The sequence below is a fragment of the Schistocerca piceifrons genome, chromosome X (genome assembly GCF_021461385.2).
Source record: "Schistocerca piceifrons isolate TAMUIC-IGC-003096 chromosome X, iqSchPice1.1, whole genome shotgun sequence".
Lineage (NCBI taxonomy): Eukaryota > Metazoa > Arthropoda > Insecta > Orthoptera > Acrididae > Schistocerca > Schistocerca piceifrons.
Genome location: NC_060149.1, coordinates 491,505,186 through 491,577,274, shown reverse-complemented (window position 1 = coordinate 491,577,274; position 72,089 = coordinate 491,505,186).

Here is a 72,089-nt window from a genome sequence, read left to right as displayed (position 1 = left end):
CCTACTATAACACACCACACACGCTGGATGATTTTAAATAAAGGACAGTTACAACATAAGGAAACTGGAAGAGTTTAGCGGCGTTGTGGAGAGTTTCCAAACTGATGTCCAAAAGTGGTTGACGACCTCTACATTTAAACTCATATGTCACAGTGACGGAATAGCTGATGGCTCCGTGTTCTGTTTAAACTGATTCCTCATATTGCAGTCATGTACCCGACCACTATTTCGATTATGTCCGTCCCCAGAAGGTGTTGTTCCTCCACCAAAACTCTTTCTCCAACTCTAACAAGCGATGTCAGTGAATCATTATGTGGTAACCAACAGCATACGAGTGGAGGGTTAGGATGGGACAGACACCCCTGATGTACTGAAATAGTAAGCATTTCAGTAGATTGTGTGAACAATTATATCAATTTTACAGCAATTTCAACACCAACCAATAATTTGAGGGCATAATTCCCAATTTTAGTATCATAGCTAAACCACCCCCTCCCCACTTTGCACGTATCATTGTGAATGTTGTTAATTCTCGAACACATCCATCATCAAAGTATATCAGACCTCCCCACTTTGCACGTATCAATGTGAATGTTGTTAATTCTCGAACACATCCATCATCAAAGTATATCAGACTGTGCTCTATATATTTCTAACACATCAAGCACAGTGCTTAATTTACGATCTACCTCTATGCTGACAGGAGTCACAGAGCATTCTCGCAGCCTTAGGGTAAAATTAGAGACAGAAACACCCCCTCAAACCATCATTGACCAACCCTCCCTGCAGCACCGTTACCGATTTAATCTTCAATCCACCAGGAGCAGACCGCTACATTCCACATCTCATGAATGAATGGAGCTTGTCGAATTCTCTCCCATTCAAATGCACAAGATTTCTTGAGATGCACCCACGTCGAGGAGGTTGGCACTTCTTATCGATGTATAGTAGCAGATTTGAAAGTGTTGTGATGTAACAGCAGACGGTGAAGAAGAACAAGAAACGGGTGATTTTTATGCGTGGTGGAGCTCCAGATGAATGGAGTTCGAAGCACTTTTATGTAAATCAATTAAGCTATTAATTTTAAAGTATTATTCCAGAGTCTAGGATCAGTACGTGGAAGATATCGGTAAGAGAGAACATAAATACATGCACGCCTAAGGCACTTAAAACAGGTTATAATGTTAGCTCGCTTGCGTTTCTGACCTATCAGTAGTATGGAATGTAGCGCTGTTAATATTCCAATGTAAGAAATATATTTCAAGTGCATGACATACATCCTTCTTCCCGGTTTCTCTACGATAAACTATGTTATCGAAACGTAAAACTAAAAAACTACTTCCTTAAAACATTGTCTCTGTGTGATACGAGCACAATATAGCCTTCCAGAGACGAATAGCGTCCACTGTTCACTTCTGATAACGCTTCAGAAATTATACTACGCCTGCATCAGCCCTATATAAAATTATGGTCAGTAACGGGGAATACCTCTTACAAGGAAACAGATAAATGCATAGCAGCAGCGTCCGATGTGTGAAAATTACAAGTCATTCCGCCACTAACTCCGTAAACAGCACATCTGTCATGCAAATGTATACACAGGGATTGCTGTGCCTCACAAGCAACTATTGCGAACTTGGTTCTGAAGCTGAAGTCTTGATTTTACACCCAATATGCGACAGGGGGACGGAGTACATCGCATAAATCATAGTTCGTTTAGAGGAATGTGTCGCATCTCATCACACATGAGATGGAAGTCCTCTGATGACGGACAGGTTTACCGTTAAGGATCGCAAATAGACAGTGCTTTAAATCACATACAGAACACGTGGCTGTATACGAGTTGAACGCAGGCTATGTCATGTAACTGATGCAGCGTGACAGAAGAGTAGAAAAAATTGACCCACAGCAATTTATCCCTCTCTAGAATGCATCATCAGTCTACCATTAAATCGAACCTCGTTACAGTTCGATCTCAAACGATAACCCTGTCCACTCTCTGTCATCCTTTAACACTGGTGCAGGTAAGTATGGAGACAGATTGTTCTCTGTTTTCCTGAAAAGCGTCAAATACAGTAGTCAACTCACGTGTATCACTGGTACCTCAACAGATATACAGTATAACGCTGCCTCGATAGAAAAAAAACTGCTTCCCTGATTCCCTTCGCTTAGATGTCAACGTTTTCTCAAATTCCTCTTGTTGCTGCATACTTGTTCCCATGTGCAAATTGCTCTGCGCCAACCAGAAGATACGCAAGTACTTTCTCAATCACCATGAGGGGTGAGGTACACGTACACACGTGGTTTCCGTTTTCAATTACGGAGTGGAATAGAGTGTGTCCCGACATGTCAGGCCAATAGATGTTCAATGTGGTGGCCATCATTTGCTGCACACAATTGCAATCTCTGGCGTAATGAATGTCGTACACGCCGCAGTGCATCTGGTGTAATGTCGCCGCAGGCTGCCACAATACGTTGTCTCATATCTTCTGGTGTTGTAGGCGCATCACGGTACACATTCTCCTTTAACGTACCCCACAGAAAGAAGTCCAGAGGTGTAAGATCAGGAGAACGGGCTGGCCAATTTATGCGTCCTCCACGTCCTATAAACGCCCGTCGAACGTGTACCTCACCCCTCATGGTAATGTACATGTGCGTCAGTGAAAAAGACCAATAAAAAGGTGTTAGCATGTGACGTAATGTGCTGTTCCAGTCTCTTCTGTACCTAAGGTCCATCACCGTTCCCTTTGGATCCCTACGTAATTCGGTGCTCTCCGATATACACGATCAAACAGCGGAGGAGTGGTTCTCTAGCGTCAACTTTAGGTTACAATATCTCCGGGCGTAATTAACATTTTACAATGCAACAAACGGCACTGATTACGTATTATATGTTCAGATGTGCTAACAAAACTAACGGGGTTACATTTAAAAAAAACGTAGGTTTGTGTTAGAAAACATACTTCCGTGCATTTTTTTATGGTTTGTATTAACCAATTGCACTAGCCCCTCCTCTCACGTTAGGTCTGTGGAATCGATTCGTCAGTATTTGATGTGGTTTACGAAATGTATCCAGCGGTAATGTTAGGTGACTCACCCTGTATACTGGAGAAATATCTAGCGGCGGCAGTGTGAGGGAGTTGCAAATACCGGTTTCATACCACACTCCTTAGCAGAATCTCCTTCGAAATTCGGTAATTTTATTACGAGGGTGCACAGTCGGCGACGTGTGACTGGACTGCTGGTCTTATAATATACTCTCCAACTATCACCGTCTCGGAATTTGTCTGAAAAAAACACATCATTCGTAGGTGATGCTATACGTGGATTTATAAAGCCAATATAGCTTTCAACATGGATAGGTGTGTTCACCTGTAGTACCAAGACCGTTTGTGATGGTAATATAGTTGCGTTTTTTTTTTTTTCTTTTTTATTGTGTAGCGGTTTGTAAGAGGATTACGCCTCTCTTTCTAAGACATGGTGGTAGCACTCTCAAGAAAAACTTGTGAGACATGTCCACCAATGGTTGATTTTTGGACAGTATTATACTTAGTAGTAGGGGGTGCGTGACAGGTTTGTCTTGAGCATCAGGATTATAGAGTATGTATTTGTGTTCCGACAAGTGCAAAGGAAAAAAATATGTCCAGTCGTAAGGAAGATAGAGTTTTGGCGTGGAGTACTGTGATAGCAAAGGGAAGAGTACGTCAAGTCGTGAGAACGGTACCGATATTTCTATTTCCAGAGCCACAGCCGTCAGCAGGGTGTATTTACGATACCTCGTTCATTGTTGAATGTCATTCAACTGAGATCGCAATCGTAACATTTAGTTGTAAGTACAGGGATAAAATATATATGAGGCCGTTTTTTTTCTTCTTAGGATTATTCTGTTTATGTGTGCTTAGCGTGGGGCGCAGGTGACCTGTGGCGGGAATTATTAACGTTTTCCATTAACGGTACGAGACGTCCAATGTAGAGTCCTGTTTGAGTGTAGGAATGTAGCTGACTTAACCATGTTGTCCTCTAGACGACCGAATAGCTAACTAATACTTAGTATGTGTTGGATAAGTTTCGTGCTCATGTGGAAATTTGAGAAGTGTCTAGTAACCACAGTTTAGTCAACTATCAGCCACCTTTAGTGAATTAGCAGTCTAGTTAAAAGTTGATTAACTCTCTACAGTAAATTGATTTCTTAGGATGGATAGGATGTGTGACTGCTGTGTACGGACGCAGGAGGAGCTGGCCACTGTTCGCCAACAGCTGAAAGTGTTGATGGCCGCGGTCAGCCGTCTTCAGGCTGCTGCCTCGGAGTGTAACGGCAGTGGGGAGTCTGGTGTGTCGCATGGTACACCCCAGGTGTCACATGCTTCACCCACTGTCCCTGCTGTCGAGACATCTTCGCGGGTACCGGGCGCGGTTGGGCCACCCTCTCCCCAAGAGGAGTGGCGGGTTCTGCGGCGTTCGCGGCGCACGAGGCGGAGGGTCGATGTGGAGGCTGGCCGTGCGGCATCGCCCGCTCTGTCTGTGAGTGAACATGTGGCAGCTCCTTCAGCAAGGTCCGAGCAGGCACACGGGGGGAGGGGTTTATTAGTGATTGGGAGCTCCAACGTTAGGCAGGTGATCGAGTCCCTTAGGGAAATAGCGTAAAGGTCGGGGAAGAAGGCCAGTGTTCACTCTGTCTGCTTGCTGGGGGGTCTCATCCGAGATGTGGAGGAGGCTCTGCCGGCGGCGATGGAGAGCACTGGGTGCACCCGACTGCAAATTGTTGCTCATGTCGGCACCAATGACTCCTGCCGTCTGAGTTCAGAGGTCATCCTCAGTTCATACAGGCGGTTGGCTGAGTTGGTGAAGGCGGAAAGCCTCGCTCGCGTGGTGGTATCTGTGCTAACTATTCGTAGTATCGTTCCCAGAACCGATCGCGGTCCTCTGGTTTGGGGCCGAGTGGAAGGCTTAAACCAGAGACTCAGACGATTCTGCGGATATCTGGGGTGCAAATTTCTCGACCTCCGCTATCCGGTGGAGAAATGTAGGGTCCTCCTGAATAGGTCAGGCGTGCACTACACGCAGGAAGCGGCTACAAGGGTAGCGGAGTACGTGTGGAGTGCACATGTGGGTTTTTTAGGTTAGAGAATTCCCTCCCTAGGCCCGACAAGACGCCTCCTGAGACGCGGCAAGGAGGGAGTAGGCAAAATGCAACAGGGAATAACAATATTAATGTGCTAATATTAAACTGCAGGAGCGTCTATAGAAAGGTCCCAGAACTGTTCTCATTAATAAACGGTCACAATGCCCACATAGTATAGGGACAGAGAGTTGGCTGAAACCAGATGTAAACGGTAATGAAATTCTAAACTCAGATTGGAATGTATATCGCAGAGACTGGTTGGACAGTGAAGGGGGAGGCGTGTTTATAGCGATAAGAAGTGCAATAGTATCGAAGGAAATTGACGGAGATCCGAAATTTGAAATAATTTGGGTGAAGGTCACGGTTAAAGCAGGCTCAGACATGGTAATTGGATGTCACTATAGGCCCCCTGGCTCAGAAGCTGTTGTGGCTGAGCACCTGAAGGATAATTTGGAAAATATTTCGGGTAGATTTCCTGACCATGTTATAGTTCTGGGTGGAGATTTTAATATGCCGGATATAGACTGGAAGACTCAAACGTTCATAACAGGTGGCAGGGAGAAAGAATCCAGTGAAATTTTTTTAAGTGTTTTATCTGAAAATTACCGTGAGCAGTTAAACACAGAACCGACTCGTAGCGATAACATATTAAACCTTCTGGTTACAAGCAGACCCGAACTATTTGAAACAGTTAACGCAGAACAGGGAATCAGCGATCATAAAGCGGTTACTGCATCGATGATTTCAGCCGTAAATAGAAATATTAAAAAAGGTAGGAAGATTTTTCTGTTTAGCAAAAGTGACAAAAATCAGATTTCAGAGTACCTGACGGCTCAACACAAAAGTTTTGTCTCAAGTGCAGATAGTGTTGAGGATCAGTGGACAAAGTTCAAAACCATCGTACAATATGCGTTAGATGAATATGTGCCAAGCAAGATCGTAAGAGATGGAAAAGAGCCACCGTGGTACAACAACCAAGTTAGAAACCTGCTGCGGAAGCAAAGGGAACTTCACAACAAACATAAATATAGACAAAGCCTTGCAGACAAACAAAAATTACGCGAAGCGAAATGTAGTGTGAGGAGGGCTATGCGAGGGGCGTTCAATGAATTCGAAAGTAAAGTTCTATGTACTGACTTGGCAGAAAATCCTAAGAACTTTTGGTCTTGTGTCAAAGCGGTAGGTGGTTCAAAACAAAATGTCCAGACACTCTGTGACCAAAATGGTACTGAAACAGAGGATGACAGACTAAAGGCCGAAATATTAAATGTCTTTTTCCAAAGCTATTTCACAGAGGAAGACTGCACTGTAGTTCCTTCTCTAGATTGCCGGCCGCGGTGGTCTAGCGGTTCTAGGCGCGCAGTCCGGAACCGCGCGACTGCTACGGTCGCAGGTTCGAATCCTGCCTCGGGCATGGATGTGTGTGATGTCCTTAGGTTAGTTAGGTTTAAGTAGTTCTAAGTTCTAGGGGACTGATGACCACAGATGTTAAGTCCCATAGTGCTCGGAACCATTTGATCCATTTGAACCTTCTCTAGATTGTCGCACAGATGACAAAATGGTAGATATCGAAATAGACGTCAGAGGGATAGAGAAACAATTAAAATCGCTCAAAAGAGGAATGGCCGCTAGACCTGATGGGATACCAGTTCGATTTTACACAGAGTACGCGAAGGAACTTGCCCCCCTTCTTGCAGCGGGTTACCGTAGGTCTCTAGAAGAGCGCAGCGCTCCAAAAGATTGGAAAAGGGCACAGGTCATCCACGTTTTCAAGAAGGGACGTCGAACAGATGTGTAGAACTATAGACCTATATCTCTAACGGCGATCAGTTGTAGAATTTTGGAACACGTGTTATGTTCGAGTATAATGACTTTTCTGGAGACTAGAAATCTGCTCTGTAGGAATCAGCATGGGTTTCGAAAAAGACGATCTTGTGAAACACAGCTCGCGGTATTCGTCCACGAGACTCAGAGAGCCATAGACACGGCTTCCCAGGTAGATGCCTTGTTTTCTGACTTCCGCAAGGCGTTCGATACAGTTCCCCACAGTCGTTTAATGAACAAAGTAAGAGCATATGGACTATCAGACCAATTGTGTGATTGGATTGAAGAGATTGTAAGGATGGAAAATTGTATTGAAATGCAGGAGGATCTGCAGCGAACTGACGCATGGTGCAGGGAATGGCAATTGAATCTCAATGTAGACAAGTCTAATGTGCTGTGAATACACAGAAAGAAAGATCCCTTATCATTTAGCTACAATATAGCAGGTCAGCAACTGGAAGCAGTTAATTCCATAAATTATCTGGGATTACGCATTATGAGTGATTTAAAATGGAATGATCATATAAAGTTAATCGCCGGTAAAGCAGATGCCAGACTGAGATTCATTGGAAGAATCCTAAGGAAATGCAATCCGAAAACAAAGGAAGTAGGATACAGTACGATTGTTCGCCCACTGCTTGAATACTGCTCAGTAGTGTGGGATCTGTACCAGATAATGTTGATACAAGAGATTGAGAATATCCAACGGAGAGCAGCACACTTTTTTACAAGATCATTTAGTAATCGCGAAAGCGTTAAGGAAATGATAGATAAACTCCAGTGGAAGACTGCAGAAGAGACGCTCAGTAGCTCGGTACGGGCTTTTGTTGAAGTTTCGAGAACATACCTTCACCGAGGAGTCAAGCATTATATTGCTCCCTCCTACGTATATCTCGCGGAGAGACCATGAGGATAAAATCAGAGAGATTAGAGCCCACACAGAGGCATACCGACAATCCTTCTTTCCACGAACAATACGAGACTGGAATAGAAGAGAGAACCGATAGAGGTACTCAAGGTACCCTCCGCCACACATCGTCAGGTGGCTTGCGGAGTATGGATGTAGATGTAGATGTAGATATGGACGTGTGTTTGCACTGGACCGTTATTCCCTTCCATGGAAATTGTTCAGTTGACTGCTTATTCACATTTCGCGCCTTTATTTAGTGAGGGAACATCGATTTTGGTGTGTGCATCTAGCAGGTGAAAGATATGTTTGCTGGTTCTCTAAACATGAGAAACACCTTAGTTGACTTTGTTAATTATAGGGATGATTTGAAATCTGTTACATCACCGACATCGGTATTCATGAGCGGAAATATCATTTTCCTCTATTTGTCTCGAGTTCTCACGAAAAGGTCTTCACAGACGGGATAAGTTTCTAGTTACACAGTGGTCTAGAGCACGCTCCACCTTTCTAAAGTTTGCGGTTAGTAGAGAAGTAATTTCCATTCTATATCTTCGGAATTATGTTGTGCGGGCGATCGGTAGGATACTGCTGTGTGCTTGATATCGAGAAGTACCGCAAAAATGGTATAATATTACGGCAAACCATGCGAAAATACAAGCGTTCTTCTAATACCAGAGTCTGTAGATGGGTGTAAAAAAGCAACCAAGCAGATCCGGACCAGAAAGAGTAACGCGTTTGTGCCAAGGTGAAACGAGCCTGAATTTGTATAACAGTTCTGAGAGTGACTTTGGTCCGCTGATGGCGCTCTGGTCACCGACTGGGAGTGGATGACTTGTGACCATCGGCTACGGGAAACTGTCTAGTGCTGCAAGTAGTATATACGGTGCTGTCTATCTTTGTGGTAAACGTATGAGTGTCTAGCGGTCGATAGCTATACGAATTATGTAAAGTAGCCATGTGACTTCAGTATAACATTGAGAACATTGCTAGATGCACTTGTGGTGGTATGTAGCTACGCACAGCGATGCGTCAGCCACACGTCACGCATGTCTCGTTAGAATCACGAGCGGTCAAACAGGTTTCTGTTGCATGATCTGTGACATAAGTATGCATGTAACACATGTCCCATTAGTATCACGAGGAACAATGCACCCTGTGCTATTCTGAAACGGATTTCTGCAGCATCTGCTAGGGTGAGTCGCTTGGCATTTTGGTCGTCGCTGGACCCCAGGTAGAGAGAGGGATCATACCAGCAACAGTGAACATACACGTGCGCGGATCAGACGATGACTTGGCGCTCATTTAGATACACATGTGACGTCGCTATAACACTCGCAGAACTATAACTGTAAAGTTGACTTTGACATGTCGTCAGCAGCGGGGTGAGAGTGATGGCTCATGCTGGCATGCATCTGGCAGTGGCTTGCGTAGCCCTTGTAGCATCTGCGCTCTGAAAATAGGTCATTGCTCCCTTCCAGTCATGTCAGCAATGGTGCGTAGGTGATCACGTATTTCGCGAAGAATTTCTGAGGTGTCAAGTATGAAAGGGATGTCGCCGCCTCATGCTTGAGGGACCCGTATGGGCACTTGTGCATGGCTTGGCAGCTGACAGTAGCATCACTTCTCAGGACTGCTAGTGCATCCTGACTTCTGGGAGCGTGTGCAGTAGCCTCCTGTGCAGTCCAGTGGGCAGAGGGTGGCGGGCGGCGCCTGTCCATGTTGTTTGCATGTCTGTTGCAATATTTTGCGAGCAGAACTGTAGGCTGTGCTATGCATTATTTGGACAGTTTACGAGTTGATTTCTTGTCTGCACATCAGCGTACTGCATTATTTAGGAGGAGTTTCCATGTCTGTGTGCTGTGTACTGAAATTATTCCGGTAATTGAGTTTCTTGCTTGTCTGCAGAGTGTTATTTCGGTAATTTACGAGTAGTTTACGGATCTGTAGGCTGTGCAGTGTGACCCCAATCATGTCAGAGCAAATGTTTTGTATTAATGTGATAAATATACTATCTCAAATCCATACGTAAATAAATTGTTCCAAAATAAATAAAGTACAGTTCCTCCTCTCTCCAGCAGCCCAGCTCAGGTTGAGTCATTTTCCCCTCCAGACAGCCAGCTTGGGTTATGTCCTAGAATGAACGACAGCACCCTCTGGTGGCAGTACTATGTACTAGGTCAGTTGGACTGCGGACCCCATGGCGACCACACTGGATGGTGGTAATGTCTCAAAGTGTGTAAATAGGGACTGAATGCAAAATAAAGCTTATGTCCAGCACCGGCTGAGTCCTCTTCCTGCCAGTTCCTAGGATGAGGTAGCGGTTGGATGACTTATGTCAGTGGAGGTAGCACAAGTGACCTATTTTCATGCCATTTTCTTAGGTAAGTAGAGGTGTGTTGCATTGTCATGTTTGAATTTGAACTTCTCGCCATTTTCTGGGGATGGGGAGAGTAGGGGTGTGGTTAGGTTATTGGAGGTAGCCCAACTCACCATCTTAAATCGCGTCACATCCGTCATCTTGGATGACGTCATGTGCTGTGGCCAAGTCTACAGGCCGAGATCTTGGACGACATTATTGCCACTGTCTTGAATAAATTTGTCAACAATCAATGTGGCCATGCTATCTTTGTCCTACTATTGGTCTGGATAGATATCTGCCTATTACACATTATGACCCTCTTCAAATCTCGGCAGTCTCTGTCAGTCAACAGACAAGGTCGACCTGTATGCTTTTGTGCTGTACGTGGGCCTTCACGTTTCCACTTCACTATCAGATTGGAAGCAGTGGACCTAGGGATGTTCAGGAGTGTGGAAATCTTGCATACAGACTTATGACACAAGTGACACCCAATCACCTGACTACATTCGAAGTCCATGAGTTTTGCAAAGTGCCTCATTCTGCTCTCTCATGATGTCTAATGACTACTGAGGTCACTGATATGGAGCACCTGCCTGTAGGTGGCAGCACAGTGCACCTAATATTAAAACCGTATGTTTTTGGTGGTGTCTAGATAATTTTGATCATATAGTGTATCCGTAAATGTGGAGTCAGCATTATAACCATCAACTGCCAACCAACTCTGATGCAGTGTATATATGGATCATGATAACCCTTTCAGCATCAACTACGGCCTGAAGATGGAGCATTGAAGTGCCGAAACTTGTTCCTACAAAATAAATATGACCTAAAGAATGGCTGCAGACGTTCCATTTTCTTAAAGTTCTCATGCAAGGTGATTGATAGTTTCCAATCAAATACAGTGCTGCACAACTGGACATCTCTGTTGCTGTTGCAGAAGACCATAAAGAGCAACAAATGACCATCTGTGCGGTATTGCATGCTCATTAAGAGGCTGATCATGACAATTTTTTGTCAAATTTTGTCACAGGTGATGAAACATGGGTTCATCACTTTGAGCCAGAAACAAAACAGCAATCCATGGATAGGCACCACACCACCTCCCATCTCAAGAAAAAGTTCAAGGCCACCCCGTCAGCCAGTAAAGCTTTGGCGACAGTCTTCTGGGACTCTGAAGTCCTGGTATCCTTCCTCATGGTGCAATGATCAAATCTGAAATTGTGCACTCTAAGTAAACTGACGAAACGACTTCAGCCAGTTCATCACCACAAAAATGCCGACGAACTTCTTCTCAATAATAACACAAGGCCTCACACAAGTCTGCGTATCCGAGAGGCGCTCACAAAACTTCATTGGACTGTTCTCCCTCAGCCACCCTACTGCCTAGATTGGCACCTTTAGCTTCCATCTGTTTGACCTAGCGAATTATGCACTCCACTGGAAGTAGGACATACCTGATAGGGAGGTTACTGATGCAGCAAGACGTTGGTTCTGACGTTGACCAGTAGAGTGGTATCATGCAGGCATATAGGTCGTCCCAGTAAGATGGCGTAAGGCCATAGCATTGAAATGGGATTGTGTTGAAAAATAGGGTTTTGTAGCCAAGGAGTGCTAAATAATATGGTATATTGAAATCGAGAAAAAAAACAACCTGCTTTCAGGAAAAAAATGTGTTGCCTTTCTGATTGAACGCTCCTCGAAGTTTCAATGTCATAATTTTGGGAGGAAATACAAAATCATATAAGATCATGTACCTTTGAAGTGGCTGTTAGGTTTAAAAGATCCATCAAGTATCTTATACACTGGACAGTAAGAATTTGATCTTTGAGGCAATTCATGAACCAAGCAATATACAGGGAAATGAAGATGAGCTGAGTCAGAAAGTTAACTTGTTGCAATGGGAAGGTTCCACTCCTGCAGAATTGCACACTGTCAAAGCAGCTGTTCGCTTCTCACTTATAGCGATCAGCAGTGCTGTGGAGTAATTTATAGCCATCTCTTTTTCGCACATAATTATGTAAAACACACCATCCATTTATTATGGCAATTGAAAATTCTTATCGAAAAACCAGTAGCTGATCAAAACTTCTAAATGTATTTCCCATAGTGCCAAATGTGCCTTCCTCCATAAGGAAACATTAAATTTTCAGATGTACAAAATGCCTCAACTCCCACAATAACGTACGACATCACTACCCTGTTATTTAATATTGGGCTTTCCTCTGGAAGTTGTAAGTTTTTGTTCGTGAGATTTTCATACAAAACTGATTGCTTAAAAATAGATGAGTGAGTACATTTTCTGTATGCTCCAGTATCTATGTAAGAGAACTTATAATCCACATCACACAAAGGAAGTAAAACAACATAAAACTAATTTTTATAATTGTAGTAAAGTGAGCCTAAATAAATATAACATCATCCACATCTATCTCACTCGGCTGGTCGGTCACAACTGATCGCAGGCTGCTAAAGCTGGCTTCCACTACCTGGCTGCTCAACATTTCGGCGGTCTCTCCCAGCTGCTACAGCCTGGCTGTCCAGTATGTCAAAGCCATAACACTACTAAATAATGATTTGTGAGTCTTTTAGTATTTTTATGGTTAGCAGGGTAAAAGCTGACTGAAAAATTACACAAACTCTCAGAAAGGAAGATGGAACGAAATGAAACCTCATCTGTTAGGTGTACATGTGACTTTATTTCAGTAACTGAAAATCAAGTGAAGCGAAAAATGAAACTGGCAGTAAGAGCATACTGCTGGTGCCAGTATGATGTTGTACTACGTAGGGCCTGAACTGATGCAGAGCCAGTTTAGGTCAGACAAATACACAAGTGAAAGCCATGGAACTATTAAATTCAGCAGTTTCAGCAATCCGTATGCATTGATTGCACACTTTATCACTGTTACAGTGTGGTTATTGAGCCCAACAAGTCAACTTCGGTACGAACGAGCACTGCCAAACAGTCTTACATCAGAGTACTGAAACTGAATCACATAGAATTAGAATTTCTGCTTGGTGAGTAAGTGTAACTACGCTGAGTCAGATGTGAGTTTCGCATTTGTGATATTTTTCCTACATTGTTGAAGTGGATACTCAGTTTTGAACAATTCCCCAAAAGTACGAACTTCAACCACGTTAAATGCTATTGCAACGAAAACAGATGACTTCTGCAATATTTTCGTCCTTATACTACCTGCAGATGGGTAGATCACATAACTAATGAGGAGGTATTGAAGAGAATTGGGGTGAAGAGGAGTTTGTGGCACAACTCGACACGAAGAAGGGACCGGTTGGTAGGACATGTTCTGAGGCATCAAGGGATCACAAATTTAGCATTGGAGGGCAGCGTGGAGGGTAAAAATCGTAGAGGGAGACCAAGATATGAATACACTAAGCAGATTCAGAAGGATGTAGGTTGAAGTAAGCACTGGAAGATGAAGACGCTTGCACAGGATAGAGTAGCATGGAGAGCTGCATCAAACCAGTCTCAGGGCTGAAGACCACAACAACAACACTACCTGCAGTAGCTGACATGAAACATGTCATTTGTAAAGGGTGACTGTGAAATTTAACGGAAGGCGTTAACATCCTTTCGCTTTTGAATTGGCATTTACCGCTAGTTTTAGCATTTGACAAGAGTCTTTGCCAGTAGTACGATAACAAGGACATCAGCACATTTTGTTAGTGTGGGTTCCCTACATCAGGGGCTGGTATGTATTCAGGGGCAAACCTGTTGTTCTCCTTTGATTGACAGGTCATTAACCTATTGTCCTTTGATTGAAAGGTTCTTAAACTATTGTTTTACTAAAAGGATCCTTCTTTTTAATTGACGAGTCCTTAACCTTGTAGGTCGTTAACCCCCTCCCTCTTCCTCTCCCCTCCCAGCCCTCAGGAAAGCACCAAATCACTCCATCCCCCTCGCTGCTACAGGTACACTTTCAGGTTTGGGTTATTGGAATAGCCTCTCTCACTCTTATCAGTTTGATTGACTACTTAATTAAATTGATCAATTAATTAACCTCTCCCTCTCTAGTAAACCCCCCTCCTGGAAATTGGTTGGAAAAAGACTCAGTTGATCGGTCATTTGGAGGGAATTTGATTGCAGTTTATGGAATACTGTTTAATCAATTTAGACAATGTGTAGAATATTGCTTAATTATTTATGGCAGTGTATGGAATATAGTTTATTTATTTAGTTAAAGAATTTCTCAGATAATCGATTTCAGTGTATGGAATATTGTTTAAAGAATTTACACAATGTGTGCAATATTGTTTATTTAAACAATTTATGGGATTCAATGTAGTGTATGGAATATATGGAAATTGGTGGCTCTGTGGTGGAGAGGAAGAATCTCATAACAAAAAATTCAAGGATACATTGTTTATTTTTAAAAAATTCCGTTTGCAGGGGTTGGATTTCTCTTTCTCATCGTTCTCTGCTGTTAGGAAAGACGTAAGTCTTGTAAGAAGTAATTACATGGGGCAAACATGTTGCATAACCTAAAGTTCAGCACTGTACTCTGGGTGTCTTCACCTAATGTTTGGCCTCTTGTTGGCACTTAACCTGTTGTTCTGTTATGTGGTATTCCATGTCACCCCCTTCCCCTCAAACTATTGTACCACCATTGATACCAAATTAAGTAATTAGCTACGTCCTCCCTCCATTTTCTGGTGCACTTTCCGATTTTCACACGCTTTTGAACGCCATTTCTGACGCACCCTTCTCTGTCACACACCCCCAACCCCTTAAACTTTTGTACCGCTTTTTACATAAGAATTATGCAAATTAATTATGCAGATTAACCTAGTGTTCTACACTTAATCAGCTGTTCTGCTCCATGTCACCCGCCACCCACACCCTACCCTTAACTATTGTACCGCTAATACCACATTGATATAAAAACTTAATGCAAATTAATTAAATGGATATCCTTCACATGTATGAAATAGTTTATTTTAATTCCCAGCATCCTATTGGTGAACGAAATCGATGGAATATTGTTTACACAAAAGATCGATAGTAAGAACACATTCCGAAGCCCAGTGCCAATGCTGCTGACTCTGTACATGCTGCCAGAGTCCGGATGCACAGCCGAAGTGACGACACGGCCGTCAGCCGCCGAATCACCCGCAGGTGTCAGTTCGGATCCCATGTTGCCCCCATCTTGTTGGAAATGGTCTGTAGAGGCTCCTATGATGCAGCACAAAAAATGTCTTGTGAATGAATGGAGCACTGTGATTGGCTCTTGCTGAATTTACCCGCCAACTGCTGCTGCTGCCTGTGTGGGAGCACCATCCGCTATTTTTTTCTGCAGACGGGACTTTCAGCAGCAAAACTATGTTGTACAGATCGTCATATTGTACTAACAGTTAAACTCCACAAAAGTGGTCTACACGTCATCAAATACATCCCACGTACTCACCGTGCAATAGGGCAGCGCCGACGGAAGAAACTGTCTCAGTAAACGCAGCGCTTGACCGCAGCTGCAGAAGGATGTGTCAGCCAGAGAGATACCAGCGGCCTTGGACGACCTCCCAACCCAGGAGGACTTGAGTGGTAGGAGTTCGGACGCTACCAATATCCCCCGTGCGAACACTCGTCGTATTGAATCTTCTCAAATTCCTGCAGATTATAAACACGACACACGGACCTGAAGGTGGCTCACCGCAAACTGTGTATTAGTTCACTATTCATCCTCCAGGGGGAGCCAGGAGCCAAATCGTTACAAGCCAGAGGGTTTCTCGGAATCTCTGAAGTGGTGTACAAAGGCTGGGTCGGTTCCCCAAGGCAAAAAGGCGTTACTGTTTCTGGACTCTACCTGCTTGCTTGCTTTCTACATCTATCTCGAAACTCTGAGATTACAATAACATATGTATTTTCACATGGTTTGCCACAATATCATTCCATTTTCGCTATACTTCTCGATATCAAGCACTTAACAGTATGCTACTGATCACTTACACGCTATAGTTCCGAAGATATAGACTGGAAATTATTTTTCTAGAAACCTGAAACTTCAGCGAGGTGGAGCATACTGTAAACCACTGAGTAACTAGAGACTTATTTCGTCTGTGAAGACATTTACGTCAAAACTCGAAAAAAATACGGATGTCGGTGATATAACACATTCCAAATCATCCGTATAATTTACAAGGTCAACCAAGTTCTTCCTTATGTCTAGAGGACCAGCACCACCCGTCTATCACCTACTAGATACACACAACACACACCACAGTCGATGTTCTCTCAACTAAATAAAGGCAAGAAATTTGTAGAAGCAGTCAAGCGGTCAATTTACATGGAAGGGAATAATGGTCCAATGCAAACACACGTCCATATTGAAACTTCTCAAATTTCCATGGGTAACACACTCGATCACGAAAGCTGTCCAACACATACTGAGTATTAGTTTACTATTCAGCAGTCTAGAGGACGACACGGTTAGGTTAGGTACATTCCTGCACCCCAACAGGCCTTTACATTCGACAGCACATACCGTTACCCGGAAACGCGGATCATTACCGCCACATGCTACTGCCGCTGTGTGCCATGCAATCCCAGACGGAATCGTCCTAGAAAACCGGCTACATATATATTTGGTTGCTATACTTACAATTAAATATTGTGATTGTGGTCTTAGCTGGACAACATTCGACAATGAGCGAAGTATCAGAAATACCCCCTGCTGATTGTTGTGGCTCTGGAAATAGAAATATCTGTACCATTCTTATGACTTACCATACTTTGCAAGTAAAAAAAATCTTCTATTCCCTTTGCTATCACAGTATTCCACGTCAAATCCGTACCTTCCTCACGACTGGACATAGTCATTTCCTTTGCACATGTGGAAACACACACACATACTTTATAACCCTGATGCTCAAGGCGAACCTATCACTCATCCCCTACTACTAAGTATAATACTTCGCCAATAACTAATTGCTGGCGATACGAAATAATACTGACCAAAAATCAGCGATGGGTGGACGTGTCTCATAAGTTTTTCTTGCGAGTGGGACCACTGTGCTTTAAAAAGAGAAATGTAATCGTCTTACAAACCGTCAGATGCTAAAAACCATGATCGCAACTGCTATTGTATGTTACTGTCACAAGCGGTCTTGGTTCTATAGGTGTTCACAAGTATCCATGTTAAAAGCAACACTGGTTTTATACATCGAGGTTTTGCATTACCTCCGAATGAAGTGGTTTTTCTAGACAACTACCACAACACTGAATATAGAAGTGATCGCCAGAGTGTATATTATCAGACCAACAGTGTGGTTACACGTCACCAATGGTGCAACATCACAATAAAATTACCAAATTTAGAAAGTGATTCGCCTAAGGAACATAGTATGAAACCAGTATTTGCAACGTCCTCATGCCGCCACTAGATATTTCTGCAGTATTTGTAACGCATTCTGTCTTGATTCGACGTCAGAGGTTTGGTGATACATCCACTGGGTAATGGTTAATTGATAAGGATCACAAACAGTAGTTGGTGTGATGATTGAGGTCGTAAGAAATATGCACTAGCTTTTCAGATTTCTAGTGCTACGCATGCTGGTAGAAATTATGTCTCTGATTTGGAATCAAGTCTTTCCATTCAAACACATACCTGCATTGTATCTGATGGAGAAGTCTTTTAATGACTACAGCCACCAGCGAATCATATTTCTGGCACTTTCATATCTCGAAACGAATCACCTTTTCCAAACCTATCTGCTACAGTAAAATTTTAGATAGTCCCTATGCATCTTGCAACTGCTGCCATTTCTGCAGTTTTGTGCATGTGATCGTTCCAATTTAAGTGGGATCTAAGCAGAAGTCGGAGGGAGCTACAGCTAACAACTTCTGTAGCCCGTGTAGAAACGGAGTGACGTGAGTTAGTGCGACAGGTCTGTGTTTTGATCGTTTGGTGGAAATGGGAACATGTTGTGGTAGCTCCGCAAACAGTATACTATGTGTGAAGTCAGAGCCAAACAAAGCCTGTTCCTGCAGCATGAGGTAGTATAAAAGACAGTATGAGAACTGGGAGAAAGACGAGGAATTTGCTACTGCATTGTGCTGCATCCCCTAACTACATACAGGTACTGCAGTCCAAAGCAGATCCACGTCTCTCAGGGCCCATTCACGTCTATCACCCCAACATGCTGTCGTCGTTATTCTGTACCATCCAACAGAGAAAAATTACGAACTATAAAAGCTCCACTAACTTCGTTGAAGGTGAGACTTCGGGACCGTACACAAATCCGTGAAGATTTTAATAGCCACTTAATAAATCCATGTAAAATTGATGAACTTTCACCGCCAAACGTGTACCCTGTATCCAGTTTATGTAACGCCACTAAATTTAAATTCACTCATACATCCTATTCTGAAGTATCTGATATCATAAAGTCCTTGAAGAACTTAAGTTCTGTAGGTTGGGATGATATTCCTACAAAAATAAAAGCAGTCACCCACAGTATTGCACATCCTCTGCCCCTTATAATGAATCAATCTTTCGAGGAAGGATGTTTTCCCGATAGACTGAAGTATGCTGAAATACAACCCATTTACAAAAAAGGCAGGCACGATGAAGTGAGTAATTATCGACCAATCTCATTGTTATCAATATTTTCCAAAATATTTGGAAGAGCTGCACGTAACCAAATAGTTAACTATAGTAAACTTTTAACATAATCCAGAACAATCAGCATGGTTTCCAAGGACACTGCACTGTGCAAGCCATTAATGAAATTACTACAAAAATTAGTAGTAGTCTAGATAAAAATATGAATGTATCGGGCTTCTTTTGTGACCTAAGTAAAGCCTTCGACACAGTAGATCACAAACTACTACTTTGCAAGCTACACGCATGTGATTTTAGTGAAAATTCGCTGAGATGGATGTCACCTTACCTATTAAACAGGCAACAAAGAATAGTAATAGAAGAAACTGGTAAGAGATTCTTCTCAAGTTGAAAAAAGACAGAAGAAGGTGTGCCACAAGGATCTATCCTTAGGCCAGTATTGTTCTTGGATTATATAAATGACCTGTCGACTAACATAAATTCAGACACTATTCTTTATGCTGATGACTCTACAGCAATAGTCTGTTTCGAGAAAAGTGAAAATTTAATTAGTCATCTTCAGGAGTCTCTGGCTGAAATTGAGGCCTGGGTGAGAAATAATGGTCTGAAATTAAATCTAACAAAGACACAAATCATTCACTTTACCACAAAACAAGCTGTACAGGATATACTGGAAATACCATATGAGGACAATCATCCTGACACCAGAAACGATACCAAATTTCTACGAGTAATGCTGAACAATAATTTATCCTGGACAGACTATGTAGATGCCATGTGTCACCGCCTAAATAGTCTAATATTTGCAATGAATGTTATAAGCATTACAACAGAAACACCAGTCAAAAATGTTGTATATCATTCATATTTTGTATCTATGATCAGATATGGTATAATTTTTTGGGGATCAGAGAAAACAAACATACAAAGAGTCTCTAGGATACAGAAAAAAAATCATTAGACCCATGGGCAGGAGCAGAAAAAAGACAATCGTGCAGACCTCTGTTCAGGGCGCTTGATCTTATGACTGTTCCTGACCTTTATACCTATGGGACAATTAAGTTTTCTAAACAAAACCCACAACTTCTTAAGGATAACCTGTTTAAGCATGATTATGAAACAAGAAACAAATATCAGTATAAGTTACCAACTCATAGGCTAAAACTGCTCGAGAAGACACCTTACTGTATGGGTATGAGGCTGGGAAATAAAGTCTGAGAAAAATTAAAAAATTATGAACCAGAAGAATTTGGACATCACTTAAAAATTCCTAGCAAATAAATATTATTACAGTGTAGAAGAATTTATGACTGACTGTCACAAGTAACTGTGCCTTATGTTACATTTTATTCTGTCGTGCTAAAAATGTACTTTAAGTAAATACTTATTCTTAATTTTACTTTATTTTCAGCATGATTATTTTAAATTATTTGATGCTGCTTAAAATTACAAAATACCTGCAATTATTCTGTATACTTACAGTTAGAAGTAGCTTTAAACTGACGAGTTGCCTAAGTTCCAATCATCTGATTGTATACGACATGTTGTGTGACAATCAAGTTTCTATCCTATTCTAGTCTATTCTATGACAATTGCTTCTAATAAACTTTCCACTCACCATTATTCTGTGAAAATTGAGAACTTGTATAACACAGTCGATCTACCTTCTGTCTTAGCAGTTTGAAGAGAGAGGACAAATCCAGAAATTTCATATGAACATTTATATTTACGAGAAAAAGTAATGGGATACCTCCTAACATTGTGCGGACCTCCATTTGCCCGGCGTAGTGCAGAAACTCGACATGGCGTGGACTCAACAAGTTGTTGGAAGTCTCTTCAAAAGTATTGATCCATGTTGCCTCTACAGCCATCCACAATAACGAAAGTGTTGCCGCTAAAGGATTTTGCTCACAAACTGACCTCTCGATTATGTCCCTCCGATGGGATTCTTATCAGAGGATCTGGTGGAAAAATTATCCACTCGAATTGTCCAGAATGTTATTCAAACCAACTGCAAACTATTGTGGCCCAGTGACATGGCACATTGTCATCCATAAAAATACCATCTTTGTTTGGGAGCATGAAGTCTATGAATGGCTGCAAATGGTCTTCAAGTAGCCGAACACAACCATTTTGAGTCAATGATCGGTCCTCTGGTCCCTAGTCCATTCCACGTAACCACAGCTCACATCATTATGGAGCCATCACCAGCTTGCACAGTGCTTGTTGCCAACTGGGTCCATGGCTTTCCTGGGCCTGCGCTTCGTTGGAACCATAGCATCAGCTTGTACCAACTAAAACCGGGATTCATGCGACCAGGCCACGGTTTTTCAGTCATATAGGGACCAACCAATATAGTCACAAGCTCAGGAAACTCTGCAGGCGAAGTCGTGCTGTTAGCAATGGCACTCGTGTCAGTCGTGTGCTGCCATAGCCCATTAACGCCAAATTTCGCCGCACTGTCCTAACGGATATGTTCATCATACGTCCCACGTTGATTTCTGTGATAATTTCACGCAGTAATGATTGTCTATTAGCAGTGACTACACAAACGCCGCTGCTCTTGGTCGTTGAGTGAAGACAGTTGGCCACTATGTTGTCCGTGGTTAGAGGTAATGACTGAAATTTGGTATTCTCAGCACACTCTTGACACTGGAGATCACGTCCAAAGTCTGTTACTTCACCTCGTGCGACTATAACACGTCGAAAACTTTTTCACATGAATCACCTGACCACAAGTAACCACCGCCTGTATATGTCCATATCGCTGTCCCATGACTTTTGTCAGCTCAATGTTCTTATATTTATAACCAAACAGTTTCGTTGTGTGCAATAGAATGTTGTGTAAACTCTTCTGTTGGCCATGTCCTTCTCTCAGAAACGACAAATTTCTTTGGAACAGTAAATATTGTGGTTATCAGATATTAGGGGAACTGTACCTTAGAGTACGCAGTTAAGGAATAACCTTAAATATCTGGGTTATTAGAAACAGGAAAACAAAATCCTTTTAGGTTTATGTTTATTAACACAAAATCTACATGTTCAGAAAACTCCAGCAGCAGAGACGTAATACTTTTATTGAACTTTTCAAAATTACAAAAAAAAAGGAAATGCGCACTCTTTCGTTCACCTGCGCTTAAGAGTACGCAAAATATGCCCAAAGAGGACGCATTTGGCAAATGCCACAAAAGAATGCTACATCGCCCTCAGAGAAAGAGCACTGTTTGTGCCACCATCTATCAGACTTAATGCACTGGATACAGTCCACTGGAAACGCCAAAATCTGTGTTCTCTACTCACGGCTTTCAGTCTTTTCCTTAACGCTGACTTACAGTCTATTGCTCGTGTATTCTGTGTATAAATTATGCAACGGAGTACCAAAACTACATCCAAAAAGCTGAAAAGTGATTCTTACGTGTTTCACTTCGGAAACACAGGATTTCGTTACACAACTTCTACAACATGCTTCTGTTACCACTCTAAACACAACTACGGCAGTGGCGGGCTTATCAATTTAAACTATCAGGAACAAAAGCTGCTCTCTCTTTGGGACTGCTCACTCTTTCGCACATTTACCCTAATAATCTCCACATTGCAGTTTTAAGGCATTAAAAATCAGAATCTCATATCCACGCATGGAGAGCTCTGAGTATATTTGGTAAAAGATTGATTTGCAATTAGACGTACAGGAACGTGCAAGTTTTTTAAAGTACAGGGAAGCAGTGAAATAGAACCGGGAAATACTTCAGAGATTTAAGCAGCCACCTGCTTTTTAGAACCACAAGAATACCTTTTCGAAGTCACAGGTAAATCTGCGACTCCAACAATCCTGACATGTGCGTGGATTTAATTCATTTGTTGGCTGAGTTTGACGACAAAATTAGAACCGACTTATCTACAGCCTCTGTGTTCGCCGGATTATCTCCTGTTATTCAAAATGATTTAATTCAAAACGCACATAGTGTTACGCTCACTAAAATACACTCCTGGAAATGGAAAAAAGAACACATTGACACCGGTGTGTCAGACCCACCATAGTTGCTCCGGACACTGCGAGAGGGCTGTACAAGCAATGATCACACGCACGGCACAGCGGACACACCAGGAACCGCGGCGTTGGCCGTCGAATGGCGCTAGCTGCACAGCATTTGTGCACCGCCGCCGTCAGTGTCAGCCAGTTTGCCGTGGCATACGGAGCTCCATCGCAGTCTTTAACACTGGTAGCATGCCGCGACAGCGTGGACGTGAACCGTATGTGCAGTTGACGGACTTTGAGCGAGGGCGTATAGTGGACATGCGGGAGGCCGGGTGGATGTACCACCGAATTGCTCAACACGTGGGGCGTGAGGTCTCCACAGTACATCGATGTTGTCGCCAGTGGTCGGCGGAAGGTGCACGTGCCCGTCGACCTGGGACCGGACCGCAGCGACGCACGGATGCACGCCAAGACCGTAGGATCCTACGCAGTGCCGTAGGGGACCGCACCGCCACTTCCCAGCAAATTAGGGACACTGTTGCTCCTGGGGTATCGGCGAGGACCATTCGCAACCGTCTCCATGAAGCTGGGCTACGGTCCCGCACACCGTTAGGCCGTCTTCCGCTCACGCCCCAACATCGTGCAGCCCGCCTCCAGTGGTGTCGTGACAGGCGTGAATGGAGGGACGAATGGAGACGTGTCGTCTTCAGCGGTGAGAGTCGCTTCTGCCTTGGTCCCAATGATGGTCGTATGCGTGTTTGGCGCCGTGCAGGTGAGCGCCACAATCAGGACTGCATACGACCGAGGCACACAGGGCCAACACCCGGCATCATGGTGTGGGGAGCGATCTCCTACACTGGCCGTACACCACTGGTGATCGTCGAGGGGACACTGAATAGTGCACGGTACATCCAAACCGTCATCGAACCCATCGTTCTACCATTCCTAGACCGGCAAGGGAACTTGCTGTTCCAACAGGACAATGCACGTCCGCATGTATCCCGTGCCACCCAACGTGCTCTAGAAGGTGTAAGTCAACTACCCTGGCCAGCAAGATCTCCGGATCTGTCCCCCATTGAGCATGTTTGGGACTGGATGAAGCGTCGTCTCACGCGGTCTGCACGTCCAGCACGAACGCTGGTCCAACTGAGGCGCCAGGTGGAAATGGCATGGCAGGCCGTTCCACAGGACTACATCCAGCATCTCTACGATCGTCTCCGTGGGAGAATAGCAGCCTGCATTGCTGCGAAAGGTGGATATACACTATACTAGTGCCGACATTGTGCATGCTCTGTTGCCTGTGTCTATGTGCCTGTGGTTCTGTCAGTGTGATCATGTGATGTATCTGACCCCAGGAATGTGTCAATAAAGTTTCCCCTTCCTGGGACAATGAATTCACGGTGTTCTTATTTCAATTTCCAGGAGTGTATAAATATTGAGATGAAAGAAGCTATTGCTATTGCTATTGCTATAGCTATTTTATCAAATGGAACTTCTTGTGTCACAAATCCTTCGCAATTATTAGCTGTATTCAGATGCATATACAAGGGACACATTTATGATAGATTTGTAGGGTTTAGTGACATTAGCGGTGATACATCGGCAGTGGCCATAGCAAAGGTTGCAATACACCGTGTTGAAGAATTTTAGTGGAATAAACTCGTCACGGAGTGGTATGAAGGGGTGGTCGTCATGGCAGGACATTAAAACGGTGTGAAAACAAGAGCTAGAGAGACAATTAGACGAGTCATGTTTGTGCACTATTACGCCCACGAGTTGAATTTGTCTTTATCACAAGCACAAAGAGTGTTTTCTGCTAATCTTAGTGGTTTTGTAACAGTTTGGGTCTATTCCTCGAAGAAAACTAATTCATTATATAAAATAATGGAACATCAACAAGATAGAGTTACTCAAGTCGCTCTGTACAAACTGTGTTAGAACATAGAGCTGAACTTAAGCATTTGTATGGGTACATTCAGGAAAATCCGCAAAATTGGCACACAGCTGTTATTAATGGAGCACATGGATTTCTCATCATGGTGTTCCGAGATTTTCAATTTAACTGTGTCTGACTGAACATTGGTTTTCACTGACAGACGTTACATTTAACATAGCGCAGTCAAAATCCTTAGACATTACATTTCGCAGCAAAGAAGTGAAAGACATGGGAGAAAAGCAGCGCAATACAAGATACGACAGCTTCGATAGAATATGGTGCTAGGCTGAAATCGTATATGATACTCGAAGGAAGAAAAGAAAGGAAAACTCCACAGAAACAGTTGTAAAGGAACACTACAGGAGGATGTACCATGGGATGTTAAATACTATGATCATGCAGTTAAACATCGATTTTGATTCACTGTCTGACTTAAAGTTTATTGAATTGTTTAACTTGAAGCAGGTTAATGTCTGAAGTAGGTGCTATGTTTACGTCACAGCATCATGAAGCCAAATCAGAGAAGTAAATATGTACAGAGTTTGCTGTATCAAAATGAATTTCGCTCTGGACTTTCAGAACTCTTATAAACAGTGCGAAATGATTGTAGCTATACCGGCTACATCGTCATCGATAGAATGATCGTTTACCACGCTAAACATAATGAAAACATTCATCAATAATGTACAAGGAAAAATTCATCTGTCCACACTCTCCAATGCGTCCATACAAAAGGATATGTTGGGGCAGATGAAAGCTCGCAACTCGTTTTTCGAAAACGTTACTCAGGTAGTCTGCAAGAAGAAAATCAGAGCAAAATTGCTCTATGGATAAAAACCATTGTTAGTGAAAATGTGACATATACATAAGATAAGGTGATCATGTTGCATGCACTACCAACATTTCCAGGATATGCCACTGAAGTAGTAGGGCAAGGCCAGTGTAACCCCACATTCCATTGTTGCCAAATTTATTCAAGATGGCGGCGATGACGTCATCCAAGATGGCGGCATGTAGACTTGACAACAGTGCATGACGTCATTCAAGATGGCGGATTTTGGCTGGAAAATAGACCAATTGTGCCATGTCCACAAACCTAATACTCCCGAAAAATGGCGAGAAATTTGAATTTTGGCGGGAAAATAGACCAACTGGGCTATGTCCACTAACCTAACCCTCCAGAAAAAATTAGCACCAAATTCAAATTCCAACAGGATAATGCCTGCAAAGCCATACTAGTCTTTATTATCATTCATTATCATTTATTATCATTTATTATTACATATTATTATTATTATTATTAATATGCTGCACGTGTGTTCACTATGAGGTCCAGAGTCCAACTGTGTTAGTCCACACCCCTGCCACCATAGAGCACCACCATAACGTCGTTCAAGATGGTGGATTTTGGCGGGAAGAAAGCCAATTGGGCTACCTCCACTAACCTAACCCAAATAAAATAGGCGAAATTGCAATTTTGGCGGGAAAATGCGTCAATTCTTCTATGGCCGCTAACCAAACCCTCCAGAATAAACTGGCACCAAATTCAAATTCCAACATGATAATGGCCACAAAAACCACACTTGTCTTTATTATTATTCATTACTATACATTATTATTTATTACCATTCATTATTATTTATTATCATTTATTATCATTTATTATTATTTATTTTTATTATTTCTCTCCCCTCTCAGACGCTACATCTGGTCAAAAATGAAAAGTGACGTGGACCTTGATCAAGCGTGACTTCCTTTTAACTGTACGGTATATGTTACATTGCATTTAGGAAATTTCGGGTAATTGAACATGTATCAATAATTACAGATTTCTGTAGTTGTATATATAAGTTTGGATGTAGCTGTATTGCGTTGATGTACTGGTGGATATTGTGTGGTATGACACCTGTAGTTGATAGTATAATTGGTATAATGTCAACTTTATCCTGATGCCACATATCCCTGACTTCCTCAACCAGTTGGATGTATTTTTCAATTTTTTCTCCTGTTTTCTTCTGTATATTTGTTGTATTGTGTATGGATATTTCGATTAGTTGTGTTAATTTCTTCTTTTTATTGTGAGTATGATGTCAGGTTTGTTATGTGGTGGTGTTTTATCTGTTATAATGGTTCTGTTCCAGTATAATTTGTATTCATCATTCTCCAGTACATTTTGTGGTGCATACTTGTATGTGGGAACGTGTTGTTTTATTAGTTTATGTTGTATAGCGAGTTGTTGATGTATTATTTTTGCTACATTGTTATGTCTTCTGGGGTATTCTGTATTTGCTAGTATTGTACATCCGCTTGTGATGTGATCTACTGTTTCTGTTTGTTGTTTGCAAAATCTGCATTTATCTGTTGTAGTATTGGGATCTTTAATAATATGCTTGCTGTAATATCTGGCGTTTATTGTTTGATCCTGTATTGCAATCATGAATCCTTCCACCTCACTGTATATATTACCTTTTCTTAGCCATGTGTTCAATGCGTCTTGATCGATGTGTGGCTGTGTTAGATGATACAGGTGCTTGCCATGTAGTGTTTTCTTTTTCCAATTTACTTTCTTCGTATCTGTTGAAGTTATGTGATCTAAAGGGTTGTTGAAGTGGTTATGAAATTGCAGTGGTGTAGCCGATGTATTTATGAGTAATTGCTTTGTGTATTTTGCTAGTTTCTGCTCGTTCTAGAAAGAATTTTCTAAAATTGTCTACCTGTCCATAATGTAGGTTTCTTATGTCGATAAATCCCCTTCCTCCCTCCTTCCTGCTTAATGTGAATCTTTCTGTTGCTGAATGTATGTGATGTATTCTATATTTGTGGCATTGTGATGGTGTAAGTGTATTGAGTGCTTCTAGGTCTGTGTTACTCCATTTCACTACTCCAAATGAGTAGGTCAATATTGGTATAGCATAAGTATTTATATCTTTTGTCTTATTTCTTGCTGTCAGGTCTGTTTTCAGTATTTTTGTTAGTCTTTGTGTATATTTTTCTTTTAGTACTTCTTTAATATTTGTATTATCTATTCCTATTTTTTGTCTGTATCCTAGATATTTATAGGCATCTGCTTTTTCCATCGCTTCTATGCAGTTGCTGTGGTTATCCAATATGTAATCTTCTTGTTTAATGTTTTTTCCCTTGACTATGCTATTTTTCTTACATTTGTCTGTTCCAAAAGCCATATTTATATCATTGCTGAATGCTTCTGTTATCTTTAGTAATTGGTTGAGTTGTTGATTTGTGGCAGCCAGTAGTTTTAGATCATCCATGTATAGCACATGTGTGATTTTGTGTGGGTATGTTCCAGTAATATTGTATCCATAATTTGTATTATTTAGCATGTTGGATAGTGGGTTCAGAGCGAGGCAGAACCAGAAAGGACTTAGTGAGTCTCCTTGGTATATTCCACGCTTAATCTGTATTGGCTGTGATGTGATATTATTTGAATTTGTTTGGATATTAAGTGTGGTTTTCCAATTTTTCATTACTATGTTTAGGAACTGTATCAGTTTAGGATCTACTTTGTATATTTCCAGTATTTGTAGTAACCATGAGTGGGGTACACTATCAAAAGCGTTTTGGTAATCAATGTATGCGTAGTGTAGAGACCTGTGTTTAGTTTTAGCTTGATGTGTCACCTCTGCATCTATTATCAGTTGCTCTTTACATCCTCATGCTCCTTTGCAACAGCCTTTTTGTTCTTCATTTATAATTTTGTTCCTTGTTGTATGTGCCATTAATTTTTGTGTAATGACTGAAGTTAATATTTTGTATATTGTTGGTAGGCATGTTATGGGGCGATATTTAGCTGGGTTTGCTATGTCTACTTGATCTTTAGGTTTCAGATAAGTTATTCCATGTGTAAGTGTATCAGGGAATGTGTATGGGTCTGCAATGTAACTGTTAAATAATTTAGTTAGATGTGAATGTGTTGAGGTGAACTTCTTTATCCAGAAGTTTGCTATTTTATCTTTTCCAGGGGCTTTCCAATTGTGAGTAGAATTAATTGTTTGGGTGCCTTCATGTTGCAAAATTATCACTTCAGGCATTTGTGGTATCATCTTGTATGTGTCTGTTTCTGCTTGTATCCACCGTGCATGCCTGTTATGTTGTACCAGGTTTGACCATATGTTGCTCCAGAAGTGTTCCATGTCCGTTATGTTTGGTGGATTGTCTATTTTAATGTGCATGTTATCTATTGTCTGGTAAAATTTCTTTTGGTTTGTGTTGAACGTTTGGTTTTGTTTCCTTCTATTTTCACTTTTTTTGTATCTTCTAAGTCGTTTTGCCAATGCTTGTAATTTCTCCTTCTTTTCATCGCTTCTTGTTGTGAGATTTTACCTAATCTTTTTGGTTTTTTGTCTGATATTTCATTTCTTATAAATTGTGTTAGCTGTCCGATGTCTTTTCTCAGTTTTTCTATTATGATCCGTAGCCTGTGTTGCCATGCTGGTTTTGTGGGTTTCTTCTGTGTGTTAGCTGGTTCTGATCTCTGCCTAGTGTGTATATTTAGTGTAGTGAGTGCTCCTACATAAACCAGTAGTTGTAACTCTTCCATAGTTGTATTTTCATTTATTTTGTTGTGTTTGATTGTGTTGATAGTTGTTATTGTTGTTTCGACTTGTGGGTTATTTTGTGGTCTACGCAAGAATGGTCTAATGTCTGTATTTGTGTCTTTGTATTCTATATATTTCAGCTGAAATTTTTTTTCTGTATCTAACATGTGTGTCACTTCGTGTTCTATTTGTGCTTGTTCTGGTGGCTGTCTTAAGATTTCGTTTTCCTCTGATTGTTTAATTGATGCGTGTTGTTCTTTGTTTGTTTGCTCTGGGATGTTTGAGTCCATTACTGTATTTTCTTCTTCTTCTGATTGCACATTATTTTGTTGTAGTATTTGTTGTACTTGTTGTTTGATGTTTTCTAATTCTGACTGGGGTATCCTGTTATTTTTTATTATTACACGGATCTGATCAGCTAGTCATCGTTCTGTTAAAAATTTTAATTCTGGGTATCTGGTAATAAATGTTGTGTATACTTGTGATCTGTATCCAGTTGTGTTTGTTGCTTGGTAATAACAGAACATGAGGTGCCTGTTAACTTCATCTGATCATCTCATCCTCTGTCTTTGTTTTCCTTCTAGAGTGGTTGCAGGAAGCATATCCTGCAAAACACCTCTATTTGGATTTAAATCATTTTCCGTATGGCTAGCAGTGTCGTTACCATTGTGGACGGGCATAGGGTTCAAGCGTCGTCCCCGACCATGACAGCGCTTGTCCGAGGCTTCATTAGTTCTGTCTTGAACCAACTAATCACACTAAAAGGGGGGTTACCCCTATTACTGGTTTGTTCTTTTCGTCGCCTTTTACGACTGGCAGAACATACCGGAGGCCTATTCTTTTCCTGGGCATCCACGGGGTTTATTATTATTATTATTATTATTATTATTATTGGCCTACCTCCACTAGAAAATTGTGCCAAATTCAAATTCCAACACGATAATGTCTCGAAAACTGTAATTCCATTTATTATTATTATCATTTATTATTTATTCAAGATGTCCTATTTCAGCGGGAAGAAAGTCATTTACGTTACATCCCTAACAAAAATCTGTCACAAGATCAAATTCCAACACCATAATCGATCACACAAACGAAATAGTCAACATCCTACGAACTTTGACTGTCACTTATCTTTTTTCACTGTTAACCTATCAAAATCGTGTCAAATAATTAACTGCACTTGTACTAACGTAATTCCTATCCTCTTATTTTGCAGGGAAAAATGACTGAAGTCTTTATTTCAAGCAGTACCGTCATCACTTGTTCTCCAACAGACTTAGTACACATCTTCGAGATGGCCACACCTTGTGCGCTCGCCACTAGGTCCAGACTCCAACTGAATGGGTTCAAATCGTCACCAGCAGAGCAGGCTGATCCTGGCCGGATGGGGTCGACTTGTTTGTGTACCGGCCAGCACGCACTCTCCTGGTCCCCGTCACAGATCCCCGGCCCGCAGGCACCAGCCCGCGTTAGCTGCTGGACCCTGTGAACATGTTTTTGCTGGACACACTGGAACCAGCCGGTGCCTACGTCACAACAGGCGGTCCAGCAAGTGTGTTCGCCACTAAGTCCTTCTCTAAGTTAACAGATCACGCGAGTCTCATTATTGAATCGACATAGTGCTATTACCTAATCCAAATTCATCCCGAAAACACATGCGTGTATGTGTGAACAATGCTTGCCCCAACCTACATACCTCCGCAATTAACCTAACACAAAGTTCGCATCACTACTTAATTAAATTGATCAATTAATTAACCTCGCTGCTGCGAAAAACGCCACGTCCACCAGGACTTGGAATGAATTTTCGCCAGTGCCACACCCACCAGGCCTTCGAATCAAATAGTTAAAGTCTCTACCACGATCCTCAACCGACCGCCACATCCCTTACCAACTCATGTTCATGCACAGTGCTGTATTAACGTTTACTAACGTACATTAACTTATATGATGTTTTCTCTATAGAAATAAGTGAACTTTGAATTTTGGCAGTCACTTTGTGTTTCACTACCAACATAAGAAAATTGTAGCAAACAAAGCTCACCTCCACTAACCTGTCACCCGACCGCCAGCTCCTCCTAGGGACTAGTCGTAAAAGGACTCACCCTGCACTAGACTGATCGAGAGAAGAAGGATTTTATTTTATTTGCCAGCACTTTATTTGGCGATTAATTATATTTATCACAGAATACAAACTCAAACATGTCCCACAGCATACAGACCTGCAAACTACTCGTACATAACTCATGTATAAGGCTCTACACACACGTTTGCTAATTGTAAACTGTCAAAAAAGTCACTGCACAGCCTACAGACATGTGAAGCACACCTAAATAATTCCAAACATTTACGCCCATAGAACCGAACAACTCTTAATTTGTCTAAATAATAATCCATCTAAAATACACTACGCGCTAATCGTCAACTTTTCAAAATCATACACCAGTCTTTATTTAAACAATTGGGGAGAGACAGCACCACCACCCTCTGTATTCGCCACTCAGTCCACGGTCCAAATGACTTAGTACACAGAACCATAGACACAGGACACCCCCCTGACATCAGATCATTACCCAAGTACAGTTATCCATGATGTCGGCAAGCAGCGTGTTCTCCACTAGGTCTAGCACCCAGTCCCACCACCAGGCTACTCTTTCATCCTATTCTTGATGTAAACCGAGATCCTCTGCTTTAAAATAACGCAAAAACCACGCAGACTGCGCTGTGCTGCACAGGGAAGTAAGGAAGGACTGCACTCTATTTATTTTGAGCCCTTTTATTTAGGCATGGAGTATATTTGTCACAGTCACAAAACACCTGCACTGATCTGCCTGTGGTCATGTGACACAGCCCACAAACACGTGAACAACTGCTAATTTCACCACACAACAGCAAATTGCTCTTAAATAATACAGTACACAGTATCCGCAGACGAACTCTGTTCTCTTAAACTCTCCAAATAACGCACAGCACAGACCACAGACCTGCTCGCAAAATAGTGCAACAGACATGCCCAAACACTCTCACCCAATACCCTGCCCCCAGCTGCCAAACCGACCAAAAGTCTCTGCTCGGCCTCCCCCAAACATGACCTCGTCACAGTCTTATTCGCGCTTAACACCAGAGAAATTCATATCACCTATGCGCCGATGATTACGCTCCAAGGGAGACCGCACTCGCGTGCGGTCAGCGGGAGTGAGTCCAGAGCCTCCAGCGAACTTCAGCTTCTGCACGCGCATGACAGCCGACCAGAAAGGGCACTCTCCTCTGACACATGTCAAAGCTGCATTGTTCCTCCCATGTATACCACCGGCGTCTCAGGTCTGGACCTGCCTTCACATCTATTGTCAGAATAACCCATAGTTCATTGACACACACAATTAACGCCGCCTCGAAAACAGTTACTACTCGCCTGCTCACTAAAAAAACAGCGAAGTCAACCTCTTGGAAATTGTGTAGTCTACCACAAATAGGTAACGCTCCCTTTCAACATATCTCATCTTCTGCATGCATGGAAATTCACCCCATAACATAACCTCTTTACCAACATAACGCCTCATCGCAAACCCCCCTAATGTTTCAGCCTTCATGCTGTCAACATATGCAGATGGCCCCTCCTAAATCGCACCACACAGTCAATCAAGAATTCTTATTTTCTCTTATCTAATTTAAGCGCTGAATTAGTGATCACTCCCGTATCGAAGTACTATCCAGCTTTTTCTTTTCTTTCTGGCGCTTTCTGTTGTTATTTTACAGAGATAGCTAAATTGCACCCACAGTCCCCTCAATCTAGTATACCTCCCTCACCATACGACTCACACAGTCATCATCTCCTCTCATCTCATAACATAAGCAATATTAACTTTACAATGCAATCTATACAAAGGCAACACATTGTAACCCACATTAACTTTACAATACAAGATATACACATTTGACAGAAAAAATTGCACTTATCTTGTATATCTCTACAGCACCCGAAAAAAATTACCCTGTTCCTACATCGTTTGTATGCCACAATGTTCTCCATTCCTAGGGAAGCACCATCAACCTGCCCTTTCTCTCTACACACTAGACACTCAGCTCTAATATCCCCTTTTACATCAGGGGACCGAACACACACTCAGATCTGTTCCACAAAATTGGGGATCGCTTCCCCCTCAGCACAAACGCGTTACTGTCTCTCCTTCCTCGTGTGTTCGCTTTTCTACAAACATTCCCAGACTCTTAGACTACAAGAACACACATACTTTCTCCATAATATTACACCATTTTATCTGTACTTCTCAATATCAGCCACTAGGCTACACCCTACCGATCGCTTGTTCATCAAATTTCCCAAGATATATAGTTCAAATTAATTCTCTTCAAACCCCAAACATTAAACCAAGTGCAGCATGCTGTAAACCACTCACTAACTATAAACAGACATACGAAAAACGATATTTCCACTCTCGAATAGTTTCTCAGTCATGCAACATATTTGAGATCTTCGCTATAATTTACAGGTCAACTAAAGTCCTCCCAGGTCTAGAGAACAGACAAGCGCTTATCCAACACACCAAAATCGATCTTCACTCAAATAAATAAAGGAACCAAATGTGCAGAAGTATTCAACCAAACAGTCAGCATCCCATCGAATAACACTCCAACCCAAATCTATCATCTTCTCAAATTCTAACTTGATCACCAAAGCCGCCCAACACATACTATTACTTCGCTATTCGGTCTTCTAGAGGATACCAAAGTTAACTCTTACAGATCGCTACATTCCAACAGGTCTCTGCATTCGGACAGCTGCTCCAGTTATTTATTATCATTTATTAACATTTATTATTATTTATGATGAACTAGATACAAGTAAAACAGATCCTCAACATCCTATCATCTTTATTCTCTACCATCAAACAGTGAAAAAAAATTACCAACTATAAAAGCTCATCCTATTTACAAGTGACGAAGACACAAATGCGATTCACCTCCAATGCGGACAAACGGAATTCATAATACTCCCTCCAAATAACTCAGAGTGCGGCCATCCAAGAATTCCTCACAGCTCACCAAGTCCGACACCTCAAACTGCAGCTGCCTATGTGCACAAGATCGTATTAAATATACAGTCGCTGCAGAGACCACTTTAAAGTTTGATCACCCATACTCTAAGCGAATGAGAAGGTACCTCTGATCCTTGTTCAAACACTGTTTTCCAACACGCTTTTGCACACTGCCGAACATTTCATCTTTCTGCCGTGACTTCGATGTTCGTGTCTGATTCTAAACAGACATTAACATGGACTGATGCACGGCCTCTCACAGGAATCTATATGTTGCACCTTGTAAATCAAATTCTTACGGTCGATAGCATAACACTGAATGATTTTAAATAAAGGACAGCTACAACACAAGGAAACTAGAAGAGCCTGGCGGCGTTGTGGCAACTTCCATAATATCTCCCAAAAGTGATTGACGGCCCCTACATTTAAACTCATATGTCACAGTGACCGAATAGTTGATAACTCCATTTCTGGTGATTGCTCATTTTGCACACAAGAACTTGATCACCGTTTTTGGTGCTAGCAACCCCAGAAGTTGCGGTCCATCAACAAAAATATGTTCCCCAACTCAAACAAGCATTGTCACTCAATCATTATGTGGTACTCAAAGCACGGATGGGATGGAGAAGCCACCACCGACCTACTGTAATATCATACATCACAGCTGATATCGCGAAAAATTTTACAGTAAGTCCAACACTGGCCAATCATGTGAGCAATCACCAGAAATGGAACGCAGAGTCATCAACTATTCGGTCACTGTGACATATGAGTTTAAATGTAGGGGCCATCAATCACTTTCGGGGGGTAGTTTGGAAAGTCGTCACAACGCCGCCAGGCTCTTCTAGTTTCCTTGTGTAGTAGCTGTCCTTTATTTAAAATCATCCAGTATTATGCAATCGACCATAAGAATATGATTTACAAGGTGCAACGTATAGTTTCCTGTGAGAGGCCGTGCATCAGTCCGTGTTAATGTCTGTTTAGAATCAGACACGGACCTCGAAGTCACGGCAGAAAGACGAAATATTCGGCAGTGTGCAAAAGCGTGGTAGAAAACAGTGTTTGAACAAGGGTCAGAGGTACCTTCTCATTCGCTTAGAGTATGGGTGATAAAACTTTAAAGTGGTCTCTGCAGCATCTGTATATTTAATACGATCTTTTGCACGTAGGCAGCTGCAGTTTGAGGTGTCGGACTTGGTGAGCTGTTAGGAATTCTTGGATGGCCGCACTCTGAGTTATTTGGGGGGAGTATTGTGAATTCCATTTGTTCACGCTGGAGGTGGATCGCATTGATGCTGTCGTGACTTGTAAATAGGATGAGCTTTTACAGTTGGCATTTTTTTTTTCACTGTTTGATGGTAGAGAATAAAGATGATAGGATGTTGAGGATCTGTTATACTTGTATCTAGTTTGGGACGTACAACATTGAGCGCATTTCTGGCGAATGATGAAAACAAGGTCCTGTAACTGAGGTTATTCTGTTTCTAGACAGGCTGCAAAATGTTGTGGATTGGCAAGAGAGCCAACCCACTATGAGAGGAAGCCGAAAGGCACGCGTTTTAGCTCACGCAGGCTGGCGTGAGGTCTGGAACAGGTCAAGGAAATGAGACTAGCAAAAAAGGACGTAGCTGTGGAATCCTTAACTTTAATCCATAAATGGTGAACTTCGCTTTTGACGGTACATGTTTTACAGCATCAATAGTAACTGGTAATGGCGCCTTGCTAGGTCGTAGCAAATGACGTAGCTGAAGGCTATTCTAACTATCGTCTCGGCAAATGAGAGCGTATTTTGTCAGTGAACCATCGCTAGCAAAGTCGGCTGTACAACTGGGGCGAGTGCTAGGAAGTCTCTCTAGACCTGCCGTGTGGCGGCGCTCGGTCTGCAATCACTGATAGTAGCGACACGCGGGTCCGATGTATACTAACGGACCGCGACCGATTTAAAGACTACCACCTAGCAAGTGTGGTGTCTGGCGGTGACACCACACAAAAGGTAATGCATATGTCTTTCTCCGACTTAAATTGCAGAGATCAGATGTGCAAAGATCTGGAAATGGGATCAGATGAACAATGTGTAGGGTGTGACTAAAGCCAATTTGAAATTTTACTGTAGCATGCAGGTTCGGGAAAGGTGACACGTTTTGCACTGGATGCAACCATCTTGAATAACGGCAATTGCGTAATCAACTAATGTGATGACAGAGCGCTCTGGTGGTTGTGATAGGAGCAAAACACAGCTGAATTAGGAGCCATTTTTGTTAGGTAAACGAATTGTATGACCTTTCGCCAAAATTCAAACTCCGCACCAAAATCGGACATCTTGAATGATGCCTCCTGCTGGTGGCGATGTGTACTAACCCAGTAGGACTCCAGACCTCGTGACGGACACACGCGCATGATATAAATAATAATAAATAATAAATTATAATAAGTAATAATAAATGATCATAAATGATAACAAATGTTAATAAATGATAATAAATAACTGGAGCAAGAATCCGAATGCAGAGACCTGTTGTAGTGTAGCAATTTGTAAGAGTTAACTTTGGTATCCTCTAGACGACCAAATAGCGTAGTAAGAGTATGTGTTGGGTGGCTTTGGTGATCAAGTTAGAATTTGAGAAGATGATAGATTTGGGTTGGAGTGTTATTCGATGGGATGTAGGTTGTTTCGTTGGCTACTTCTCCACATTTGGTGCCTTTATTTTGAGAGGCACCCACATGCCTTGCTCATACTGTGGCATCAAGCAGTCAGGCCTGCAAGATGAGTGGTCTGCCAAGCGAGTGGATTCATTCTTATTTATCGAGTAACATGAACTCTAGTACTCACACTTAAGTTACAAGTTATCCTCCTATATGATTAATACGCAACGGAAACATGCATCTGACTATCAGTAATTTACAGAACTCTGACTGGACACTACGCACTGGCAATACCACATTTTCTTTTTGTCTTTTATTTAACGGCTTTTATCGACACATGGCCACCACACTGAATATGAATGGCGCACACATTATAAATTCGGGACATTATTACAACATACAATTCGAAGGAAATGTCACCAATATTTTTCTTTTCACTATCTTATTTATTCCGATAAATTCTCTAACCTAAACACACAAATTCTATAACCTACAACAATAACGCATGAGAAATTCCGCCCAGTGGGCATGGCTTTACAATGGTGAATCTCTATATTATGGTCTCGTAATTATTTTTAACGCTACAGTGCACTTTCTGGATAGGATGGTGGATCTTTTATTATACCTCACACTTCGACTCTCACAATCATCATCACTATACTTTCCTCCAGACCGAGCGGTACCGAAGGAACAAGCATAACCCACTAATCTTTTGAAACTACCTCGCTACTCTCCCATGCAAACCACACATACCCAAATTACATGACATACACCACACTACAACATGAAATACTACACAGAGAATAGTCACAACATTATCACTTTCAGCTTTCCCACTTCAATCAATATTTATCCCGGTTTCACACGACACTGCCCCACTTCATAATTCCACTTTCCTACTATGAACTCTGGAGATATTTGCACGTCTTCCTGTGCGATGCAAGCCAAGTGGCGTTGCTGGATAGACGGCCGACTCACCTTGCTTCTCTCTCAGAGTTTGAATCTAGCGTCAGACGGAATTATGTCACGCAAGGTAATATTGAGAACATATTCATCACACACGGGAGTCCTCAACTGATACCATGGACGAGTACTTCTCTTTATCTTTTGTCTCATACACAGTTTGAGACTCACACAGTACTCACCACGTGGAAGTACTCGTCTCTAATTTCAAGTCCTGCACACGCCATTTCTTAAATATTTCAACTTATGGTACACACGCTATTTCTTAAATATTTCAACTTATTGTACACACGCTAGTAATTTAGCTTAACTTAAGCACACGGAAGTGTTTCAACTTATTGCTACACGTGGTTTCATTGTGACCGTTGGTCACTTCCGAAGATTACTAAAATCCCTTTAATATTACCTGCCTGACATTTAATTCTCCCCACAAAAGTTCCTGAAATAGAGAAATTATTATTTCAAACTACTCTTAAATATTCCACATGCATACCATGTCTCCACTCTTTCGTCATTACGGAGCACAACTAAAACAGGTCTTAACAGCACAAGATCCAGCGGCAAAGTGCCGAAACATGGCCGTTCTCTAGGTGCTCTCACACCTCTGTCGAGGTGGGGGAAGCACCTTGCTATCGTATTGGTCAGCCACATTTCAGGCGCTCAAAGCTCTGGTAAATTTCATCTCTTTGGTCCCACCAAAGGTGGCCAATGGATCGACTCAAAGATGATCATATATCCACATTCACTATCTGCAGTTAGCAGACGACCATACATTCATTCATTTCACAGATCTCACCAAACAGGATGTAGGGATTTATTTTGTGGGAGTGCACATGTGATCAATTAAATAAATAAATTGTCATTCTTTTTACAAAAAAAATGTGTTGTTCTGACAAAAATAATGAAGTATGTTATACCTATTTTCAATGTCGGGCGGTACTGTACCCTTTCACCACCGGCTACCCATGCAGAAAAAAATGGCACGGTACTATCCTTGCAATGTGAGGGTAGTTCCGAACATTTTTTTAAGAAAACTGTATTAAAACAAACATAGCAAGTCATCAAAATAACCAGGAGGAGACCTTAGCCCCTGGTGACCTCAAATAGACGACCAAATGCTGTTACTTTACCAAATTACTGACACAGTTGTTCCATTATTGTACTCTCCACAATCCGGAGTAATGTACACATACAAGTTTGCAACAGTCCACATGACAAATAAAGCATTACATCACACAAATAAAAAATAATGTTGAGATAAAAATTTGCTTAGTTTCTGGGATCTTCGTTATTTTTATGAGTAATCCAAACTTCACTAATTCTATGACAAATAAATAAAAAAAATACTAATTGTACTCATGAAATTTGTTAGTAGCTCACCGTCCAAATACAGAACAAGTAATCTGACATTCATAAATTGCGTTGTAATAATCTTTACACGGCAATGTCTAAATACAAAACAAAATCAACAAAAGAAAAAAAAATTGCGTACACTAGTTACACGTAGAAGTCAGGCTCCATATCAATACACGCAGTAAATAGTTTAGCAGTAAGTGCTTGAATCCACCAGTAGCTCTCGTATCTTACTCTACTGCTCATTTCTCTGTTGTCACACATTTAGACGACAAGAACTTGCATTTCGACTAGCCTTTGTTACACTTTAATGTGAAATATCACCACTGTGATAATAAAATAAGTGGCTTCAGTCAACACACCAACAAGATCATTACTGTCCACGACATCAAAATGCATCAATTAATTCCGATATTTGTTGTGCAATGTAAACTCTTCTCCCCTGTGACAACCCTACTGATCAATGTTACAAGAGCCGCTACGTTAGTATTACGCCACTGGCTAATAATTAAAGCATCATCGTACCAAATATTCTAATAAACATGCTACATGAACTTGATACCCAGAACAAACAAAAGAAAAACACTAACTATTCTAAACACAAATGTTAATAAAATACAATTACACTTGCTGTCCCTTCAGGAATGAAACACATAATAAAAAATATATTTACACAATTACAAATACATTATTCCCTATCTTGCGAGTCACACGGAATCATTTCATTTTGTGATTTTCTTGGGGTCAAAAAAGTTGCTGACAGGTTCCCTAGAAACACTGTCTCGGTGTCAAAGCTCTCCCATGGTTTCCCGGACGAAAGTCTTTAAGTCACTCAAATCGGCATTTTGAACACGCACTGAACAGTAAACTGTATCTCACATTAAACACAAATGTCATAGTCACTCTCAGCGCACCATCCACACGAATCTGGTCGTCCAGAAATGGCCCTACAACTACTATTACCCACGGTTCTGTCCTTTCAGTTCATGGTGTAATTAAACGTCGTAAGTTCCAACAAACCGTACTTATTCCCGCACCAATTAAAGAAATGTCTCCTACTACAAACGCAAATGTCAATGTCCCACTCTAGTTTCTTGCGTTCATACAATAATTAGTCACCAAACGACAACTGTCCTCTTCAAGAATACCAAGCGTCCCACATGCAATTCACAAAGCACACTTAACAAGTCACTGCCAAAAGTTTATGGATCCCACCGTCCAGTGGTCAAGACAAAACAAAACAATCGTCCTGTCTGCTAAAGACAAAATCTTTTCCACCACTCACAACGTGGAAACACCAGTCCTTCACTTTCCACCTTATGGAGACATACGAGCAGTCGTCTTGTTTCATGGCTCCACAGTCCAGTACTAGTTAATAGTTGCTGGTAACAAATGCCTGCCGGGCTCTGCCGCGCATCATCCATTCTGCCGTGGCGCCGCTGTGCGCGCCGTTGAGCAGAAGAAACCACCCTCTGTTGCCTCCGCGGGATACTTTCCCCAGTCGTAAGGGTGGCGGAACTTATGAATGGCCAGTGGTACGTGCGTGTCGCCCCAGGCCGTTGACCTGCTGTAGCGGGCGCGTGGAGTGTACCCCGTCCGACAGTGGAGTGGGGAGTGCCGCGGCTCTGTCGCCCGTCGCCATGGCTACGTCAGCTCGGCCCGCTAGCGGTATGGGCGTTATGACACCCAATCAGTCAGACCCTTCCGTGCATCTCGCAACATTACAGACAAAAGGATATATTTAAATACTCATTGATTACATGTATGATCTATTAGATACATTGGTAATAAAAGAATCTTTGTTCTAAAAAACATAAAACTATACACCCTAGTTTTCTACACATACAACATCAACATTTATCCCTTTTCTATATACAGCCCACACTTGTGCTATTGATTGTACCTGTCGTCCCTCATACAAAACATGAAAGTGTAAAAAAAAAAAACAAAAGGAATAATAAACAATCTATACAACTCATAATTACAATATAAAATAGTAGACTACTCTAACATCCTATCACAATGAAAATATTAGAAACTGTTGATTCTAAAACTACAATACGCAATGAACCTTTGTGCTTGTGACAGACTGAAATTAATACCCCTTGAAAGTGTTCTAACAAAAAAATAAGAAATAATCTACACAGCTCTCAATTACCTACCACATGTTATTAAATAGTAAACTACTTTAACATCCTAACACAATAAACATTTTAGAAACTGGTGACTCTAAGTCTACAACATACAATGCACCTTTGTGCTTGTGACAGACTGAAATTAGTATCTCTTTATACATTTTACATTTTATTATATATAACAACATTTCTAGGACACGTATGTGCCATCCACATGTCAGATGCTGACCTGACATCGAGGTTCATCCCAATCTAACAATACACAATAATGTTTTAGTTATGGATCGGCAGCATCCACTTTACAGGAGTGTGTGCATTGATCACACTACTCTACGACTCTCACTCACCAGACATCACATTTTCCTTCTCATTCAATCCATTAATACACTAACAGAATAGGTCTAGAAGTCAGTTAACCTTAACACCACCACACTCACGACAACATACCATACCTTTGCTCCCTTACACTCATAACACCACCACACTCACAACATACCATACCTTTGCTCCCTTATACTCAACCACATAACACATGAAGCTGTTTCGGAGATAGCATTCCAGTCTCCGGATTCGTCCTTTCACTCCGGCACCTCTCTCCATCGGCTTACCTCTGCATTCGCTTTACCGACGATTCCTCCTGCTAAATATCACTTTAGAATTGCGACATTTCATCTAAGAACAAAAATGCACAAATTATTCAACCTGAAAAATAACTGTACACATTCTTGGTACCGTTTTGATTAGTTATACTGGTACCAGGCTACAACAACAAATATTATTTTTGCCAAATCGCAAATGTTATGCTAAGAATTAGATCTACACTTATATTACATCTTACGTCAGTATTCCACAACGTTCACCATCTGGATCTCATACTCCCTTTATGTCCTTTCACATTGTGCAGTTGTCCTCATCTCTTCATTCGTATTTCAGCTCTCCGTCCGTCCATTACTCCATCATTTCCTGGTCTTCCTTCGCCATTGGCATCAATCTCTATTGCAGCATACACAGGCCTCTCTGTAACATACATCTAAGACATCTCCACATTATTAATTCTACTCACCTTTATTTACCACTGTTTCATCACGTCGAATCTCTCTTTATTAATCACACTGCTCCACGTCGCTTCTCTCCTTATATATCACCTTTATCCACTACTATTTATCACGTCGCTTCTCTATCTACCATCTTTAGCCACTCTTTAATCATCACGTCGTTTCTGCTTGATCCTTATTCATATGACAAAAAATACATACATACACCACTCTGTCGACTCCTGTTCATGACTCATTTGACCAGTCTATTCCGTCATACTTCCTGACATCCCGCCTGATAATTCTTATGTTCGCTTTGATCCTGCACAATGTTACACACCACAAATAAATACACTGACTATCTACCATAAATTGCCTACTTTAGATCTATCCTTAACTTTTCCATAATTTGATGTTAGAAATGTGATGAAGCCCACGAGATTGTTTTCCCTTGATCGTCTCAATCAGTACAGCATTTTCATGGACAATCCGCCTCACTCTTAATGGTCCACTATACACAGTAAAGAATTTGCTAGTTAGGAATCTAAGTTTACATGAAAATTAAATATGTGCAGAGAATGTACAAGCTGGGAGAAACGGGCAGCCCAAGTGTTAGAAACTTTGGTGCTAGTGGCCTCTTTCCCTAACGCCAGATTCCGAACAACCATACACAGCACTTCATTATAACAATCACCACGACAATGACATCAGATGGCATCTAATTTAAAAACTTCGATCACAATGTTGACTTTTTTACATTACGTGTTAAGTACCTGCAATAGTCAAATCACACTAATTAAACTGGACTTATTGGCATTATTACATAACATTTTAGCAACTGGTTTCTTTGAGGAAACAGTCTTTTTACTTTACTGTTCCAAATAAAAATTTTCAAATTTTGCTCGGAGAGACCAGCCTAACAGATGCCATTACTGGTGTTTTATTCCCTGATCAGAAGTATGGTATTTGCATTCCTACATATCAGTAGAGTATGTCTGCTACATAGACAATTTTCAGTGCCAGCTGCATGTGTTTTCAAGGCAAGATACTAAGGGCTGATATGTTGGATTAGTGTCTCCTATCCATCAATCTATTACGACCAGAAAGAAATGCCAGGATTCCATGCTCTCCTGTCATTCTGATAGTTTCTGCCGTTCCTATCCTCGACTCTGTCTGACCTATGAGTCATGTCTCCGTTCACAATGTTGCTCTCATTACTCAGTTCCTGTAACAGGTGCTGAAACGACGCGGAATCGTCTAAGCCTCTGCCTGCTATCACTATATCTCTGCGCAATCTCACTGGCAACTTCGTTATACAGATCCTGATGAACTCCCCAGGTTCGTGTGGCACATCCAAATACCTATTTCGTCTCAGCATTTCCTGATAACACGCCACTGGATCTCTTATACCACCCTCGTTACAATTTGACATCATCAATATGCTTTCCGTAACCCGGTCCTGCTTACTTTTCGACCAGAATTCATTTAAATAGCTACTACAGTCTTTAATAACATCCTGCATTTTCGCTCTAGCCTCGTCCCTCAAATGGTCACACACAAACTTGATTTTGAGGGGCAGTCCCCACGATGAAGGTAATGAATCTTGAAATTGAGACAGCCTTGGACTATACCCAGTTGGGTTTGCCACCTGCTTTATCCGACACAACCGTTCTTCTGACTCCCTGAATTCGTCTTCCTCTTTCGGCCTATTTTCGCTTTTTGAGTTTATCTCACTCTCCCTCTGCAATCTACCTGATGGCGTGTCACCTTCGCTACTGCATGCTAATTGCAACTGTGCTAGTTCTTCACTATGTTTCCTACTTATTTCTAATTGCGCCTCTTTAAACTGTAATGGTGATTGTATCTCCTCCTGGTCGGCATAAACTTCTCGCTGCGTACTATCAGAGCCTGTTTCGCCTCTTATACCGATCTTTTCTACATCTGCGCTAATCGTATTCATTCTGACCACTACCTCCGCAACTTCATCCCTGTGTTTATTTAGCGCCACTTCCTGCCGGGTGACTTGAGCTTCCACGCTGTCTAATGCCCCTTGTTTATCTGCAGGTAAGTCCTCCACTATCTCTTTGATTCGCTCATCCAGCAACACGTCCCTACGTTCTGTAATACCGCTCTCTATTGCACTTACTCGTACCTCCAAATTATTGGCTTTTTCTTTCACGGCATCACATTCTTGCTTCACTGCATCCAGATTCTTCTCCCCCTCATCTAACCGATTATTAACTGCGGACAGACGCTCATCAATAACTGTGTGTAGCTTCCTCATTGCCTCTTTATTTCCCTTATCCATTGCCTCCAATCTTTCCTTATTTGCTTCCAATCTTTCCTTAGTCTCCCTATCTCTCTCCTTATTATCTCTGTTCATCGCTTCCAATCTTTCCTTAGTCTCCCTATCCATCGCTTCCAATCTTTCCTTATTATCTCTATCCATCGCTTCCAATCTTTCCTTATTATCTCTATCCATCGCTTCCAATCTTTCCTTAGTTGCTTCAAATCTTTCCTTATTCTCCCTATCTCTCTCCTTATTCTCCCTATCTCTCTCCTTATTATCTCTATTCATCGCTTCTAATCTTTCCTTATTATCTCTATCCATCCTCTGTAAAAACTGCAGTAGCACACTGTCATTTGCTGCTATCGGTGCGCCCACATTGTCCGCCTGAGAAACCGTCGCTTCGCTAAGGGTAGCTGCACTTTCACTGCATACCTGACCTAGTCCCGGCTCGCCCGCGTCGTCGGGAAAAGCCCCCGATTGTGAACAAAGCCCGCCGCATAAAAGATCACCCAGCCGCGGTCCGCTGAACAATTCAGCCCCTTCTGAGTGCTTGCCGTCCCCGCTCATTAACCCATGGTCAACAGATACTTCCTGCTGCACTGCTACGTCCACCCCAGAATCGCTATTCTCCATGGTGGCTACACTTTTCGACTGCGACCTAGTTACTACGGACATTACGCAAAAAAAAATTATACCACGATCTTCTAGCCTTGGGCGATATAGCAATTAATTACTTAAAAAAAATAAAAGATCCTCACCAGTCCAGAAAGAAATTGCAAACAGAAAAAATTTTACTTCTTAGCGCTATCACCATACATTCGATCAAAAAATAAAAAAAATTAAATATCTTAACAGCAAACCCTAACAGCAAAATATCCTGGCAGGGTCGAAATTATGAGAGGCACCCACATGCCTTGCTCATACTGTGGCATCAAGCAGTCAGGCCTGCAAGATGAGTGGTCTGCCAAGCGAGTGGATTCATTCTTATTTATCGAGTAACATGAACTCTAGTACTCACACTTAAGTTACAAGTTATCCTCCTATATGATTAATACACAACGGAAACATGCATCTGACTATCAGTAATTTACAGAACTCTGACTGGACACTACGCACTGGCAATACCACATTTTCTTTTTGTCTTTTATTTAACGGCTTTTATCGGCACGTGGCCACCACACTGAATATGAATGGCGCACACATTATAAATTCGGGACATTATTACAACATACAATTCGAAGGAAATGTCACCAATATTTTTCTTTTCACTATCTTATTTATTCCGATAAATTCTCTAACCTAAACACACAAATTCTATAACCTACAACAATAACACATGAGAAATTCCGCCCAGTGGGCATGGCTTTACAATGGTGAATCTCTATATTATGGTCTCGTAATTATTTTTAACGCTACAGTGCACTTTCTGGATAGGATGGTGGATCTTTTATTATACCTCACACTTCGACTCTCACAATCATCATCACTATACTTTCCTCCAGACCGAGCGGTACCGAAGGAACAAGCATAACCCACTAATCTTTTGAAACTACCTCGCTACTCTCCCATGCAAACCACACATACCCAAATTACATGACATACACCACACTACAGCATGAAATACTACACAGAGAATAAACACAACATTATCACTTTCAGCTTTCCCACTTCAATCAATATTTATCCCGGTTTCACACGACACTGCCCCACTTCATAATTCCACTTTCCTACTATGAACTCTGGAGATATTTGCACGTCTTCCTGCGCAAAGCAAGCCAAGTGGCGTTGCTGGATAGACGGCCGACTCACCTTGCTTCTCTCTCAGAGTTTGAATCTAGCGTCACACGGAATTATGTCACGCAAGGTAATATTGAGAACATATTCATCACACACGGGAGTCCTCAACTGATACCATGGACGAGTACTTCTCTTTATCTTTTGTCTCATACACAGTTTGAGACTCACACAGTACTCACCACGTGGAAGTACTCGTCTCTAATTTCAAGTCCTGCACACGCCATTTCTTAAATATTTCAACTTATGGTACACACGCTATTTCTTAAATATTTCAACTTATTGTACACACGCTAGTAATTCAGCTTAACTTAAGCACACGGAAGTGTTTCAACTTATTGCTACACGTGGTTTCATTGTGACCGTTGGTCACTTCCGAAGATTACTACAATCCCTTTAATATTACCTGCCTGACATTTAATTCTCCCCACAAAAGTTCCTGAAATAGAGAATTTATTATTTCAAACTACTCTTAAATATTCCACATGCATACCATGTCTCCACTCTTTCGTCATTACGGAGCACAACTAAAACAGGTCTTAACAGCACAAGATCCAGCGGCAAAGTGCCGAAACATGGCCGTTCTCTAGGTGCTCTCACACCTCTGTCGAGGTGGGGGAAGCACCTTGCTATCGTATTGGTCAGCCACATTTCAGGCGCTCAAAGCTCTGGTAAATTTCATCTCTTTGGTCCCACCAAAGGTGGCCAATGGATCGACTCAAAGATGATCATATATCCACATTCACTATCTGCAGTTAGCAGACGACCATACATTCATTCATTTCACAGATCTCACCAAACAGGATGTAGGGATTTATTTTGTGGGAGGGCACATGTGATCAGTTAAGTAAATAAATTGTCATTCTTTCCCACACTGGTATCCGGCTTCGCTGTATTAATTGAAATTGAGTTATTTTACAAAAAAAAAATGTGTTGTTCTGACAAAAATAATGAAGTATGTTGTACCTATTTTCAATGTCAGGCGGTACTGTACCCCTTCAATTTAGTTGAGTGAAGATACATTGTGGTGTGTTGGATACACGTTTGTCTGTTCTCTAGACCTGGGAAGGACCTTAGTTGACCTAAAAATTATAGCGAAGACCTCGAATATGTTACATGATTGAGACGGTATTCGAGACTGGAAATATCATTTTTTGTATGTTTGTTTATAATTAGTGAGTGGTTTACAGCATGCTGCAAATGGATAAAGTTTGGGGTTTGTAGAGAATTAATTTGAACTATAAATCTTGGGAATTTTGATGAACAAGCGATCGGTATGGTGTAGCCTAGTGGCTGATATTGAGAAGTACAGCTAAACTGGCGTAAAGGAAGAAGAGACAGTAACGCATTTGTGCTGGGGGGGGGGGGGGGGGGAGCGATCTCCAATTTTGTGGATCAGTTCTGAGAATGTATTCGGTCCCCTGATATAAAAGGGGATATTAGAGCTGAGTGTCGAGTCTGTAGAGAGAAAGGGCAGGTTGATGGTGCTTCCCTAGGAATGGAGAGCATTGTGGCATACAAACGGTGTAGGAATATGGTAATTTTTTTCAGGTGCTGTAGAGATATACAAGATAAGTGCAATTTTTTCTGTCAAATGTGTATATCTTGTATTGTAAAGTTAATGTGGGTTACAATGTGTTGCCTTTGTATAGATTGCATTGTAAAGTTAATATTGCTTATGTTATGAGATGAGAGGAGATGATGACTGTGTGTGTCGTATGGTGAGGGAGGTATACTAGATTGAGGGGACTGTGGGTGCAATTTAGCTATCTCTGTAAAATAACAACAGAAAGCGCCAGAAAGAAAAGAAAAAGCTGGATAGTACTTCGATACGGGAGTGATCACTAATTCAGCCCTTAAATTAGATAAGAGAAAATAAGAATTCTTGATTGACTGTGTGGTGCAATTTAGGAGGGGCCATCTGCATATGTTGACAGCATGAAGGCTGAAACATTAGGGGGGTTTGCGATGAGGTGTTATGTTGGTAAAGAGGTTATGTTATGGGGTGAATTTCCATGCATGCAGAAGATGAGATATGTAGAAAGGGAGCGTTACCTATTTGTGGTAGACTACACAATTTCCAAGAGGTTGACTTCCAGTTATTTTAGTGAGCAGGCGAGTAGTAACTGTTTTCGAGGCGGCGTTAATTGTGTATGTCAACGAGCTATGGGTTATTCTGACAATAGATGTGAAGGCAGGTCCAGACCTGAGACGCTGGTGGTATACATGGGAGGAACAATGCAGCTTTGACATGTGTCAGAGAAGAGTGCCCTTTCTGGTCGGTTGTCATGAGCGTGCGGAAGCTGAACTTGGCTGGGCTGAACTTGGCTGGAGGCTCTGGAGCCCCTCCCGCTGACCGCACGCACATGCAGTCTCCCTTGGAGCGTAATCATCGGCGCATAAGTGATATGAATTTCTACGGTGTTAAGCGCGAATAAGACTGTGACGAGGTCATGTTTGGTAGAGGCTGAGCAGAGACTTTTGGTCGGTTTGGCAGCTGGGGGCAGGGTATTGGGTGAGGGTGTTTGGGCATGTCTGTTGCACTATTTTGCGAGCAGGTCTGTGGTCTGTGCTGTGCGTTATTTGGAGAGTTTAAGAGAACAGAGTTCGTCTGTGGATACTGTGTACTGTATTATTTAAGAGCAATTTGCTTTTGTGTGGTGAAATTAGCAGTTGTTTACGTGTTTGTGGGCTGTGTCACATGACCACAGGCAGATCAGTGCAGGTGTTTTGTGACTGTGACAAATATACTCCATGCCTAAATAAAAGGGCTCAAAATAAATAGAGTGCAGTCCTTCCTTACTTCCATGTGCAGCACAGCGCAGTCTGCGTGGTTTTTGCATTATTTTAAAGCAGAGGATCTCGGTTTACATCAAGAATAGGATGAAAGAGTAGTCTGGTGGTGGGACTGAGTGCTAGACCTAATGGGGAACACGCTGTTTGCCAACATCATGGATAACTGTACTTGGGTAATGATCTGATGTCAGGGGGGTGTCCTGTGTCTATGGTTCTGTGTACTAAGTCATTTGGACCGTGGACTGAGTGGCGAATACAGAGGGTGGTGGTGCTGTCTCTCCCCAGTTGTTTAAATAAAGACTGGTGTATGATTTTGAAAAGTTGATGATTAGCAAGGAGGGTATTTTAGATGGATTATTATTTAGACAAATTAAGAGTTGTTCAGTTCTATGGGCGTAAATATCTTGAATTATTTAGGTGTGATTCACATGTCTGTAGGCTGTGCAGTAACTTTTTTGACGGTTTACAATTTGCAAGCATGTGTGTAGGGCCTTATACAGGAGTTATGTAGGAGTAATTTGAGGGTCTGTATGCTGTGGGATATGTTAGAGTGTGAATTCTGTGATAAATATAATTAATCGGCAAATAAAGTGCTGGCAAATAAAATAAAATCCTTCTTCTCTCGATCAGTCTAGTGCAGGGTGAGTCCTTTTACGACTAGTCCCTAGGAGGAGCTGGCGGTCGGGTGACAGGTTAGTGGAGGTGAGCTTTGTTTGCTACAATTTTCTTATGTTGGTAGTGAAACACAAAGTGACTGCCAAAATTCAAAGTTCACTTATTTCTATAGAGAAAACATCATATAAGTTAATGTATGTTAGTAAACGTTAATACAGCACTGTGCATGAACATGGGTTGGTAAGGGATGTGGCGGTCAGTTGAGGATCATAGTAGAGACTTTAACTATTTGATTCAAAGTCTAGGTGGGTGTGGCACTCGCGAAAATTCATTCCAAGTCCAGGTGGATGTGGCGCTTTCCGCAGCAGCGAGGTTAATTAATTGATCAATTTTAAGTAGTGATGTGAACTTTGTTTTAGGTTAAATTGCGGAGGTATGTAGGTTGGGGCAAGCGATGGTTCACGCATACATGCATGTGTTTTCGGAATGAATTTGGATTAGGTAATAGCATTATATCGATTCAATAATGAGACTCGCGTGATCTGTTAACTTAGAGAAGGACTTAGTGGTGAACACACGTGCTGGACCGCCTGTTGTGACGTAGGCATCGGCTGGTTCCAGTGTGTCCAGCGAAAACATGTTTACAGGGTCCAGTGGCTAGCGCGGTCTGGGCCTGCGGGCCAGGGAGCTGTGACGGGGACCAGCCGGCCAGGCACAGCCTGCTCTGCTGGCAACGATTTGAACTCATTCAGTTGGAGTCTGGACCTAGTGGCGAGCGCACAGGGTGTGGCCATATCAAAGACGTGTACTAAGTTTGTTGGAGAACAAGTGATGATGGTACTGCTTGAAATAAAGACTTCAGTCCTTTTCCCTGCAAAATAAGAGGATGTGAATTACGTTAGTACAAGTGCAGTTTATTATTTGACACGATTTTGAAAGGTTAACAGTGAAAAAAGATAAGTGACAGTCAAAGTTCATAGGATGTTGACTATTTCGCACGTGCGATCGATTATGGTGTTGGAATTTGATCTTTTGACAGATTTTTGTTATGGATGTAAAATAATGGCTTTCTTCCTGCCGAAATAGGACATCTTGGATAAATAATAAATGCTAATAATAATAAACAGAAGTACAGTTTTCGAGACATTATCATGTTGAATAATAATAATAATAATAATAATAAAATAATAATAATAAATAATAAATGATAATAAATGATAATGAATGATAATAAACGATAATGAATAGTAATGAATAATAATAAAGACAAGTACGGTTTTGCAGGCATTTACCTGTTGGAATTTGAATTTGGTGCAAATTTTTCTGGAAGCTTCGGTTAGTGGACATAGCCGAATTGGCCTACTTTCCCGCCAAAATTAAAATTTCCCGCCATTTTTCTGGAGGGGTAGGTTAGTGGACATAGCACAATTGGCCTATTTTCCCACCAAGATCACCATCTTGAACGATGTCGTGCACTGTTGCCAAGTCTACACCATGCTATCTTGGATGACGTCATCGCCGCCATCTTGAAAAAATTTGGCTACATTGGAACGTGGGGTGACACTGGCCTTGCCCTACTACTCACTGATATTAAACGTCTTTCATCGTTAGTTAACAGGGAGATAAACGTTTTGATACTATCCCCTTTTCAGTCCTTAATTGCGGTAATGGTACTGGCACTTTTGTTCTGTTAATGTTTAGATATCGATAGAGCACTTGCACATGCTAATCGTGTTTCTTTTTTTTGTTTTTTTAACTGCTTAGTTCAACAACCAATTTATGCAAAACCACTCGCCATAGGATCGATACTTAGCAGCTGTGGGAAAACCTTTTAAAGAGCAAAAATATTTCATATAGCTTTAGGAGTCCAGATATTGTCTCAAAATCACCAGTACATAAAATGTTTAATTTTACATTAAGATTACTGAATGATTTATAGGATAGTGTTAGATGTCTCCGATGCTAGTGAGTGTGGTACTCTTTTTGAAATATCACATATTGTAATGAAGTAAAGTTTACAACCATTAAGGACTGTCTCATCTCCAGTACATTGTTTTATAGTATTGGCAGTATCATGGTGTTGATTTAAATCTAGATTGAATGCCATAAATATCCAAGTTCTCCAGTGGTCTCTCATGGTATCCATTTGGTATAGTTAAATGACAGTACCACAGAGAGATTAGAAAGCCCCCAAGGCACCTGTTATGTGGTCTCAATAAAAATCAGGCGGAATACAATTAAAGTTGTTTTGTTACTTTTGAGCATGAAAGCAGATAGTGAAGACTGTTCAAAACAATGGCTCTTCATCAGATGAAGATAATTTCATCACTCCCATATTCTGCCTAACACTCTAACATATGGCCCTGAAGCACCCACATCTTAGCTCTCCAAGGTACTGTACATGAATCTGATGGCTGGCTGACTTCGAATAGTGACCCACACGGCATTCTAAATCACCAGAGCACGTCATTGCGCGATGACCAACTGCCTCTGCAAAGATTCATTGCTGATGCACTGACTCAACCAAGAGTTTGTGAAAGTATATGAATCAATACGTATTGAACCTGGTTAATGCCATATTTGAGTGAGAGAATAAAAGTAAATAGTACAAATCTTAAAAAAGTAAAATAATTGTCTAAATAAAAGAGCGAGATAACAGGCTCCTTTCAACATTTTTGACTTTGTCACATGTTATGATGGCATAAGTTAAGAACAAGCTCGTTAAACCCACAAACAAATGGGGAAAATGGAAAGAGTTCATCTTAATGATGAATACACTGTTACTTTATGTTACTGCGGCTAACAGTTCAAAGACTCATGGGAGTATGGGCTTATCAGCATATGAGTTTGTGTGGGGGCAGATGAGGCCAGCACTGTTTGAGATGTTGAAACCTAGGGTGGAGGAAACTGGAGAATCAGTGCAGAATTTCACAAAGACAATATGGATGGTGTGGTAACAAGTGCACAAAGTGAATACGAAGGCCCTGCAACAACAGCAATGAATGGGGCAACAGAATGCCCATTACATTAATATTGTGTAGAGTGGTGTGTAATGTTGATGAGTCTATAAACTGCAAAGGGAAAGAGTAAAAAGATTTGTGCTCATTACTGGGGTCCGTACCAAGTGGTCAAGATGACCATGCCAGTAAATGCGAAACTGCAACTTTCTATTCAAATGATATCCATCCATATCTGGCTATTCGATATATTCAGGGTGTCCTGGGGACTTCATCAAAATTATTAATGTCACTCTCAAAGAAAGGAGAAATGGTAAATAAAAAAAGTGTCACAACAAGATTTAAAGAATTTTGTCCCTAAGTAAGTGTTCTTTATTCCGTTCTCACAGACGCCACATCCCCAAAAATTGATAATCTAAATTTTTTCTGTCGGAAGAAATAAATAGTACAGTCGTTTGTATAAATAAACAGTGGCTAATAACAAATTGCATCAAAATTCTTGATGCATTAGAGAGCCATTTTCTAGCCAGTAGTGTTTGTAGAGTTACTGCATACTTATTAAAAGTTCGCCTACTGTCAGTTCCGCTCCGAAAATTCGAGACGGTAAAGTTTAAATAAAGGCGAGCTGAAACTTTTTCTGTGATTTTAAGCAACTTAACTACATGCATACAAAAATTGCGGAAGATCCTAAATTAATACACAACAGTGTTATGAAATATTATGCGTCGGCGTAAGCGGCCGTTTAGAGGATGCTACCGTGGGCATAGGGACGTGCGTCTCGCGGGCCCCGAGGAATCGCTTCATGACGTCATCAGAAAGGCTGAAAGCGTGACAGCGCTGCCTGGTGACTAGACCTGTTAACAACTCTGTTGACGTAAGTGACGTCAAAACAGCGTTTATACAGACCTGCCTTCAGCTGTTGTTTTGGAACGTCAAATCAATCCGGATTGTTTGAATGAATCTTCCGTTAACAGAATTAAATGTAGAAAGAAGATTTGAATGCGAATAATCTCGATTATAGTGACATAATAATCCGCAGCGTAGTCAAAGTTACATATTAGAGTCTTACGTGATTGATTGAAGCCAACTGATTACAAATTATTGGTCGAAAGGCAGAGTGATTTATAGCATAACACATATTACGCATTGAGGACAATGTGTCTAAATGTTTTTAACACATTAACTGCAGCTTACTAATGTAGACTAACTACCACTGAGACGTTTGCAGCACGAATTTGTCTTTGAACCCATACCAGCAGTAGCAAATGCGGAAAAACGAATCAAATATGGTAAAGGATACGTAGTGGAACGCCCATTGCATTTTTCCAGTTTGTGTACGATATCTCTACGTAATATGCATCAAAACACGTCGGATGCTTATTCATTTTATAATATATGTTTTTGTGGATGACCTAGAAGTTTTATTATTTTTTTAATTATGAGAAATGCGTTAAATGTGGGAAAATACATTTAAATATGCCGCAAACAAATATTAGGCAAAGCCACACGTCTGTCTGTTACCACAACCTTTATTTCTCATTCGCTGTGTTCCACAACTGTCAACGAAATTATCTCTTTTCACCCTAATCTATACCTTAGACTATGCTACAAATAAATTTATAACTCCAGCCAAGGTTTCTAGGGAAAAGGGGGGGGAGGGGACGAAATAGCCAAGGTTTCTAGGGAAAATGGGGGGGGGGGAGGGGGAAGGGGGCGAAATCCAGTATAGTGCTCTAGCCCAGATATGTGCTCTTGCCCAGTGTCTGTTACCGATATGCTTAAATTTTTATCGTTGTTTTTCTGTAAACAGCTACATGTCATCTTCCTGTGTGTAGTTTCTCAAAAATCCAGTTTATGTGATCTTAAGATAAAAAGAGCTCACTGAGGGAATATTAATAGATTTAAGCAATACTGACATCTCCAAATTGTAAGACTGCTATAGATGCAAGTCACTGACTGTCAGAGTGTATCAGTGGGAGAAAACATTTGAAGTAAATCACGAAGCTTTAGGTTAGTTCAACTATTACTTCTTAATGTAGTAAGCAGTCACAATTAACTTCCGAGGGAAGAAAAGCTATCTACTATCCGAGCCCTGTTTCCTCATGCCCTCTAAATTTTCTCAATAGTGTTATAAAAAAGAACATTGTTTCCCCGCCAGCGATCCTCACATGAGTTTGCCAAGCATCTTCATAATACTCGCACATAGTTTGAAACTACTGGTAACCTATCTAGCGTCCAACCTCAGAGTTGATTCAGTGTGTTGCTTAAATCTGACCTGGATCTCAAACATTGGAGCAATACTCATGAATGTGTCACATAAGTGTTCTATACGGGTGGTGTAAGTGATCTTCCCCTCATTTTCAGTCACAAAAGATATTCATCTTCACAGAGGAAGGAAGTAATGACCGTGACAGCTAGAAATGTTTTTTTTTTTTTATTCAACTTCTGTTTTTCTCTCATACTTCGTACAAAGCAATGAGTACTGTCAGCCCTGCATAAAATGATAAAATTAAAATTCTGTTAATTTGAACCGTAGTGTTAACTAGCATATGCATCCTTGAGTCGAAACATTACGTTTAATTATAATTATAGAAGGAGAGACTAATAAAATAAGTTTTTTATTTTGTATTTTTTTAACATCTTAGGATATTCAGTTTTCTGCCTGATGGTTAGCAGCAACCTACTGAAGACTTTCGATCCAAATGTGAAATTCCATTCTGAATCGTAGGCATGGATGTATAGTCTACATGGACATTTTTTACTTCCAGTATTTTGCAAGTTCATTTAACTGAACGGAGTAAAATTACCCCTATTATGGACAACAAATACTATTAGGGAGTAAATATGTTGACATGTAAGTGAAAGACTCCGAAGGGCCCTGAGGAGACTTCTGTAAGAAGCTGCGCTATCGATTTTACACAATACTTTTACTCACATGGATAAAAAGTTCTGTTGACTTGCCACATCAGATTTGAATAAAACTGCAAGCTTTTCATAACAGCCTCCATCACCATCATCAGTAATGGTACTGGTATGTAATGGTATGGTGTACTGTAGCAGCATATTAAGTGTTTCAATTGAATTGATTCTGCATTATTTCTCTTCCCCATGTCCTTGACATTAATGCTACCAAGTTATGTTCTTGTACGGTTATTAGTTTCCACATTATAACATGTTAAATATAGAAAGTTTAACTGTAACCAAGCAGTAGTTTTCTTTGATGACAATATCAGTTTCAGTGCACAACTGAATTTCAAAATCTGTCTTGTGGGATGAAAATCCATTACTGCTGCAATCTTGTGCTGACAATGAGATGATTTTCCTAGAAATACTGAATTATTTCATTTGTAATGCAGTTGCATAGTTTTTGTAGTTGCTCATGATCTTTACACTTGCGTGCAATGGATGTAGCATCGGCATACAGAACCATCCTTGAATTTGGGGAGCAGTATTTTGTCATTTACATAAATCAACAAAAGTATCCCAGTACAAATTCCTGGGTACCCTGTATTACACATCAGCAATGTTAGATCTGTGTGTGTCACTCACCATCCTTAAGAGTGAAAACTGATTTGTGTTAGATAAGGTTTTATTAAACTGTGAACAATTATCAGCATAATTACCCAGCTGTTTTCCCAGAGTGTTTACCATCTCTCTCTACAAGCAACTGATAGAGATTAGCTAAAAAAATATCTGTACTTTCAGATGGAGGTCTTTCTATATCTAAAATTACGTTTCCTTTCCCATCTATAGCTTATCGCAGAAAGTTCAGTAACACCTTCAACACGTAAGGAATTACATCTTTGAGCACCAATTATTGCCACTTTTTGCAACATCACCATAAGGTTTGATATCCCTACTGAAAGACGAGCAGAAATTCTTTGTTAATGGGTGCATAATAAGATTCTTTTTTGGTGTAGCAGTGCTCAGTAATAACTGAAACATCTGGTTTATTAAAACATGCTATTATGTCCAAATCATTGTGCTTATTTCCTAGGCTCGTAAATTTTTGGAGGATGATCTTGGTTTGCAGGTTGCATTGTATCCACATATTTATTTTTATTTTATTTATTTTTTTTTTTGTTACCATAAATATCCCCATTAAGCAAATCAGATGTGCTTGTCAAGCTGGGAAGAGGAAACAAAGAGGCCACACATGTACAAAATAATAATAAAAGGAAAGATTCCAAAAGTGTTCCTGACAGCAAAATGTAAAACTTAATTGTTTTTGGGTATGTTACTTACTTATATCCTTCATTCAAAAAACTTAAGAAGGCTGTTAGTTTAGTGTCTTCAAGGCATAATGCTGCTGAGCATCGCAACAATCAAGTCTGAGATAGTAGTGTACTATGATACTACCTATGAAGAAATTGATGCACTGGATGTGAAGTGCACAGTTTAGTCTAGCCAGCAGGTGTTCCAGAAGATGTCCCTGCACTGTTCTATACCAGCATGAATATACCTATCATTAGTGATATATTCATCACTGACAGAAAATTGAATAATCACATTTTTGCTTCAAGTTTCTGAAATGGCAGTTGATGCGATCATATCTGAAGAGACAGCTATCAACCCACACTTTCAGCATGAGGTAGGACTAGCAATTACCAGAATTCTGAAATGTGGATCTTGTAAACCTAGAGTTGCTCTAGGAAAACAAGTAAGATGTGACACGTGCCCCAGATCAAAGATGAGAAAATATAAGGTTGCTGTATTAGTTATAGCATACAAATGTGCAGTGAATAACAAGTTTGAAATGACTGTTCGCCGGCTGGGGTGGCCGAGCGGTTCTAGGCGCTACAGTCTGGAACCATGCGACCACTACGGTCGCAGGTTCGAATCACGCCTTGGGCATGGATGTGTGTGATGTCCTTAGGTTAGTTAGGTTTACGTAGTTCTAAGTTCTAGGGGACTGATGACCTCAGAAGTTAAATCCCATAGTGCTCAGAGCCATTTGAACCAACCATTTTTTGACTGTGTTCAAAGCTATGTAGACTTGTTTAATTCCTGGTTTAAGTAGTTCACATTATTTCATTGCTGTTTGCTGCTGTCATCCATTAATACCTGAATGTCAACAACTACTTTGTTACTTTAAAACCTTCAACATATTCACTGTGGCTGACACAAAGGTCAATAAGAGCTACTAACACCGTGCTTTTAAGTGTCATCCGCAGTGAATGTGCAAAACAAGAACATTTTTGCAATTTAATTGAAAGTCCTAATTCAGCTTCCTTTTTCAGGCATGTTTATTTTTAAATATTAAAACTGATGAGAGTTTCATTTCTAGACCACTAATTTTGAAATCTGGATGACATCATCCCAGCACTGCAACAAAATGTGCACCATACACAACAGGTTCAATGCAATCTCTCCTCTCCACAAATTTGCACCTCAGATGTGTTGTATGTCATATAATACTACAGTTAATTTTCCGTATATCTGAGCAAAACCAGTTCTTGTGTGTCCAAGTTTATCTCATCTAGACATTGCACCTTTCCATTAAATTTAGTGTGCTTTACAATAAAATTTGTATGAAAAGTTTTCCGTGTAAATTACCCATTCTACACCTACAGCTAATGCTTGTGTAACCCAGTGTGCCATTCAGGTGGGTTTACTTGTGTGTCAATATAATTGTCAGGTTCGGTATAAAAGGGTTTCTTGAAATATATTCCCACATAAATTTTTTAGTATCTATTCTCATTTGCAAAATATATTACGCACTGTCAGTGCCATTTCAATGCAAAAATTTTAAATCATGCTGGGGAATATACCAATAACACAGTTCCAGCACACCTCAGAAATTTGATTTTAGTTGCTTCAACCAATGAGAATCACGGACCAAGTCTTGCACTGCCCTATTTTGTGTATTAACCCGTTGGCTGGCATGAAGGTGCTGGTGGTCACAGCAGACTGCCCTGCTGGGGCCAGCAGTGATATGGTAACAACCAGGTATCAGCAATTTTACACTTTAATCTTACTGAGGAAAAATATTTACTTATATTTGATATTCCTTGCCATTTCCAGACTATTTTTGGGTCTGCAGAATTTTTATTTAAATGTCTTGCAAAACCAAACGATTAAATGACTACAAAGTTATTCGTGAATTCATTTTTAGATACATATTTAACTGTGTAAAGGATAATTCCTGAAACAGTAATTAGCATTCTAGCTGTTCTTTTTAGCCACGACTATACAGATTCATATACTTCACACTCAAAGTTCCTAAATGCCTGCTTAACACATTGACTACCATGCTGCTCACAGCAGAGCAGGACACTTAATGCTTTATGCCTGACCTGGTGGTGAAACATCCATTACTAATCATGTCAGGGTCAAGAAATGCATAAGTTAATCTCTCTGGGAGTACTGTAATCCAAAAATGTAAAATTATAACTAAAAAGGCCATTTCCAATTATGTCTACCAAGCAAATTATGCTTTCAGTCAGTGATTTCTTTTGCCATAAATGACTAGCGAACATACATGCCTGAGGAAGGTAAATGTTCATACTTTGCCTCTGAGAAGAAGCAAAGCCATTAGAAACAGCTATGTCCTTAGTCCAATTTATGTTGAAATTATCACTTGGGTATTTTAATTAAATTTGGTCTACTATAAGCAACATGGTAAAGGAATCAAAAGAGACACACACACACTGAATTAATTTCTTTATTAGCAACGCTCGGATTTCCACATCACCATAGAGGTACCAAGCTTGATGCGTTACTCGTTTTTTTACATGGCGAGTTTCCCCAGTAGGCCTATAAACCATGAAACAGACAAAAAGCTACTTCTCGCTGTCTTCTCTTCTTTGGATTTTCACTTCAGAAACTGAAACATCCATTACAAAAACAGATTACATCACTCACAAATCTGGATTCAGTCACTGCAATTCATACCTATTTTACTGTAAAAAATACTGACTATGATGAACGATGTAATTTTGAACATTCAAAAGTTTTCAAATGTGCAGGTTACTGACGTTAGAATAGTTACTACACAATTTTTGATCACGAAAAAGTTACGATGATTGCAACTTAAATACCGAAGCCATTTGTTATGAGAATACGCCGTTACCACAAATAATCCACATAGATGCATTGAAAGAAACTTTACTGGATAACATAATGCATCAGAATACTATAGGCACAAATAATGAAATTTCTGTACATTTACCATACACTTTACTTTTCTTGAGCATTATAAGATTACTAACGGAAGTTACTTACCATCCATTATCTGGAATATAAACTATCCTTTCTCCTATGCAAGCATCTGCTTTTGCAGCAAGTACTGTCAATTTTTTCCGTGATTGAAAAGCTTTAACGCACACAAATCACAAAACCCGCCATTATACACCCACACCCACAAGGCATTAGCATGTCATGTTCAAAGAATATCCGCGTTTCGAAAACTACCAGCGATAATGGCTAGCGTGAGAGACGACGTCACAGTCTAAAAAATTAGACTGTGGACGACGTCATGTCATGATGTGACGTCATGATTCCTCGGGGCCCGCGAGACGCTTCTGGCATAGGGCGGATGACAGCAGATGTTCCCTTGGCTGTCTGCTGCCCCACGTACATAAATACAGACCGAGAGGAAGGGTTAGGCTCGACTTCGCACCCAGCCAGTGTACGATCCGCTTCAGTCAAACGCCGGAGTGAGCGCTGTCTCGGATGACGTCAGAGACAAGCTGTTACTAAACGCATATTTTCAGTAATAATAGAAAGTGAACTCGCGAGGACTGTACACCGTCCTGGATCGCTTAGTTTTCGCCAAAGTAACTGTTAGTGTGCCGCCCGTAATGTTAACAAAATCTGGCAAGTGGTGACAATTATTTTCCACTTTTGTTGCGAGCAATTCTTTTGATTATCATAAGTCAGGGCGAAAGACAATATAATACGAACTTACCATAGAGATCGCCTCTGAACTGCTCATAGTGCTGTTTAGGATAGATTTATTGTCATTATTAATATAATGAATGATGAGCATGTGAAAGTTTACCGAATATATCTGTCAATTAGAGCTCAGAATCATCATTTATAATCATAGTCCTGATCCCACTGAGAAAATAGAGAATAGAAGCGTTTCTTTCTGTGGACTGGACAAGAATGTGGACTGCCGTGCTGGTACTGCAAACTGCTGAAAGCAAGGGGAAACTACAGCCGTAATTTTACCTGAGGGCATACAGTTTTACTGTATGGTTAAATGATGATGAAGTCCTCTTGGGTAAAATATTCTGGAGGGAAAACAGTCCCACATTCGCATCTTCCGGCAGAGACTACGCAGGAGGAAGTTGTTATCAGGAGAAAGAAAACTGGCGTTCTATGGATCGGAGTGTGGAGTATAGATCCCTTAGTCGGGCAGGTAGGTTAGAAAATTTAAAAAGGGAAATGGGTAGGTTAAAGTTAGATATAGTGGGAATGAGTGAAGTTCGGTGGCTGGAGGAACAAGACTTCTGCTCAGGTGAATACAGGGTTATAAATACAAAATCAAATAAGGGTAATTCAGGAGTAGCTTTAATAATGAATGGGAAAATAGGAATGTGGGTAAGCTACTACAAACATCGTAGTGAATGCATAGATAAGAAGCCCACACCTACCGCAGCAGTACAAGTTTATATGCCAACTAGCTTCGCAGATGACGAAGAGATTGATGAAATGTATGATGAGATAAAAGAAATTATTCAGATAGTGAAGCGAGACGAAAATTTAATAGTTGTGTGTGACTGGAACTCGATAGTAGGAAAAGGAAGAGAAGGAAACGTACTAGGTGAATATGGAATGGGAGTAAGGTATGAAAGAGGAAGCCACCTTGTAGAATTTTGCACAGAGAATAACTTAATCATAGCTAACACTTGGTTCAAGAATCGTAAAAGAAGATTGTATACATGGAAGAATCCTGGAGATACTGGAAGGTCTTAGATAGATCATATAATGGTAAGACAGAGATTCAGGAACCAGGTTTTAAATTGTAAGACATTTCCAGGGGCAGAAGTGGACTCTGACCACACTCTATTGGTTGTGAACTGTACATTAAAACTGAAGGAACTGCAAAAAGGTGGGAATTTGAGAAGATGGGACCTGGATAAACTGAAAGAACCAGAGATTGTAGAGAACTTCAGGGAGAGCAATAGGGAATGATTGACAAGCATTGGAGAAAGAAATACAGTAGAAGAAGAATGGGTAGCTTTGAGGGATGAAATAGTGAAGGTAGCAGAGGATCAAGTAGGTAAAAAGACGAGGGCTAATAGGAATCCTTGGGTAACAGAAGAGATATTGAATTTAATTAATGAAAGGAGAAAACATAAAAATGCAGTAAATGAAGCAGGCAAAAAGGAATACAAATGTCTCAAAAATAAAATTGACAGGAAGCGCAAAATGGCTAAGCAGGAATGGCTAGAGGACAAATGTTAGGATGTAGAGGCATATATCACTAGGGGTAAGATAGATACTGCCTACAGGAAAATTAAAGAGACCTTTGGAGAAAAGAGAACAACTTGTATGAATTTCAAGAGCTCAGATGGAAACCCAGTTCTAAGCAAAGAGGGGAAAGCAGAAAGGTGGAAGGAATATATAGAGGGTCAATACAAGGGTGATGTTCTTGAGGACAATATTATAGAAATGGAAGGGAATGTAGATGAAGATGAAATAGGAGATATGATACTGCATGAAGAGTTTGACAGAGCACTGAAAGACCGCAGTTGAAACAAGGCCCCAGGAGTAGACAATATTCCATTAGAACTACTGACAGCCTTGGGAGAGCCAGGCCTAACAAAACCCTACCATCTAGTGAGCAAGATGTATGAGACAGGCGAAATACCCTCAGACTTCAAGAATAATATGATAATTCCAATCCCAAAGAGAGCAGGTGTTGACGGATGTGAAAATTACCGAACTATCAGTTTAATAAACCACGGCTGCAAAATACTAACACGAATTCTTTACGGACAAATGGAAAAACTGGTAGAAGCCGACCTCGTGGAAGATCAGTTTGGATTCCATAGAAATGTTGGAACACATGAAGCAATACTGACCCTATGACTTATCTTAGAAAATAGATTACAGAAAGGCAAACCTACGTTTCTAGCATTTGCAGACTTAGAGAAAGCTTTTGAAAATGTTGACTGGAATATTCTCTTTCAAATTCTGAAGGTGGCAGGGGTAAAATACAGGGACGAAAAGCTGTTTACAATTTGTGCAGAAACCAGATGGCAGTTATAAGAGTCAAGGGGCATGAAAGGGAAGCAGTGGTTGGGAAGGGAGTGAGACAAGGTTGTAGCCTATCCCTGATGTTATTCAGTCTGTATATTGAGCAAGCAGTAAAGGAAACAAAAGAAAAATTTGGAGTAGGAATTAAAATCCATGGAGAAGAAATAAAAATGTTGAGGTTTGCCAATGACATTGTAATTCTTTCAGACACAGCAAAGGACCTGGAAGAGCAGCTGAACAGAATGGACAGTGTCTTGAAAGGGGGTTATAAGATGAACATCAACAAAAGCAAAACGAGGATAATGGAATGCAGTCAAATTAAATCGGGTGATGCTGCAGGAATTAGATTAGGAAATCAGATGCTTAATGTAGTAAATGAGTTTTGCTATTTGGGGAGCAAAATAACTTATGTTGGTCAAAGTAGAGAGGATATAAAATGTAGACTGGCAATGGCAAGGAAAGTGTTTCTGAAGAAGAGAAATTTGTTAACATTGAGTATAGATTTAATTGTCAGGAAGTCGTTTCTGGAAGTATTTGTATGGAGTGTAGCAATGTATGGAAGTGAAATGTGGATGATAAATAGTTTAGACAAGAAGAGAATAGAAGTTTTCGAAATGTGGTGCTACGGGAGAATGCTGAAGATTAGATGGGTAGATCACATAACTAATGAGGAGGTACTGAATAGAATTGGAGAGAACAGAAATTTGTGGCACAACTTGACTAGAAGAAGGGATCAGTTGGTAGGACATGTTCTGAGGCATCAAGGGATCACCAATTTAGTATTGGAGGGCAGCGTGGAGGGTAAAAATCGTAGAGGGAGACCAAGAGATGAATACACTTAACAGATTCAGAAGGATGTAGGTTGCAGTAGGTACTGGGAGATGAAGAAGCTTGCACAGGAGGGAGTAGCATGGAGAGCTGCATCAAACCAGTCTCTGGACTGAAGACCACAACAACAACAGTATCAGTCATCAAAGTTCTACTTTTTCTTAAAGTGGCATTCACTAATTTTGTCATCTATGAACTGGGCATGCTGAAAAGTAATGCCTCCATTTTTTATTCTGTGGTCAGTATTAGCTGAGGATTTGCATTTCATGCATATTACTGAGTCGACTTTCCCACATTGCTGACAAATTTGCAACCCCTGCTGCTAAAGGGTTTCAAATTGTAGTGTGTAACATGCCTGTGTGTAACATAACTATGTTGAACTTAAAGAACACCATTGAGGGCTTCACTTTGATAATGATGAAATGGTACAAGCAAAGATGAGGTTGTGGCTCCATCAAAAAAGTCAATTGTTCTACAGCAACATTATCAACAAACTGGTCTCTCATTGGGTGAAATGTGTTTGTCACCAGAGTGTCTATATTGAGGAGTAAATATGTATACATAAAAAATAAACATGTATAACGTTAACGAAGTTCATTTCATGTAGAATCCGACAATCTCACTCCCTACTTGCATACACACTGTTTCATCATCATCAGCCTTATCAGGAACATCCTATTTTAACCTCATTCAGCGTGCCACTATTTACACCCTCATCTTTCTAATCTATTCCAAATTCTGAGCATCAATCTTATTTACATGTTTTGCATCAGAAACAATTTCAGTGTTATCACCATAAGAATAAATACATACTATGTCTGTTAATTCATCCTGACAAGAATCATCAATAGCAAATTCTGTTCCTTATTGTGCAGTTTTTCAAGCTTTTCTCTACTAGGCCACACAGTCTGACTCACATATTTTCTCCAAATTTGTCTATTCTACTACCAATGCTTTTTTGCATCGAATCTAATTTATTACCTACATTACAGAAACCTGATTTCATGACACATGCAAAGCCACTATAGAAGTCAACTATGTTTCCTGTCAAACTATTAATTTCTGACCCCTACTGTGTCATTAACCTCACTCATACGTTAATGTTTTCAACTACACAATTTTTGTATATTCTATGTTTTCTGTCAAACTATTAATTTCTGACCCCTACTGTGTCATTAACCTCACTCATACGTTAATGTTTTCAACTACACAATTTTTGTATATTTTATGCTCAAATGCCTTACCTTCTACCACTTGGTCACTCATTTCTCAGTATCTTTTGAACACTTTTAGAAACAAACACTTTAACCTAGAATTGTCTTGGTTACTGCTGTAGTCAATGTGCTCATAATTGTGCCCATTATTTCCACTTCAGTCTGATTTATTCACATATGTCCACCTGCTTAGCTCAGTGGTAATGCACTTGCCTCCCATGCAGCAGGCCTGGGATCAATTCCTATCCGGGTTGGAGATTTTATGCTGTTCTCATCTTCATCAATGTGCAAGTTGCCCAATGTGGCGTCACATGAAATAAGACCTGCAACATGGTGGCCAAACTTCCCCAAACAGATACTCCTGGCCAACAATGCCATACAGTCATTTCATTTTTTATTCACATATGGACCAGCATCTGGCTGGTTCATCACCAACTGCTGTCCACCAAAACCGTTGTCATCCTCCACATCCTGTCATTGGCTGAAGTGCTTCCAAAGCCGGCCACTATGGCTGCCATTAATGCATCTACACGCTATTGATTTTAATCTGGTTTCTTCTTTTATTACACAGTGCACTGTCTCCATAATTATTTCCACTGTTCCTATCTTTCATCATTACTGTGCCATACAAAAGTTTATTTGTACGCTGTCCCTCACAGTTCATATGTTTCAGATGTCGATTAAACTTAGTGCTACTATTTACTTTTATGAGTTTCTACATTTTTACTTCAATATTTTGCGAATCTTTTTGCTGTATTGTTCGTAACTGTCACCTCTGAAACCACAGGGCACCAAGTGGAACATGACCTACCTGCAAATCTTTATTCTCCCTTGGTGCTACATTGTAAAACGTTTTTCAAGTTGCTGTTAAACTGGTATTATGGGAAAACTTCTGATAAGATGCACCACACAACTTTTAATTAGTGTGATTTTTCCATCCTTTATTGTCACTATAAGCAATACAATGACCAGTTCCAGTTTTCTCATGAAATGGATTTTTGTAGATAAACACTTCCATATTCCTGAAAACCATTTTGACATTGGTAAATACAGCGACAGTGCATTTTTGCATATGAAGTGTCACAGTTGAATAGGTTTCAGATAACACAGATGGTGGACACAGTAAGCTACACTACAGCTGATGATAATGCACAGAAATTTATTTAGTTAACACTGAGCAGTTAATACAATACAAGCAGGCAGTAACAATGACGTACTGCATGAATGATGTTCAGGCATGAACTGAACTTTGATCAAAGTGGTTCACCAAGGTAAGACATGCAAATTACAATATTTTAAGATTTTGATACTTATGTGTTATGTATATGCTAGATCCCCCCATGAACCATGGACCTTGCCGTTGGTGGGGAGGCTTGCGTGCCTCAGCGATACAGATAGCCGTACCGTAGGTGCAACCACAACGGAGGGGTATCTGTTGAGAGGCCAGACAAACGTGTGGTTCCTGAAGAGGGGCAGCAGCCTTTTCAGTAGTTGCAAGGGCAACAGTATGGATGATTGACTGATCTGGCCTTGTAACAATAACCAAAACGGCCTTGCTGTACTGGTATTGCGAACGGCTGAAAGCAAGGGGAAACTACAGCCGTAATTTTTCCCGAGGGCATGCAGCTTTACTGTATGATTAAATGATGATGGCGTCCTCTTGGGTAAAATATTCCGGAGGTAAAATAGTCCCCCATTCGGATCTCCGGGCGGGGACTACTCAAGAGGATGTCGTTATCAGGAGAAAGAAAACTGGCGTTCTCCGGATGAGGAGCGTGGAATGTCAGATCCCTTAATCGGGCAGGTAGGTTAGAAATTTTAAAAAGGGAAATGGATAGCTTGAAGTTAGATATAGTGGGAATTAGTGAAGTTCGGTGGCAGGAGGAACAAGACTTCTGGTCAGGTGACTACAGGGTTATAAACACAAAATCAAATAGGGGTAATGCAGGAGTAGGTTTAATAATGAATAGGAAAATAGGAATGCGGGTAAGCTACTACAAACAGCATAGTGAACGCATTAATGTGGCCAAGATAGACATGAAGCCCACACCTACTACAGTAGTACAAGTTTATATGCCAACTAGCTCTGCAGATGACGAAGAAATTGAAGAAATGTATGATGAAATAAAAGAAATTATTCAGATTGTGAAGGGAGACGAAAATTTAATAGTCATGGGTGACTGGAATTCGAGTGTAGGAAAAGGGAGAGAAGGAAACATAGTAGGTGAATATGGATTGGGGGACAGAAATGAAAGAGGAAGCCGCCTTGTAGAATTTTGCACAGAGCACAACATAATCATAACTAACACTTGGTTTAAGAATCATGAAAGAAGGTTTTATACATGGAAGAACCCTGGAGATACTAAAAGGTATCAGATAGATTATATAATGGTAAGACAGAGATTTAGGAACCAGGTTTTAAATTGTAAGACATTTCCAGGGGCAGATGTGGACTCTGACCACAATCTATTGGTTATGACCTGTAGATTAAAACTGAAGAAACTGCAAAAAGGTGGGAATTTAAGGAGATGGGACCTGGATAAACTAAAAGAACCAGAGGTTGTACAGAGATTCAGGGAGAGTATAAGGGAACAATTGACAGGAATTGGGGAAAGAAATACAGTAGAAGAAGAATGGGTAGCTTTGAGGGATGAAGTAGTGAAGGCAGCAGAGGATCAAGTAGGTAAAAAGACGAGGGCTAGTAGAAATCCTTGGGTAACAGAAGAAATACTGAATTTAATTGATGAAAGGAGAAAATATAAAAATGCAGTAAGTGAAACAGGCAAAAACGAATACAACGTCTCAAAAATGAGATCGACAGGAAGTGCAAAATGGCTAAGCAGGGATGGCTAGAGGACAAATGCAACGATGTAGAGGCCTATCTCACCAGGGGTAAGATAGATACCGCCTACAGGAAAATTAAAGAGACCTTTGGAGATAAGAGAACGACTTGTATGAATATCAAGAGCTCAGATGGAAACCCAGTTCTAAGCAAAGAAGGGAAAGCAGAAAGGTGGAAGGAGTATATAGAGGGTCTATACAAGGGCGATGTACTTGAGGACAATATTATGGAAATGGAAGAGGATGTAGATGAAGATGAAATGGGAGATATGATACTGCGTGAAGAGTTTGACAGAGCACTGAAAGACCTGAGTCGAAAAAGGCCCCCGGAGTAGACAATATTCCATTGGAACTACTGACGGCCGTGGGAGAGCCAGTCCTGACAAAACTCTACCATCTGGTGAGCAAGATGTATGAAACAGGCGAAATACCCTCAGACTTCAAGAAGAATATAATAATTCCAATCCCAAAGAAAGCAGGTGTTGACAGATGTGAAAATTACCGAACTATCAGCTTAATAAGTCACAGCTGCAAAATACTAACACGAATTCTTTACAGACGAATGGAAAAACTAGTAGAAGCCAACCTCGGGGAAGATCAGTTTGGATTCTGTAGAAACACTGGAACACGTGAGGCAATACTGACCTTACGACTTATCTTAGAAGAAAGATTAAGGAAAGGCAAACCTACATTTCTAGCATTTGTAGACTTAGAGAAAGCTTTTGACAATGTTGACTGGAATACTCTTTTTCAAATTCTAAAGGTGGCAGGGGTAAAATACAGGGAGCGAAAGGCTATTTACAGTTTGTACAGAAACCAGATGGCAGTTATAAGAGTCGAGGGACATGAAAGGGAAGCAGTGGTTGGGAAGGGAGTAAGACAGGGTTGTAGCCTCTCCCCGATGTTGTTCAATCTGTATATTGAGCAAGCAGTAAAGGAAACAAAAGAAAAATTCGGAGTAGGTATTAAAATTCCTGGAGAAGAAATAAAAACTTTGAGGTTCACCGATGACATTGTAATTCTGTCAGAGACAGCAAAGGACTTGGAAGAGCAGTTGAATGGAATGGACAGTGTCTTGAAAGGAGGATATAAGATGAACATCAACAAAAGCAAAACAAGGATAATGGAATGTAGTCTAATTAAGTCGGGTGATGCTGAGGGAATTAGATTAGGAAATGAGGCACTTAAAGTAGTAAAGGAGTTCTGCTATTTGGGGAGCAAAATAACTGATGATGGTCGAAGTAGAGAGGATATAAATTGTAGACTGGCAATGGCAAGGAAAGCGTTTCTGAAGAAGAGAAATTTGTTAACATCCAGTATTGATTTAAGTGTCAGGAAGTCATTTCTGAAAGTATTCGTATGGAGTGTAGCCATGTATGGAAGTGAAGCATGGACGATAAATAGTTTGGACAAGAAGAGAATAGAAGCTTTCGAAATGTGGTGCTACAGAAGAATGCTGAAGATTAGATGGGTAGATCACATAACTAATGAGGAAGTATTGAATAGGATTGGGGAGAAGAGAAGTTTGTGGCACAACTTGACCAGAAGAAGGGATCGGTTGGTAGGACATGTTCTGAGGCATCAAGGGATCACCAATTTAGTATTGGAGGGCAGCGTGGAGGGTAAAAATCGTAGAGGGAGACCAAGAGATGAATACACTAAGCAGATTCAGAAGGATGTAGGTTGCAGTAGGTACTGGGAGATGAAAAAGCTTGCACAGGATAGAGTAGCATGGAGAGCTGCATCAAACCAGTCTCAGGACTGAAGACCACAACAACAACAACATATGCTAGATCACACAGGACTTTCACAGAGATGTTGTGAAGTCTGATTACAGTTTTGATGGACTCAGGTACATATTACACATGTATAGACACTTGAATGAAAAGTTACAAATGAGTAAAAAAAAAATATTTACAAGGTGCAATAAGAGCAGATAGGAGTTTCCAGCTTGCTCTGTTTCATGAGGGGCTGCCATTTTCTGCCCAGTAGCAGCTCCATGTGATGTAAATCCAATAGAGATTTTCCTCTAATGGGCTGTTGCTTTTATTTTCATCTCTATCCATGTATAGAACATTTATTGTGTGACACTCAAACACTATGAGGACACTTTGGGATTCAAAGAGAGCAACATCTGACAGGGATAATAAACATGAAGGTTTCATCTCAAAACTGTATTAGGTCTCTGTCCTAGTTGTTTGGAAGCCTTACAAACACTTTCCTTGACCATGACTTCAAAATTCATCTTCCAAATTAATCTGTTGTGCTTAGCACTGAATGTCACCCCACCCTGAAGGCATTGTAGCAGAAGAGCCATGGTTGAGGCAAAAATATTCTTCATGTGCTTCAGTGTTTAAATACTGTGCAGTCCATATACAGTACCACTTTTATTCACCAGAGAGAAGTAACCAAATCATCCTGGACACCATTTACCATTTACCTTAGCAAGAAAGGAAGTGGCATTCTGATGGGTATTAACAGTGTTGGAATAGAGGAATATGAAATAGCTGGTGAAGTGGTGAATAGTGCTTCTGGGATGCAAACTACAGCTTAGTGTGCCATCTCCTTGTACACAGTTAATTCACCGTTTGAGGCAAAAAGTAATATGACAAAAAGAGAAGTCATTCAGATAATTAATGTCTGACTTTCATGCGTCTTCAAGAACTAGTTACCATAATGGAAAAATCAGAGAGATCTTAGAATTTCTTTTTTCACTAAGAACTATGGGTTTGTATGCATTTTTCTACATGATTCTAAGTCTATGATAAAAGTGACATCCCACTTCATTGCAGTTGTCACTGTGTCTTCCTTGCTATATAATCCTAAAACCTGCAATTCTGCATGTATGCCTTACTGTTATAATTTGAGAAATGAACTCATTTGTTAATAAGTATACAGATTGTCATTTGTCCAGTCATCATGCCATTAGAGGCATCTGTCTGGATAATACATACCATAGTTTACTTTAGTTTGGTTGTTGTGCAAAGCATGCTAGTAAGACATGCAGTGAACAAAATAGACAGACAATTTGCAATATTTATTTATTTAGCTATTTGACATATTTCAGTTGAGAACATTGTATCATTACATATAGGCCTTGACATTTTGATTATACAATAACAATTACTTAGTGCATTCTAGAACTCAGTGCCTGTGTAGCACAGATTACAGTATAATATATTTATGATATTTCACAGTGTTTTCAGTTATTTTTCACAGTATGTGACTATTTCCCTTATGTTTCAATTTATAAAGATACATTTATATTGTTTTTTTAAATTAAATAAGGGTTACTTTTCCTTTTTTTCAGTCTCATTTTTGGGTTTTCCTTGCAGTTATCAGTAAATTCATTTAAGGAATAAAGTGAATTTTTCTTCTGTATTTTTCTGACACTGCCTTTAAAGGTATTAATGTTCTTTACTATTTGGAAGGCAATTGAATGAGAACATTTCCAAGTATGCTACAAAACTCTTTTAGTAATTTGTCCTGTGTTGGATTGCTCTCAGGTTCCAATGGTTTCTTGTTTCATGTAGGTGAACCTCTTCATTTTTGTTAAAATTCCTAATGTTTTTCTTGGTGTGTAGTAGGGTATTTTACGAGGGTTGGAACTTAAATAGTGGCAACTATTTTTTCACAACCAATACAAATGAGTTACATGTTTGCACCTGTTACTGTCCTTCAAAGTAGTCACCAGCGTTATGTAGAACCCGTTGCCAGCAATGTGGAAGGCATAGTATACCATTAGCAGAGCCTGTTCTGTTGATGGTGCAAATGTAGCAGTCTACTGCCTGCCGAATCTCTGGAACAGTTCTGAAGTGAATGCCATGAAGTGGTGCCCTCATCTTCAGAATCAAATCAAAGTCACAAGAACTTAAGTCAGGGGAGTATGGTGGATGGTACAGTACTTCCCAGTTCCATCGACTGAACAGAGGAGCCACAGGTTGCACTGTATGCACCTGCACATTGTCATGCAAAATGATGGATGGGTTGTGCAGAAAGTGTTTCCTTCTTTCATAAAGCTGGTCACAGGTGGTGCTCCAAAAATGAACAGTAATACTGTACATTGACGGTCTGCTGTGGAGGAATGTAATGCATTAGGAT